The sequence below is a fragment of the Schistocerca serialis genome, chromosome 3 (assembly GCF_023864345.2).
Source record: "Schistocerca serialis cubense isolate TAMUIC-IGC-003099 chromosome 3, iqSchSeri2.2, whole genome shotgun sequence".
Lineage (NCBI taxonomy): Eukaryota > Metazoa > Arthropoda > Insecta > Orthoptera > Acrididae > Schistocerca > Schistocerca serialis.
The window spans coordinates 877,416,630-877,473,056 of NC_064640.1; the positions used below are offsets into that span (position 1 = coordinate 877,416,630).

Sequence of the window (56,427 nt, forward strand, 5' to 3'; positions counted from 1 at the left end):
ATATTGATATTTCAGCATGATATTTTTCCCCTAGAGCCACAGACGTCAGGACGAGGTATTTCCGATACTTCACTCATTGTTGAATGTAACCAGATTGGGACTGCAATCGTAATATTTAATTGTAATAACGGTGATAAATATCTGGCTGATTTCCTAGGATGGCTCTGCCAGCTGTTCAGGTGCTTGGCAGAGGCAGCTGTTGACTGGAATGAATTGACATTCGCAGCTTAAGGCTGTCACGGGCAGTGAGTACAATGAAAAGTTCCGGCCAGCTAGTCGGTTCTTGCGTGGAGCAGGAAGGACACTACCCAGTGGCGACCCTCACGGCGCTCTCTGGATAGCTGAACAGTTAACTAATACTCAGTATGTGTTGACTGTCTCTGCGATCATGTGTGTTGCATGTATTCTCCATGGAAAATTGAGTGATTCAATATCTATCACAAATTCAAATGGCTCTGAGCACTATGGGACTTAACATTTGAGGTCATCAGTCCCCTAGACTTAGAACTACTTAAACCAAACTAACCTAAGGACAGCACACACATTGATGCCCGAGGCAGGATTCGAACCTGCGACCGTAGAAGCAGTGCGGTTCCAGAGTGAAGCACCTAGAACTGCTCGGCCACAACCAATATCTATCACTGCCAAGTGTTGGCGCTTGATGTACTGATAACATCAGAATTCCTACCACTCTAATCATCCCTGGATGCCTTCCATAGCCGAGGTGGTGCACTCTGACATACAAACATGTCCATGACTACAGCTGTGGTCACAGTGGCAGTTTTCTTGACCTCTGTGCGTTGGCACTGGCGAAGTACACTTGGGGTGTGAGTGTTTCAGTCGACATCTAGCCACGACAACAACTACTACTACTACAGATTCGACTGTGGTTTAAGTGTGTCGTGTTTAGTGCTTCTCAATACATCGCAGTGGACTCTGTCTTGCAGCACTATTTGTTGTTGCCGCTATCCTATCATATAGTAGACCCTTTCTCTTCCTTCTGAATGTAGCGGAGAGAAGCAAGTTAGGAATTCTATAGTGCTTTAAAAATCCAGTCACAACATCCTGATTGATCCATTTATTTTTTTCCGATTGTGGTTTTGCGAGCATTCATCTGCCCAGCCCCTCCTGCAAATTGTTTAAGGACATAGCATGTAGTTGAGCTGAAATATGAAATTTTCAGCTTCATTAATTAGCCGATAAATCTGATAAAATGAGGTAGTATTTCCAAGACATTCACAGCTGGGCATTTACCATGTATCCACTACTGTGTTCTAGACAAATATTGGGTTAGTGTTGCACACAGCAGACAATACCTACTTCTTCTCAAATGTCTCTGTTCCATCCGGTACTGGTTTCCACAGCAGTGGAAGTGTGAGAACAAAGGGATGTACTGACTACCAACACTAGGTCTGCACGACTGGCGTGGTGTGGGGAGGGGGATGGAAGGGAACAGGGGTGGGACAACATCTTGGCCTATGGGTGTTTGCATACATTGGTTCACACAAACAGGAAGCACCAATTTGAGAGAGAGAGAGACAGAGAGGGAAAGAGATAGAAAGAGGGAGAGGGAGGGAGAGCATGTGTTTCGATGGGAATTTATCAGGTTTCAGTATGAAAGAGCTGTAGCTACATGATGCTTTGTTCAGGGATTATACTTCTGATCTGAGTGCCACATGAGCCGGCTGGTGGTGGGGCAACCGACAGCAGTCGCTTGGCCCAAGCAGGCTTAGAACCTCTTGGACACTGGCGCATTGTGCAGCCCAGCAGAGTGGGCGGTGCAGAATGTCACCTTGCAGCTGGTGTGAAGACGGGATCGAGAGGTTTTAAATTGTGTAATTAGCTGCAGTGAGTTATGTTGACACCGAATCTTTATGGTATTCCTTGTGTGACTGGAAAAAATCGATCGATTTAATTACTTCTTTTCGATGTATTTTACAAGACCTAGACCTTCCAATATAGCAGAGAATGATAGTTAAGAGAGATATAACCCCTGCGAAATGAATTTTATAAATAAACAGTATATCCTTCCTCTCCAGCACAAACTGAGTCCTTTTCCCGCCAATTTCCAGGTGATAGGCTTGGAGTGGGGTGTGGGGAGGGGAGATGTGAGGGAGGATTAGGGGTTTTCCCAGAAGTGAGAGTGGCAACTATTTTACCGATTTAATTAAGTAGTCGATTTATTTGTTGTCAGAGGTATTGACTAAGGGAGTACCAACAGTGGGGGGAGGCGAGGTGGAGAGGGAGTGGAAGGTGTGGGGGTCATAAATCAACCCCAAGCGGTCATAAATCAATGAACAGAACAATAGGTTAGGAGGAGGGGCTCATAAATCAATCAAGTTTGGCCCTGAATGTATGCAACCCGTGATAACAAATTGCACCAGACCTCGCATTGCCCCTTGACTCCTACCCTCGTAACTGAGGACAACAGAGCACCATTCCACTCTCCAGTCAACTCTTTCATGGCATCAAAGTAGCCATGATAGGTGATGTCACAGTGTCAGTGGTAACCTCGCCAGATTCCCATGTGTTCTTGGTCTTGCTGCAAGTAGACTGTTTCCAATAGTCCAGCTGACACATATTGGCACAGTAGGTGCAACATGTGCCCAGATATTGCCTGTGGATGATTTTCAGTCAGATATCACTGTTCACACCATGTGTCGATCTTGACATGTGTCTGTACTTTGTGAATGTCCAGAACCTAGTCTAAAGGTGTGAGAATGATCCACAGACCACTGTTGAAAGGAGCAACACATCACTAATACATTGTGGAAAAGATGTGCAGCAATCTGCGATACAACTGTCCAGCTTCCTGGAGATCCAAAGTGGAAACCTGTTCAAACGGCTGAAGCTGTTCGTCGGGAGTATGTACTTGTCAGTGGGGCATGGTACCACCCTAGAATGAATGTTGGAAACACTTTTCACCTTTAAACACAGCACAGTTAGTGACTGCAGAGTCAGAACAGAGAGTGTTCAGACATGTCTCCTGAGTTCCATATGGCTACTGATGACTATGAAAAATGAATCACTAACATTAAAACCCCTCAATATGTACATGTTATATCCTGGTGTCACTGAACAGTCCTTGAGGGTGTTGCATTTTTTCTGGAAGTGTATACTCTGCAGCTCACTAAAAGTGTGTAATAGGTGGTTCTTCACGGTGTGCCTTATCCCAACTACACTTAAGAAAAGAGCACTAGAAGCATGATAACCTATACAACTTTGTGATGAGGCCAATTTTATTTTCACAATCTCTTAGGATTGGATACAAAGTTGGAATGAAATTGGTTTTCAGAAGGTTCTTATCAGGATTTTGTGAGATGTACAGCATATTCTTTCGAATAGCTGCCACTTAAGATTCCTTAGCATTTATGTTACACTCACTTATCAGTTAAACAAGACGTTTATGCTACCATCATTTGTATACACTTGATATTCCCTGATGGTACAACCTACAGTGAAGGAATACTTGGGTAACATTCATTATGGAGGAATACCGACTCAGTTTTTCTGGGAAGTAAAAGATTCATTCAGACACACAAAATGGAAACCAAATATCGTCACCATATTCATTATTTGTGTTGATAGTGTAGTGTCGGCAGACTTGCCAACACTACGTACACTAATAGAAGGAGGCGGCCAAGATGCACGCGCTAACTCACGCAGGGTGGCGTGAGGTCTGAAACAGGATACGTAATGAATGCTATAAAGAAAAGTACGTAGCTGCTGGAATACTTAACTTTAATCCATCATTTGTATACAGCGTTCTGGATGATACAAGTGAGACTCTCTCTAGATAAATGCAATGTAATGCTAATGGCGCCTTGCTAGGTCGTAGCCATGGACTTAGCTGAAGGCTATGCTAACTAGCTGCTCTGCAAATGAGCGAGTCTTCATCCGTGTAGTCGCTAGCACAGTCCTCCCTACAAATGGGCGAGTGCTAGTCCGTATCTCGAGACCTGCCTTGTGGTGGCGCTCGGTCTGCGATCACTGACAGTGGCGACACGCGGGTCCGACATGTACTAATGGACCGCGGCCGATTTAAAGCTGCCACTAGCAAGTGTAGTGTCTGGCGGTGACACCACAGATAGTGAGTGATATTTTGAAATAATGTGTGTAGACTGTGCAGTGTACTGTCATCAGTGTTCAGAAATGAATGAACATTATAGCACCAGATTTTTATATTACGAAATAGCTTCTTTGTAAAACAGTATTCTGTGCTAGTAATAAACTGATTGGAGATGTGCTGGACAGCCTGGTTTATATTTTCTGTGGTTTCCCCCTGAATTTGCTGTACTCACAACTTAGTTATGTGAACATAATATTTCATATATCTATCCTCCGTTAGTACCAAGTACTTGTGTTACATAGCTAGTTCTAGATGTAAATTATTAGTTTTGTAGTCAAAGTCTACTAGACCTATATATTTCATGACGTATAACCAGTTTCAGAATGATTCTCATCTACACTGAAGCACCAAAGAAACTGTTATAGGCATGCATATTCAAATACAGAGACAAGTAAACAGGCAGAATATGGCGCTGTGGTCGGCAACGCCTATATAAGACAACAAGTGTCTGGTGCAGTTATTAGATCGTTACTGTTGTTGTTACAATGGCAGGTTATCGAGATTTAAGTGAGTTTAAACGAGGTATTGTAGTCGGTGCACGAGCGATGGGACACAGCATCTTCGAGGTAGTGATGAAGTGGGGATTTTCCCGTATGACCATTTTACGAGTGTGCTGTGAATATCAGGAATCAGGTAAAACATCAAATCTCCAACGTCGCTGTGGCTGGAAAAGGATCCTGCAAGAACGGGACCAACGACGTCTGAAGAGAATCATTCAACTTGACAGAAGTGCAACCCTTCCGCAAATTACTGCAGTTTTCAGTGCTGGGCCATTAACAAGTGTCAGTGTGTGAATCATTCAACGAAACATCATTGATATTGGCGTTCGGAGCTGAAGGCCCACTTGTGTACCCTTGATGACTGCATGATGCAAAGCTTTATGCCTTGCCTGGGCCCGTCAACATCGACATTGGACTGTTGATGACTGGAAACATGTTGTTGGTCAGACAAGTCTCGTTTCAAATTGTATCGAGCAGATGGATATAAATGGGTATGGAGACAACCTCATGAATCCATGGACCCTGCATGTCAGTAGGGGACTGTTCAAAGTGTGGAGGCTTTGTAATGGTGTGGGGTGTGTGCAGTTGGAGTGATATGGGACCTCTGATACATCCAAATACGACTCAGACAAGTGACATGTAGGTAAGCATCCTGCCTGATCACCTGCACCCATTCATTTCCATTGTGCCTCCTCACGTATTTGGGCAACTGCAGTGGGAAAATACAACACCTCATGTGTCCAGATTTGCTACAGAGTGGCTCCAGGAACATATCTGTTGGCCACCAGACTCCCCACACATGAACATTATTGAGCATATCTGGGATGCCTTGCAATGTGCTGTTCAGAAGAGATCTCCACCCTCCCCCCCCCCCCCCCCCATATTCTTATGGATTTATGGACAGCCCTGCAGGATTCGTGGTGTCAGTTCCCTCCAGCACTACTTCAGACATTAGTCAGGTTCATGTCAATTTGTGTTGTAGCAGTTCTGCATGCTCACGGGGGCGCTAAACGATATTAGGTAGGTGTACCAGTTTTTTGGCTCTTCAGTGTATATGGGTCTCAAAGAGCCAGTTACTGATATGATAAAGTATTGGAGTAAAGCTTACAGAAGCTACAGTCAGCATAATTTTTACTTTATTGGATAACCAACTTTGGAATGTAACATTCCCTTTTTAGTACACATCTGTGTGGTATGTAAAGGTTATTATTACTTTTATGTATAATACTACATAAAACCCAATTCACATTATCCTGTCACATCACATTAACTTATGTTAACTTTAGAGTGTATTCATAGTGGATAACATGTCACATCAATTCTTTGAGCCCAGCACCAAATGGTGAAAGTGGGATTCGGATTTACCATCCTTGATACAAAATGTCAGTGTAGGCCTGTGGTATCAGAATAGAGGAACCAACAACGATAAGTTCATTAATGGCCAAAGCAAACTTCATGATGGATATTCTTGATGAGCTGTGTATGGTAAAATGATGAGAAGTGAAACAACATTTCAAAACAATGACTTTCATTTTCTAAAAACAAAAAAAAAAACAGTGGGTGTTTCAAAATGAGTATCAGGATTTTAATTTTTTTTCAGCGTTTATTACATTCAACTTACAGCTGTAAATAACAGATCAAATAATAGATCAACTCAAACAGCCTTCATTGTATACTTGTGCACATGAGCATACTCTGTTCCCCGCATCTTCCATTAGAAACCGCTAGTAACAAAGACAGCGACTAATAAACAGAAAGCTTTTTGTCTTGACAGTTTGCAGAAACTGAATCTGTTGTTACAGTGCAATGTTTGTTCCATATTATGTTTCATTGCAATCCTACAAGTGATAATAACATCCATGGATGGTATCATCAGTTTGAAGACACCATCTGTCTTTGAAAAGTGGGGGAGTATGGAACTATCAAGAGTGACTGAAGAAAAGGTTGAATGAATGAGAGAGTGTTTCATGCATAGCCCAAATTAATCACTTTGGAAGGCTAGTTGTGAACTAGCAATTCCAGTGATGTTGTGTGGAGACTTTTAAAGAGATGCTTACAACTACATGCTTATCATAAACAGAGGATACTAGCTCTAAAACCTACAGACTACAGTTTACATGTCAACTTAGCAAAAGAAATGTTGCTGCCCAACAATGATTTTCCGGATCGTGTCGTCTTCAGTGACAAATCAATGTTTCACCCAAGTGGAAATGGAAACACACAAAATGTACAAATCTGGGCGTGAGCAAACGCCCATGAGATGGTACAGCTGCAACGAGACTTCCCTAAACTAAATTTTTTGTGCCATAAGCTGTTGGGTAGTTTGTCGGCCTTTCTTTTTCAGTGACACAACTGCAACTGCTGTCTCTTATATTGGTGCTCTACAACGACAGCTCATTCCTCAATTGAATGAAGCTGAAGCACAGAACTTTATTTGGTAGCAAGATGGTTCACTGCTTCAGTGGCATAACTGAGTGTGTTGTTCCAGACCGTTGAACTGTCTGCAAGGGACAAGATGATGGAGCTTATTTTGCATGACCTCTATGTTCATCCAATCTGATGCCATGTGATTTTTACCTTTGGGAGTTCATTAAAGATCATGTGTATGTATCTTGCTACTAGCTGATCTACCTGACTTAAGAAATAGGGATGAACCTGTTGTAACAAACAGACACATTGATCAATGTTCGGGAAGAGCTCACCAGTCCACTTGATGTGTGGCATGTGACGAATAGTGCTCACATTGATCACTTGTAAGAAAAACTATTTGAATTGTTCTTTCACTTGATGTATTATTTGTAATTGTAAGTTGAATGTAATAATTGCTATAAAGCCTTAAAACCCGAATATTCATTTTGAAACACCTGGTATACATACAAACACATCAGACAATATCTGTAAGGGATCCATCACATAACACATAATACCATAAATGTCCTGGTTACAGAGCTACATATTAGGACCATAAATAATATTTCCCTCACTCAGATGGTAGAATTTGCTGTTTATTTTTTTCTGTAATATTCTTTTGCTAATGAAGTTGACCTATGTTTGCGTACTGTTCTCTTAATGTAACTGACCCTTGTATGAGTGATATTTTAGGGCTGTACTGCATATTGTTTCATTCACATATTTAACCTGTTAACACAGAAACTGTATTTTCCTACAATGTTCTACATCCTGGAGGATCTCCTCATTATGGATGCATTGAAACAAACAGTACAGTTAATCTGATCTAATGTACACAAACTAAATTTCGATTTAGCAAAGAGAAATTGGTAATTGCAGTGCAGAAGTATTATTTGGTAACTATGCATCTATGATATGGGTATATAGGTGCAACACTTTCGCTATTTGTAATTCCTTGATGTACATGTCTCGTACGATATGAATTGTAACGTTTATACAGACGCTGCATAGTAACACTCGTTAGCATAATACATTAGATTGCCTATCTTTTGTATCCCTTGCAGAACATAAACTTTATTAAATAACCCATATGAACGTGTTTGATTAGTAGGCACCAGTATGGCATTGAATTTAAAAAAAAAGATCGGAAGTTTTGAAATACGAAAGCCACCTGATAATCTTTTGTGTCAGGCCAGAAAAAAACAGAGGAATCTATCTTTAGTCATTATCATAATGAACAGTTTCCAGCCCCAGACTGGGTCTGTTTGGAACATATGACTCACTATCTAGTCTTTTTTTCGACCATTTTCCAACTATTCTTTCGACACACTCCTCCATGTCTTTCAGCCATCTGTCCCTTGGTCTTTCTGTTGGTCGCTTCCCTCGCATCTCCATATCATGGATCTCCTTGATAATCCTCATGTTTACATTCTTCTTGAGTGCTCATACCACCTTAGCCTTGATATATCCTGCTCTGGAGGTGTTCCTCTTTCATTGTTTCCCTTACCCTTTCCTAGCCATGTCTCTCCTCGTTACTCCTATCTTACTTCTGAGGAACTTCATTTCACATGTCTGTAATATGCTTACATATCTTTCCTTCACTACCCACGTTTGAGATGCATAGGTAAGTGTTTAGATGTAGTAACTTCTGTATATTACTTCTTCGCTTTACTATGAGATGCCTTTGTTCCAAACAAGGCTCCTAACACTTTGCAAAAATGCTTCTGCCTGTCTGCCACTTTCACTGATCTCTTTTTTAAGTTCTTCCATTTTCCTCTGTCAAGTACTTAACCCATTCCGCCTTCTTCAGTTGTTCACCTCCAGTCCTTATTCCACTAGTTGATTTATCTTTCTTTCTGGTTCTAACCAGGATTTCACATTTGTTTGCATTAAACTTCATTTCATATGGTGTCACAGTTTCTTCAAAAGCATTCAGTTCCTGAATCTCCTCTTTCCTGTTTCTCCAGATCATGAAGTTATCTGTGAACACCATCTGAAGCCATACTATGTCTCTCTCAATTTGTCCTTGTTTGGATTCTGTTCTACAGGATGTTTTCATATACCTTCGCACAGTATGGTATCAGTGTGACTCCCCTGTAGTTTCTACAATCCTTCTTACTCCTTTTCTTGAATATAGGGACAATTAATGCCGTCTCCCAATTTTATGGAGTCTTCTTCTCATTGCACACCACCCTCATCGTATGACACACTGACTGTTTCCCAACTTCCCCTGCTGCCTTAACCATTTCGATATGTACTTCATCCACACGTGGTGTCTTTCTCCTTTCATCTTGCTCAGTGCCATTTCCGTTTCCGTATGATACAACCACTGCCTTACTTGCCTCTTCTGTCTTTTTCTTATACTCCTCTCTTGCTAATTTGGTCTGTTCTTGAAAACACAGTCTAAAGGCCTTGTTGTTCCTTCCCAGTACCTCCATGGCTCTTTCATTCCACCATGGTGTCTCCTTCTATCGTTTTCTGCCACTTGCCCTTCTGCATACATGGGACTCTCTTCAGTAATTATCAATTATTAATTAGTAATTTTTGTATCTGATGAAAAACACTTCCTTGTAATTGTTATATAAGCTATTCATTTCTATGGTTGTATTGTAAACTGTAAGATTTTATGGTAGCTAGGAATGTGAAAGACAATCCTGACTGAAATCTACACTGATCTAGAAAACATAAGTTTATTTTCCATATAAAAACACCTACATAGAACAGGTTACACAAGCATAGTGCACGAAAAACAGTAAACAAAAACATATCAACAGAAGATCAACTTGTCTCACACATTGATAGTTGTGACCACGACGCCAAGTCCGCCTTTTTTTGAAGCTGGGAGTGCAGGTAATGGCTGGAAACGGATGCCTCACTGTTCTGATAGCCCTGGTGATTACAGTTGGACGTACAGGTGATGGTGATGGCAAGTTGTGGAAAGTTTGCGAGCGGCTGTGGCGTCCTCAACCCCACTGGTACGTTTGGAGTAGCCTGTAGGTGATCTCTTGAGCCCCGTTCGGGTCATCTGATGCTGTTCTATGGTATTCTTGTCCAAGTGCACTGGTTTCAGTCATTATATTGCGATAATTTCCTGTTTGCCATGCTGATTAATGACGAACATGTTGTCATGCCTTTTAAGCACCTAGTGCAGACCTGTGTAAGGTGGTAGTAGTGGAGCCCTTACACTGTATTCAGACATATGACAAGCCCTAATGACCTTGTTGTCGATGGGACGCTAAACACTAACTAATATGTGACAAGGTGCACAGATCCTTACGGACGAAAACAGCCTTCTCTGTATATAGATGCGGTGATTTTGGCAAAAGCTGAGCCTTTCTATGTTGTAGCTCTATGCTGAAGGCTCCTGTTATCTCATATGTTGGGAGCTGCATTGGTTTTGCAGAAAGAAGTTCCAGGAGCAGCTTTAGTTGTTCACCATAAACCAGTTGGGCCGCTGACAATCTAAGTCGTCCTTCATAGACCCAAGTGACCTACCAATAGTGCATCTATCCATTTCTCCCCACTGTGCATTAAGACAACTTTAAGGATTCTGTGAAACCTTTCTACCATCACATTGCTGACAGGATGGTAGCTGGTCGTTCTTAAATGCACTCAGCCACATGACATAAAAGCTTATGAAAAAGCACAGATTGAAATTGTCTTCCAGGGTCTGTTATTATAACTTGCAGCATGCCCAACCTCGCAATCCAGCCTATCGTGGCCAGGCGTATGCTACTGCTTGTGCTGGCATGTTGGCTTCTGGCCACCATCAGTATATAGTTCTTTGACCTGGAGCATATTAGAGGTCCATTTAGATCAGGGCTTCACAACATACGTGCTCGCAGAGCAAGCTGTGAGCAGCAAGGCGCGAGGACGGAGCAGTGCGAGCACGCTACCCCCACTACCGGAACAGAGTGGAGAGTGGGGAGAATCACGTGGGGCACACAACAGCTGCCGCCAGGCAATGTAAATCCGCGGCCACCTGCAGGGATATCACTCACGAATTATTACTGTGACAAATGAAACAAATAAAGGAGAGTGTACACGTGCCACATAATTTTATTAGCTTAGTGTATGCCTCTACATTTGTATTAATTTGTGAACTGTTACACAATGAAAGGTGTCACTGAAGTGTGGGATTCTCTGTTATCTTGTACTTTTTGCCCTTTACAATTGCGTCTATGTTCGGAGTAATTGTTCTTGTGCATCGTAGGCGCAGCGTGCAGTTTAAATTTCGATCAGACAATGCGTTTCTCAGGCGCGTCTTGTTACATTTCATTGCAGAGAACAGTTGTTCACAAACATACATGGAACTGAACATTGATATTATTGTAGCTGCCAGTTTGTGCAAATGAGGAAATCTATCCTGAGGGAAGTGTCTGTAGAATTCCAAAGTGTTTTTCTTGTTCTGAAATTTGTCTCTGTATTCTCTGTCACACTGCAGGTCAATAATTTCTAGTTGCAGCTCAGGACGAATCTCTTCAATATTCGCTGAATATGGAGAGGAGAACAGTTCAGAATCACTGTCTAGTGCTGTCAGATCTTGAAAGCATTGATCAAATTCTTCCTTAAGGGCAACTAAACTATGTGAATAACGTTCACAGTCTTTGTGAACATCTTTCATGGATGATAATTTAGGAAAATGAGCTAGATTTCCTGTTTCCCGCTGACTCACCCAAAGTGTCAATTTAATTTTAAAAGCTCGTATTCGATCTGTGAAATGAGTAATTAGCAGATCTTTACCTTGTAGTGAAATGTTCAAAGCATTCATACGGCTGGTTAAATCTGCTAGGAACACGAGATCACATTTCCATGAAGGCTCTTTCAATTCAGGAACACGCATGTTATTTATTTCCATGAACATATTTATCTCATCTAATAGGCAAAAATTCGATTTAATAATTCGCCACGACTAAGCCAGCGGACCTCGCTGTAATAAGGCAGGCTACCATACTGGCTTTCTACATCCTCAAGAAAGCTTTTAAATTGTCTGTGTTGTAGCCCATACTTCCTTTATAATTGGTTGTATGAACAACAACACTCATCACATTTTTTAGAGTGATACTCTTTGCACATAAGTTTTCCTGGTAGATCACACAGTGAACGCCCCTTATTTCATTTGGCACGGTCAGTTTTTGCATTTTCTCCTTCAACAGCGGAACGAAACCTAATTTTTTCCCTGTCATCGCTGGTGCACTGTCTGTAGACACTGAAACTAAAGAATTCCACGACAATCCTATATTTTCAACACTTTCTTCAACACTACTTAAAATATCACCTCTGGTTGCAGTGTTCTTCATGGCTACTAGATCGAGGAGCTCCTTCCTCACCTGAAGATCTCTATTAATACCTCTAATAAATATGGAAAGCTGCGCTGTTCCAGTGATATCAAAACTTTCGTCCAGAGCTAGAGAATACGCCATAAAATCTTTATAGATATTTGCAAGCTGGCTCTGGACGTCGTCTGCCATGTCCTGTATGCGACGCATAATGGTCATGTCAGATAATGGCACAATCCGAAACTGTTCAACTTGAGATGGACACAAATGTTCCGCTGCAACTACCAAACATCTTTTATTAAATCGCCATCAGTGAAGGGGCGCAGGGATTTTGCTAAAAACAAAGCAATTTTGTAACTCACTCTGAAAGCTGCCTCAGTTGATTTTTCTTCGTCATCCAGATCTTCTTCGGATAGCTTCCTTTTAAGTTTAATAACTTCCTGTGCACGATCTGGTCCATCATATTTTCCACTTCCGTAGTCTTTCGCGTGGTACGACATATAATGTCGCTGCAAATTAAATTTCCTAAAAGAATTCAGCGTTTTGTGACATACTAAACATTTTGCAACACCATATTTTTCTCTAAACAGATACAATTCCTCCCAATGGGGGTTGAACAGCGAAAGCATGGTTGGTGTTACACAACGGTGACTTGACATGATTCTTAACCAGCCAAGTGACTGTTAGAACTGATCGTAGTACCTTTAACGTTACACAGTCGGCGCGAATTCAATAGGCACGCTGCGGATCTCCTATTCATACGTGCGCGCGCATTTCCCCTCCCTCCCCTCCCTCCCTACTCTGCGACCTTGCACCTGCTCGCGAGCACGTGCCTGAGCAGACGCCAGTACTCGCGCTCAAAACCGGCCAGTTGTTAAGCCCTGATTTAGGTCAATATGAATATGCATGAAGCGAGCTGTCAGTGTATCACAGATATGCAAAGGTGCTGACACATGTCGACCAATCTTGCATTGTTGGCACCGTACGCAAGCTTGCACCCAATGGCGGCAATCCCTTTTTATTCCCTGTCACATGACTTCTTCATAATAAATCTAATGGTAGCCCACATGATGGAATGTGCCAAGTTGCGAATAGCGTCAAAGACTATGCGCCGACTTTAAGTGATATGAATGGCCACTGTAAGCTGTATGATGTGTCAGACCATAAACAAATTCTGAGATAGACTGGTGGCAGATTGAGGTTGTGTGTATCATGTTCCTGCAGCTGTTTGAAATCTCTGTTCCTTGTTCTACTGCACGTTGTTGCCAATGAATGGCTTTTATACTCGCACAGCAGCACAAAGGGTAGTCCTGAACCACATTGCTGCTGACACAAAACATACTGTATGTCAGTCGTGAATTGTGCTATATACACTGTTTGCCCATATTGCCAGGGGGAATCTGTTACATTGTGAAAAAACGACATCAGCGACACATAGTGAACACTGTAAAATGTTTACCTTCTACAGAGCATTTGAAATGTTGAATGGCAGAGTTAATAGTATAAAGTTTCCTGTCAATGGCGTTCCATTTCTGCTGTGCCATTGTGAGTAACTGCAAAAAGAATGCCAAGTGTAGTAGTGCCGCACCAACAGCTAATTGGCTAGGGCCCACAATTAATGCAGTCAGTCCATCACGTCTGGGATGGGTGAACAAAATTGCATGAGTTACATGTTCCTTCATCTTCTTGAAAATTTATGGTAGTTATGATGTCCATTTTACTTTTCTTCAGCATGATATATACTTACTTTTTAATCTCTCCATCAGTTGAGCCTGAGGTTCAGCCGCATTTCACATATGTCTACAGTAGAAACTGATAATTCCATTCTCTGTTCTTTGAACGTTTGCAGCACTACAGTGTAGTGTATGTTGACCACTCGTCCCAAAGGCAGTGCAACACCCGAAGCAGACACTTTGAATCCCAAAAAATACACACTGTTTTTTGTGTAGGATGCACTTCTCTGGGCTTATGACAATGTCAATGATTTTGAAACAATTGTTGGAGGTGCAATCTGTGTGGTTCTAGGGACGCTGAGAACATCAAAATATCGTTCATAGAATGGAAGAGGAAATCAAAACCACAGATAACTTGGTGAAAATGTCTGCCATGTATGTACTGTGTTTTTGAACAAAACAGCATGTTGATTCAAACAGACAGATTGGAGTAGTAATAGCTGTTTTTTGCACCCTCCAGAGCCAATGGTAAATGTGAATATCCCTTTTTGCAACTAGTGATACTAAAAGTCTGATCTCGGGCAATAGCATGGTTAAAGTCTGTCATGTGAGGAACTGAATACTTATCCAGCTCTGCATGAGTGTTAAATGCTCTGTGGTGGCCACATAGGCGCCACGTGATATTCTCCTTTAATACCAAGTGAATCAGCGAAGCCCGCTGGTTATTGAAGGGTGCTACAGCATCTTCTTGTGTTTATCTTCAATGTCAAATGCAGTTGGGTGACTGCATGGTGTGACGAATTTGCAGGCATTGCTGCCAAACCGTTGGCAGTACCAAAACCAGCCACAGAAATCTCGGCTCTTCTCACCTCCTTGCCCAGTGAAAGACCACAGTTTGTTGCCGAAATATTCCGAACTTGTGTTATCCATTACAAAGCCAATAGTGTGGCATTTAGTGCCTACACGCTGTCTGCCAGCTGATCGGCTATTGCATTAGAAAAAGTGCGTGGGAAGGGGCCACTGGCCATTGCCATGCAGTGTATGCTTGGCTTAGAGCTGGCTGCCTTAGCGCCAGGCTCTACAGTGCTGTGAACATTATACTGTAAGCTACTGACAATGGCTTCCGCCTTATTAGCCAAAACCTTGAGCGGTAAATTAGTATGAGCTGCTAAAACAGTCCTAATACTGGGTAGAAGGTGCTTTACCCACAACAAGCATAAAGATTTTTTTGCGAGTGTCTTGAGTTCTAATAAAACCTGTTTCGACGATTAGTCTCCTACTGGATCATCACAGATCAGTTTCTGAAACAGTAACCCTGGGATTAGAGAAAAATGTTTCATTAGACAAAATTTTAATTGGAAATACTATTGAGTGTGAAACATGGTCCCTGCCTGAACTATCTGAGTTTTGTTGATATTACACATCCTTATTTATCTTTGTTCGTCTCTATATACTATTCAACATTAACATAATGGAATAAGCTTTATGTCTTATACATAATACTAATATGTTTAGTTTATGCACTCTAAGTTTTAACATATGTTTTGTATATTTTATTACATGCTCAATAACAGATATTTATACTTAATTATATACACAATTACAAGGGTTTATACTGAATTACCTACAGAGCTAGAAACGTTTAGAAATATATTTAAAATTTAAAAATATGTTCACATATTTTCATCAAAAATTCCAATTACATTATAAAATAGATTTTCAGCCAGCCAGTTGTACAGTATTCTTTGAAATAGTTTAGAAGTCATTGACCATGTTGAAGGTGGTAATTTGTTAAAGCTTATAATTGAGCTGACTTGTTTTTACCAGTCTGTGTCTCGGAATTTCCGTTTTAATTTTTCCTCTGGTTTTGTGATGGTGTGTATCTCCACTTGTATGAAATTCTCCAATATTTGTTATAAAGTATAGTGATGAGACATATGCATACAGATTTACAATTGTAGGTATATTGAGTTTACTAAAGCCCTACACATTTTTCTCACAACTTTTTTTGTATCTTAAATATATCTGCTTTATGTGTAGAGTGGCCCCATACTATCAGTCTGTAAGAAATGTGAGACTGGAACATTGCAAAATATGTAGTCTTAAATAGTTAGGAGTAACTAAATATCTCAGTTTTCATATTAGGTATGTTACCCTTGATATTCTTTTGCAAATGCGACTGATGTGTTCTCCCGAGCCCAATTTGGAATCAATATGGAATCCTAAAAGTTTAACTGTTCTAGTTTTTTATATCATTAGATAGTCCTAACAGAAGATCCTGAGTCTTTTCAGGACTACACAACAGTTTGTTAGAGGAGAACCATTTTACTGCAGCATTTAGTGATTCCAGTGACATTTGTTATAATGCTGATGTGTCCTTGTGAGTTGCAATTATTGTTGTGTCATCTGCACAGCAGAGCACAGATTGAGGAACAAGATGTGGCAAATAATTGACAGCAATTATGAAAAGAAATGGTCTGAGAACTGATCCCTGTGGTACACCTGTCTCTACCATTTTCATTAAAGAATTTCATTTCCTCGCTGAAACATATTGTTTTCTGTGTCTTAAGTATGAAGCAATTATTTTCAGTGTTGTATTTTGGACTCCATAAAATCCAAGTTTTTCAATTATTATTTCATAAGGGAAACAAGCAAAGGCCTTACTTAGGTCACATAAAACTAGTGAGGCTTTACCCCCATTTTCAAAAGCAGTGATTATCTAGTTTACAATATCAAGAACTGCTGAGGTGGTATTTTTTTCCTCGTCTGTCACCAAACTGTTTATTCGAAAGGAGATAATTTTCTTCAAAATAATTACTTATTGATTAAATATACGAGTTTCAAATATTTTGAAAATTACAGGAGCCACTGAGACTGGGTGGTAATTTTTGGGGAGATTTTTGTCTCCTTTTTTGAAAACTGGTACAACTTTTGAGATTTTTAATGATGCAGGGAAAGTTCCGAATTGCAGAAATTTGTTGAAATGAAGGCTAAAGGTTCACTGTTAAAAAAGAATAGTTGTCTTGATAATTCAGATTCGCTGCTCAAAAACGCTCTCGACTTGCTTAAACCACAAATCTGGGCTCGTCGTCCAGAACGGCGACAACTTTACTTGGCTGAGGTTCCTGTCTTGTGCTGTTGTGGGTAAATTCCCGGCGGTCAGTGCAAGAGTGCTGCGTAGTTGCGGGAGACATGTGAACCTTCTTACTTAATTGTGAAGTCGAAGTTAACGTTATCTATTGTACCAGTTCAGATAATGTTCACTGTTTGTGGGGTCACAACTATAAGACTTTATGAGTCGCTAGGGATGTGAGAGGTAATCCAAACTGAAATCCCCTGATTCAGAAAACACATGTTTGTTTTACATATAAAAGCACCTCTTACAACGAACTATTTACACAAGCAGAGCATAAGATCAAACAAGTGTATTTAGATATCGTGTCCTCTTTGTCTCGCAGATCGATAACCGCCGTGGCTGCAGAGTAACAACTAAATAAAACCGATTCTTCGTTCCATTTTTACTTTAGTGTGAAAAATACAGTAAGGTTATTAAACATTGTGAATTTACATGTGACATTTAAGATAAAGTGTCTATAGAGAGTGAGATGTATCTCGTGGTTGACCTGTTGGTAAATTGATTCTGTCCGAAACTTCTTTCAGTTTTCTTTACAGTTCTTTTCTTTGTCCCCTCTGTTATAATAATACTAAATGAAAAATTCATTTAATAAAGACGGTGTCACGAAATGTGGGAAAAGGTATATTTTTCTTTTCAGATTGTTCAGTGATGTTTCTTTGGATTCCCTGTCAACATACCAAAGATGAAATGTCAACTACAGTGTAAATTGTTTAGGCTGGGTTGTGTGTATAGTTCAATTATTGTGGTGTCGTAAGTATTTCTTTATTTGTTTACTTAAACGGAACAGAAATTCTTGTGGTGTCCGATTTTCTAGTAACTGCATGCATCACACTGTTGTAAAACAGCGTGCTATTGTTTGTAAGCTACCTAAACGGAAAGAAAAAGAGAAATCTGCCGATGTTTCATGGACTTACGCCAGGCACTAAGTAATGGGGAGTTTGGGAAAATTTGCGGCATCATATCAGGTGGAGCGAAGAAATAAAACGTTAATGAGCTGAAAACGTGACTTACATTTTGTATATGGTTGTAATTGCTTCATGTTGGTGGTATTGATTTTATTTCTTTTACTTTGTTGTGCAAGTGAGATGCCATTATTCGGTGAGAGAGTACTGTAATTTCCTGCATTCTGCTTGTGAGTATCGGTTTAGCTAATTTGCGTAGGAGCTCCTAGTAAGCAGTGATTACTAATAACGAAAATCAAATACGTGTAGTCTTGCGTGTTTTCATTAGTGTTGACTTGCAGTGAGACTTGAACAGTTTTAATTTTCGCATTGTTTTCAGTGTAGTAAATGTTGCATCTCGCGCTGCTGATAACTTTGGAAATTTGGTTCAAACATTATTGCAAACATACATCTTTTACCAGATGTTGGCCTTGTGCCGAGGCATAATAATGTATCGTATGGAGTCGTACAAGTGGAAACAAATAGAACAGAATGCAGAAACTTCGTATTTTGCTTCCAAATTATTTTCTGACATATATCGTAGGTAGTGCTGACATACTACCGTCAACTTCTCCCCCCACCCCCTGCTCACCCTTAAATCTTAGGTGTGGTGACAGACTGATCTCTAACGTAGCGCTTGGCTTAGGCACAAAGGTAATGATAAAGTTGAGAGTTGACCGAAGTCAACGAATGTGTTCGTGATAACAGTTTAATCTGTGCCGTAATGTTTACGTTCGCGACATGTTTAAACTCACATTTCGTCATAAAAACTACCGCTGTAATGTAGAGCAAGAAAACTAATATATATTATTATGGACAAGTATTATGCGAGTATTTTGATGCTCCCGCTAATATTTCGATGCTTATTGTTCATATATCATACCTAAACCACGGAAGATGGAGGAGGGGTGACCACCACGTAACTTTTACTCTACTTTGGTTGCGATTGGGCGAAGTCAACAAGATAACAGGAATTACTGTAATTCTTGTAATGGCTTGAAGTTACACGTATTGGATTTTAATGGGCGTTATTTCTGGTTTAATTGCAGGTGGCTACACAGCTATCATTAATCATAATGCTGTAATGAGTAACATGCCTGGAAAATTCAGAGAATTATTCTGTTGCTCCCCATTTGTATGTAACTTTAAAAGATTTTTTTTGTTATTGTTGACTGCTTCTTGTCAATTCTGAAGCATTTGGTGGAACTGATGAGCCTCCCTGTTCCGTTGTTTCACCTACTCCTATTACCATAAGGAATGAGATGTCACTGTTTAAGGTACTTGATTTTTTTCTTTTCTTTTTTTTTTTAAATGAACTTCACTTACTTTTGCTTTTCCTGTAGAGTAGTGTGTAATGCTCCATTCATTAGTGATTTCTGTCCTGTGAGCAAGTCCTTGTTGCTTGCAGCTTCCTTATTTGGGTGTTTGTAACACTATCCATTGAGCATATTTATCAGTATCTGAGTCCTCTTCCATCCAAGTTTTCTCTTTCCCCTTGCATGCCCTTCTAAAACTGTTTTAATAATACCTCAGTATACAGTATGTAATAAATCAGATTTCTTGTTTGACATTCACCAATGTCTAGTAATTGCCATTCACCCCCATCCTTCTCAGCATCTCTTTGTTTGTCAAGCCATTTAATTTTTTCTGTTCTCTGCCATGACAACATTTCAGAAGCTCCCAGCCTCTTCCTGCACTCCCTCATTGTGTTTCATGTTTTAGTGCTGTACAGTGCATTACTTGATTAATATGTAACTTTTAGGATATACAGCATTCCGCTTCATGATATGTTCTGAGACATTTAAGACCCAAGCTGAGTCTTCATAATTGTACTTTACATTTGTGTCACCCCCCACCACCATGGACCTTGCCGTTGGTGCAGTGGCTTGCGTGCCTCAGTGATACAGGTAGCTGTACCGAAGGTGCAACCACAATGGAGCGCTATCTGTGGAGGGGCTAGACAAACACGTGGTTCTTCCTGAAGAGGGTCAGCACCCTTTTCAGCAGTTGCAAGTGCAACAGTGCATGATTGACTGGTGTGGCCTTGTAAGATGAACCATAGTGTCCTTGCTGTGCTGGTACTGTGAATGACTGAAAGCAAGGGGAAACTACAGCAGTAATTTTTCCTGAGGGCATGCAGCTTTACTGTGTGGTTAATTAATGATGGCATCCTCTTGAGTAAAATATTGTCCCCCATTCGGATCTCCAAGCAGGGACTTCTCATGAGGATGTCGTCATCAGTAGAAACAAAACAGGCATTCTCCATAAGAAAATAGAAATACAGGTGAGCTACTATGAACGGCAGAGTGAACACATTCTCGTAGCCAAGAGAGATGTGAAGCCCACGGGTACCACAGTAGCACAAATTTATTTGCCAACTAATTCTGCAGGTGAGGAAGAGATTGAATGAATTTTCTCATTTTGAGAGAACTGAAGGGCCATCTGTTTAATTGTCATAAACCATTCACCAGCCAAGATCACATAAAGTAATGTTTTTATTTAAGACAACTGGTTTCATCACACTATACTGTCATCTTTGGGTTGTAAGAAGGTGCATATCATGGAATATGTCTCAAAATTAAGATGTAGCATTTGATGTAAAAGTTTTAGATTGGTTTTATAGAAACTGGGAGTGGGCCTGCACATTTACGTACCTTAAAATCGTTTGTTGTTAAACATGTTCATTTTACACTGACCTCATGCACAAGATGTCAAGTGGATAGAAATAGGACATTATAAAAGGTTTGTCATCACTAAAATATTTAAAAACATAAAGCATCTTGCGCAGTAGGCTAAGTCCATAAATATATTGCTCACAGTTCCTTGTTGCATCACACAAACACAGCACATAATAGCACAACTGTTTACATATGCTGGACATCTTCTAAACTGTGTGAATCTACTTTAAATGGTGTGTAAGGTACTAAATTAACTACTTGAGTGAGTGGTCTTTCAGAATAGTAAAGGGTACAAAATTGTACTTTACGAACAACTGAAACACATTTAATTCTGACAATCGCCTTTACATATTCTTATTATTACATGCCTAATAGGAAAATTACAGTATTTACCCTGCAATAGTTTACAACATTGTTGTTGTGGCACTTACCCGCCGTAAACTCGACAGACACACAAGCGCACCACTTCAGGGAGTAGGGAGGCCCCAGAGAACCTGCACCACAGACAACAAAAGAGTAAAACTTAGTGTCCACCCTCAGCAGACACCAACATACCGTAAAGCTCACAGAACCTATCCCAAGCAGGCTGCTAAAGCCTGGAGGTATTATGTGGGCAACAAGATAGCTGCTGATCTTTTTTTTTAAATGTTGGAGCATACAAGTTCACAAATATTTGTAACAATAAGGGTCTCAGCACAGTGACAGCTTGCAGTGTATCTTATTTCTGCAATGTGTACCTGTCATAGTGCAACTAAAAGTCTAACCTAGAGCTATCATCATTTTCGTGCAAAAAGTAAGAGACAGTAAAAACAGAAGAGTACAATCATTTAAGATAAAAAGTCACAGTGGACCCTTACACCTTGGAAAGAATAGGGTAATCATCATGCATATAATAATATTATGGGTACAAGGGATGGTGTATATTCTAACATGCTAAAATACACCGAAGAGCCAAGGAAACTAATAGGGCCCCTGCATGCATGCAGAAGTGCCACAACACAGCGTGGCATGGACTCCACTAATGTCTGAAGTAGTGCTGGAGGAAATTGACACCATTAATCCTGCAGAGCTGTCCATAAATCCATAGGAGTACAAGGGGGTGGAGTTCTCTTCTGAACATCATGTTAAAAGGCATCCCAGATACACCCAATAATGTTCATGTCTGTGCAGTTTGGTGGCCAGCAGAAGAATTTAAACATGGAAGATTGTTCCTGGAGCCACTCTGTAGCAATTCTGGGCGTGTGGGGTGTCGCATTGTCCACCCATTTGCTGGCTGAATAACTGTTGGAATATACTCATGAGAACATGACATTAAAAGACAGAAAATCTCTACTGGTCTTGGACGTTCTGTGTTGTTAGCATGTTGTAAGAATTTTGAAATATTGTTGAAAGTGTTGAGGAGAATGAGAAGAAAAGGGTTTAAAGTCCAGTTTCTTGAGAGATTCAGCAAAGTGTTGTATCAGCGTACTACTTATCACACTTTTCTCACATGATATCCCGGAAGCCATGGATCAAAGCTGTCAGGTAGATACAGTAGTTCATGATGTTCATAAAGCATTTGATGCAGCACAACACCTACACTTATAATCAAAAGTACAATCACATGGTATAACAGACGAAATTTGTGACTTGATTGAGGATTTCTTGGTAGGGAGGATGCAGCAGTCATCTTGGATGAAGAGTCATCAACATGTGTAAAAGTAACTTTGGGTGTACCAGATGGAAATGTGTTGGATCTCTTGCTGTTCATGTTGTATATTAATGATTTTGTGGAAAATATTAATAGTAGCCTCAGACATTTCATAGACGATGAATTTATCTACAATGAAGTACAGTATGAATGGTGTACAAATATTGTCTGACCTTCACAAGATTTCATAGTGGTGCAAAGACTGGCAACATGCTTTAAATAGTCACAAATGCAAAATTGTACACTTCACAAAATGAAGAGAGATAGTATCCCCAGACTATAAATCAGTGAGTCACAGTTGGAATCTGTGAACTTGTACAAATACCTGGGTTTAACACTTAGTAGGGACATATGAAATGGAATGATCACATAGGCTCAATAATGGGTAAAACATGTAGCAGACATTGGTTTTGTTAAAATACTGGAGAAATGCAGTAAGTCTACAAAGGAGAACTATTGCTTACAGGTCACTCATGTGACCCATCGTAGAATATTCCTGCTTCAGAGCTGATTCTGAACGTCGTGGTAGAACTGAGCTGATTTTTTAGTTCAATTATTGATCTCGTGCTGTGTCCTGTTAATGTTTGAAATGATGTACCCAAGATTTGTATGCGTGTACTGTTTCTGGCTGTGTATATTCCAGCCTTATTTTTCCTTTGTTTTTCTGCTAGTATATTGACATTATAACTGTTTTTGATTTACATATTGTTAGTCTTTGTACTTTTAGATTGTCGTTTCAGGTGGATATTCCCTCATGGGCTTCTTCCTCTGTATTACCCCGGATTACTACATCAAATGAAAATACAAATGTGTTGGTGTCATTGTTGTTCTGCCTTTTTCCTTTCGTAATTTCTTCCAAGACAGTGATGAAAAGTAATGGAAAAAGGACACTGTCCTTTTGGATTCCTTTAGCTGTCTGGAGCCAATCAGAATATCATTTCGTACCAATATGCAACTGCAGCAGCCTTTGTAAAGCATTTTAACTTTCTAAATTAGCCTTGTAGGTACATTTTTCTTTGTTAAGTATTCCTGTATGGACACTATCAAACACTTTAGTGAGATCTATGTCTGCCTTTCTTCCATTGCTTTTCCAGCTGCATTCTAAGTGTAGATATGAAATATATAGTTGTGCAGGGTTCCCTGAATCTGTACTGCTCTTTCTGTAGTTGTGGTTCTGTTATTTACCTTAGTCTTATCAAGTATTTCCTCAAATATTTTCCAAGCATGAGACAGTGGGGTGATTCCTCTATAATTGCTCCATTTCTTTCAGCTTCCTTTATTGAAGAAGTGCTATTATTCCATTTTTCCAATCAACTGTAATTTTTCTGCCCTCCCATATTGAATGTGGTACTCGTTGAAGCTACAGTATTCTTAGTAGATCAGCTGCTTTGATCATGTCTCCACCAACTTAATAAAATTGATAGTGAAATATGCCATTGTTAAACTACTCTATAAGATAGGTGATAGGAGAAATGCCAATAATTGCTGACCTGTTTCACTGCTGACATTTTACAAATTTTTTGTGGTGGTGATGTATACTTGATTAATATCCCACCAGAGCAACACTAACAATCACAGTTTGGATTTCAGAAGAGTTCCTTTTCGAGAATACCATTTACACACACACTCCAAAGTTTACAATTATTAAGTAACAAAATAGTGCCATTTGTTATTTTCTGTGACCTGTCTAAGGTATTTAACTGTATGAATCACATTATGCTCCTAGATAAACTGAGGTTTTATGAAATTGATGGTATAGCCAACCATTGGGAGGGAATGTCACATGTAACCGAAAGAATGCAGAAAGTTGTACTTAGTGATTCAATCAATGTAACCAGGTGAGATTCTTCTGACTGGTGACAAGTCACACATGGGGTTCCTAAAGGCTCTATCTTGGTCCACCATTGTTGCTCATGTGTAAATAATTGTCTGTCTAATATACAACTATCAGAATTAGTTTATTTTGCAGATGACGCTAATACTATAACCAATCCAAGCATATATACTATGCAACCATGATGTTATTGCACTTGACCTCCTGCAGCCAATATCAGAAACATGGTGGCATTATGTTAAACAAGTACAGATGAGTAAGGAAAGTGCATCACATTGTCAGTGATTTAAAGACAGTTTTGCATATATTGTCAAGTGGTTCAGCTTGTCCAAGTGCTCTCTCCCAGGTGCAATAACATTGTGGTCAAGTAATACAACAATGGGAGAAATGGTAAAAAATTTTCTTAACAGTGTCATTGACTGATTTTCTGTGAATGGTGTCTCCTTCAGTTTTATAAGAGACAACATATTCAGTTCTGCACATCTAGAGGTACTACACCAGTGATAAGTGTAACATATGGAGAAGAAATAATAAATAGGGCGAAAACTTCAAAATTTTCATATGTATGTATTCATAAGAATTTAAATTGGAAAAGGCACATTTTGAAACTCCTAAAATTTTTTAGTTAAACCATATTTGCACTTAGAATCATTGGAAATCTCAGGGACAGAGAAGTCAGTTCCATTTAGTGATATCATGGAATAATTTTTCTGTGGTAGTCTTCATTGCTGAAAAAAGTACAGTAAGAATAATATGTAGTGCCCACCCATGCTCATCATGTAGACATCTGTTTCAGAAGTTGGGCATTTTGAATACTGCTTCATAGTGTATTTAGTCTCTCATGTAGTTCGTTGTAAGTAATCTATTGCAGTTCAAAAGGAATGTTGATATACCGGGTGATCAAAAAGTCAGTATAAATTTGAAAACTGAATAAATCATGGAATAAGGTAGATAGAGAGGTACAAATTGACACACATGCTTGGAATGACATGAGGCTTTATTAGAACCAAAAAAATACAAAAGTTAAAAAAATGTCCGACAGATGGCACTTGATCTGATCAGAATAGCAATGATTAGCATAACAAAGTAAGACAAAGCAAAGATGATGTTCTTTACAGGAAATGCTCAATATGTCTACCATCATTCCTCAACAATATCTGTAGTTGAGGAATAATGTTGTTAACAGCACTGTAAAGCATGTCCGGAGTTATGGTGAGGCATTGGCGTCGGATGTTGTCTTTCAGCATCCCTAGAGATGTCAGTCGATCACGATACACTTGCGACTTCAGGTAACCCCAAAGCCAATAATCACACGGACTGAGGTCTGGGGACCTGGGAGGCCAAGCATGACGAAAGTGGCGGCTGAGCACACGATTATCACCAAACGAAGCGCGCAAGAGAGCTTTCACGCGTCTAGCAATATGGGGTGGAGCTCCATCCTAATAAAACCCCATGTCATTCCAAGCATGTATGTCAATTTTTACCTCTCTATCTACATAAGTCCGTGGTTTATTAAGTTTTCAAATTTATACTGACTTTTCGATCACACGGTACATAATTACAATGGCAAAATAAAAAAAATGACATTTATTACTCTACATCATTAAGGTTGTTTTTAGCACAAAAGGGGTACACAATGCTGCAACGAAAATTTTTGATCACTTACCCAGTGATGTTAAATGTCTTGACAGACCAAATGTTCCATGGAACATGTAACTAACTCTTGTTTTGTCGATATTTCTTTGGGCATGCTGTTAAAGACCCTTTTCTACTTTCTTCCATATTGGTGGACACTCTTGATCAGGCTCACCACTACCGTACAGTAGCTTAGAATTATCTTTGTTGTACTGTTCAGGTATATCTGTGAAACCTATTTAGTATACCTACATTTATATTCTGCAAATCACTCTGAAGTGTATAGCAGAGGCTATTTCCTATTGTATCACATGTAAGTGTTTCTTTTCAGTCCAGTCACATATGGAGTACGAGTAGAATAATTGCTTAAATACCTGTGTGCTTGCTGCGATTAGTTAATCTTTTATTCATGGTGCCTATGGGAGCAATATGTAGGATGTTGTAGTATATTTCTAGATTCCTCACTTAATGCTGGTGCTTGAAACCTAGTAAGTAGGCTTTTGCAGGGTTGTTGGTGTTTATCTTCAAATATGTGCCAATTTAGGTTTTTCAGTATCTCCATGACACACTCTCATGGCTCAAACAAACCAATGACCATACATGCTGCCGTTCTTTGTATACATGGTGAAGTGAAATTCGCAGCACGACTCCTCACATGCCAAGCGATAAAAAAATGTCTGTCACAAAATTTTGTCCAGCGAGAACATCCGGCAGAAAAAGGATGTTAAAGAGTGGCAACCTGGCAACACTGTAACCACATGTATAGTAACTAGCTCTGTCAACATGTTGTAGTTGTGCTGTACAGTTGGTGCAGTGGATAGAGTTTTGGGTTAGCATGCAGGAGGCTGAGGATTTGATCCTGGGTTCAAGCATATGTTTTTTATTTGGTAAATGTAGTCCAAGTGGTACAGTATCTGACATCTTAATCATCAACAGCGATTGCAGCGGGTCCTCTGGAAAACGTTTGCACTTACATACAACAATTGTAGAAATGGAAGAGTGGTCAGCTTTGAAAGATGCCCTTTCCACGTCATAGGCTCGAATTTATTCGCACCACTTCCTCCACTAGAAGCAAAACCTCTTTTCTTAGTACCCTCCTCTAATGTTAACATAGATTAGTACCAACTATTATTCTTGCCTCGTTCAGGTCCACTACATTTCATTAGGGCCTTACATTATCAGTAGGACTAGCAACGTGCTTTGCGAATAACATCCAAACTCGGTTACTATTTGTATGTGTTATCGCCATGGTTTGATTAATTGTTTCAACTGGCTATTTCTTATTTGTCTAACCACGTATTTGTTGTGTTCAGCGTTACAAAATGTTGTAAATTTAGGGTACATGTGACATAAGAAATGGTGTATATTACAGTATCAAATGTCAGGATGAAATTAGCAAATAAAAAAAAAATGCACCCCAACCCAGGATAGAACTCTCGACCTCCTGCATGGTAACCCAAAACTCTATCCACTGTGCCAACTGTGCAGCAAGATTAAAATGTCCTGTCAGATGTAGTTACCATACGTGTTGTTACAGTGTTGACAGATTGTCACTCTTTAATGTCCTTTTTCTGCCAGATATACTCGCCAGATGAAATTTTGGGACAGACATTTTTTTTATCGCATGCGTGTGAGGAGTCGCACTGCGAAGCCCGAGTGTGCGAATTTTGCTTCACCCTGTATAGTGTATGTAGTCCTATTTGGAATGGGTTCCACATGCTTGAGTAATATTCTAAGAGTTGCACAATTGTTTTGCAATCAATCTTCTTTGTAGCCTGATTAAGTGTTTCCAGTATTTACAGATGAACTGAAGTCTGTCACCTTCTTTACCTGTGACTGAGTGTATATGATCATTCTCTTTAATATATCTACAGATTGTATCTGCATGTGAACTTCATGGCAAGTTATGATGGATGCTGTTCCTTGCACAAAATTCATCAGTAAAGCTTATTGTCATCGCTTGGATATTATCGTATATCCACTACTCATTTCCTGGACTGAATTGGAAGTGCCATGTTTGCTGTACTCTAATCATCCCATGGGATTATACAAGCAATGCTGATGCTTCACTTTAGGCATGTTACTGAATGTTAAATGGCATAAAATTTATTCACAGTTGTGAATATGAACCACCTCCAGCTGTATAGTGGAATGACAACAATGAAAATTTGTGCCGAATTGTGACTCAAACCTGTATTTCTCACTTTATGCAAGCAGTTGTCTTTACTGCTTTGGCTATCTGAGCATGACTCAAGGCCAGACCCAAACTTCCATATGTCATCATTCATGTGCCACACCTGTACTTTTACATCCCATTAATGTTATTCCCGTACGGGGGAGACATTTTATTTGTAATTCACAGGCCCAGTATGACTATTAAATGGTTTATCATGTACCACGTGAACTCCAATTGCCTTGGAAGTGCTATTGGATCTGATACAAAATTTTCAGTACACTTCTTTGACCCGGATTCTGACATAGGCCATGCACTGGTACAAAATTTTATTAAATAAACACTTTTTGAAGTGATGCAAATTTCAGCAAAGTACCTAGCTTGAAAATTGATATTACATACTCGCATACTGTGCTTCATATTGAACTCCAATTGCCTTGGAAGTGCTATTGGATCTGATACAAAATTTTCAGTACACTTCTTTGACCCGGATTCTGACATAGGCCATGCACTGGTACAAAATTTTATTAAATAAACACTTTTTGAAGTGATGCAAATTTCAGCAAAGTACCTAGCTTGAAAATTGATATTACATACTCGCATACTGTGCTTCATATTTTATCGTGAATTCTGTTGGCTTTGTTGACAAATCACATTAATATAGTAGTGTCCAATCCTTAAATAGCATACAGTTTCATTGTCATATATTTTTAAAATGGCAGCTGGGAGGTAGAAGGGGCAGTGCTCACACTTAGTCCCTGATCACCAAGTTATATTGCATGCCCAGATCTAAATTTGAAACCTCTCCACTATATCTGAAAAAGTGAGATTATTAAATATGTGCTGTAACATTTACATTCTCCAACTTAACACCACACCATTACCAAAACTGCTCACATGTATGTAACTATCATTCAGTTCAGTGGTAAAGTCAGATAAAAAGACTGTTTATCAGTGTACAAATTAAATTTTTCTCTCCACTTCCTCATGTAAGTACCATCCGAAGCAACATTTGCATGTGTTCCAGTTTCATGGTACTGTTGGATCTTTTTTGTGGTTGTACATGTTTATACTTTGTTGCCTACCCACAACCAATCTGTTACTTTCCAATCTAATATAGACCTTCAGCTATGAAACAGGTCTGTGTGTTACGGCAAGGTTATTCTAAGAAAGCAGTGAAAAAATATTGAAACTAACCTATCATCATCCACTCTAATCAAAAATACTCTGTGAAGAATATTGAATAGTTTCGATTCGCAAAATACATAATCTCTTTTCTCACCGCCCACTAATTACATGGAATTATTAGGTCAAGACAAATATTCAGTACGAGTGATCGGCATTGGCCAGTGATATAATGTTAATGGTTACTGTCACATCACCTTTTGGTGAATATAGTCACAGTTTTGTTGTTGGCAAAGACAACAAACTGGTTGTGGTGACACAATGATCTGCAGCTTAGCCTGAGGTATAGGCTAGGTTGGAAGATAGCAGTTTGGTTGTGAGTTGGCGAAGCCAACGAAGGTGATACTAAAAAAAACTTGGTTTCTCTTGACAGACTGACCTGTAGTTTTGCCCGAGGTCTAGGTAAGATTGGAAGATGACTGATTGTGAGTTACAAAGCCAATAAATCTGATACTAAAAAAAATCTGATTGTGGTGACAGACTTATCTGTAGCTTAGCTCATTTGAAAAGAACACCAATAACATCACGTTATAGTCATCATATTGTTTATGACATTTGTCGCATGTTTCCTGCGTCACTGGTCACAGCACAACTCACATTGAACATTCCTCTGTATCCAAATTATTGTCCCATTGTCTGTGAAACTGATTTGCTGTTTAACTATACACTGGTCAGCCAGAACATTATGACCACCTACCTAATAGCCGATAAGTCCACCTTTGGCATGGATAACAGCTGTGGCACATCATGGCATGGCCGCAGAGAGGCCTTTGTAGGTCGCTGGAGGGAGTTTGTACGTGGTCTGCAACCAGTGTACGATACTCCTTGGCCATCATGGTGCCTTGCACGAACTCCACTGGACACTGGATGCCCATGTGAATGTTCCCCAGACCATAATGGAGCTGCCTCCAGCTTGTCTCTGTCTCGTAGTACAGGTGTCGAGGAGCTGTTTTCCTGGGAGAGGACAGATTCTCACCCTCCCATGGGCATGATGAAGAAGGTATCCGGATTCATCAGACCATGTAATGCTCTGTCTCTGCACCAACATCAGTGCCTAGGGTCACGTGCCCATTTCAGTCATAGATGCCAATGTCATGGCATTATCATGGCACATACACAGGTCTTTGGCTGCAGAGACCCATTGGTAGGAGTGTTCAGTGCACTGTGTGTTCACACACATTTGTACTTTGCTCAGCATTGAGGTCTGATGTTAGTTCTAACATTTGTCCTGTTGTTTTACCAGTATGCCCAGCCTACAACGCCGACATCTGTAATAAAGGGTAGCTGCCCAACTCCACGATGTCAGTATGTGGTTTCACCTTTGTTTTGCCACATGTTGAACACACTCGCCCCAGCATGTCTTGAACACCCAACAAGTTGTGCAGTTTCGAAAATGCTCGTGCGGAGCATCTGGGCCTTCACAACCTACCCTCAGTCAAAGTTAGGTAGATCACGAGCCTTTCCCATTCTGCACACGGAAGCACTCTCACTGATACTACATACACTGTGCGTGTGTATGACTAGCAGTCATTCCCTGCCAGGTGACTCTTGCTATCGCCTGGACAGGTTAATATCTACGGTAGGTTGGTGGTCATAATGTTTGGCTGATCAGTGTATATCGTATGGGGTGAGTGAGTGGCGGGCACTGCCCCTATAGTAAACTTTGACTTCTTATGATAGTGATTTTTATCAATATTTTGCAATATTTATGTTTCATCTGGTTGCTAAATTCTTTTATTCAGCTATCACAATTTATTTGTCGTATATATATGCACCTTATAGATGAAATAAGCATTATTTCTGCATTGCTCCAGTAAGTGACACTATTGATTTAGACCATATAATTTATTCTATTCCCAGTTTTACACATTGCTTAAAATTGTGTTCACAGTGGCAGCTAAATCTTTGATCCTCACAATTGTGAAGTTAATATCTTCAGTAGCAGTAAATGTCTTTGCATCACAATCTGTCTCCAAAAACTGGTTTGGTACACTACATTTTAACTGAAATTGATTTTATAGCTGAATCTTTGATTATAAAATGAGTTGCTTCATTTAATTTTAGTAAGCACCACCAAACCATTACAGTAACATTGCAAAACAAATATCAATGTGAGATGGATATAAAAGACTTACCAGAGGAGATTTTTAAGCTTTGGAAAGAAGCTTATATTATAACATGAGACTGGGCTCTGTAGAGTCAATTTTTTTATCCATATTTTTCACATTGAGTCTTGTCAGTGTCCTTTTTTTTCCTCTTACAAAAATGTCATAATAGCAAATAAAAGGCATGGGTAACAAAAAGGACAGTAACAAGTGGTAGGTACACATTCAAACTTTTGTCTACATTATTGCAGTTAATATTACTTTATGTTTCAGATTATACTGGCAGCCCTCGTATTTTGATCGTGTTGATCACTGTAGTAGTGGTGAAGTATATCAGCTGGAAAGCAAGTTTCTAATGTGTACATAGCTGCCAACACAGCATCTGTCTGGAGCTATCTCATCAAGGTTCTTGTGTGAAGGTAAACATTATTGTTGGGCATTTATTCAGGAATTCTAAAGTTAGTTTTAGAATTTTATTGAAAAGCTGTGTGGGAATGTACATTATCATTGTGTGTATAGATGTGAGGAATGTCAATGGGAAATATAAAGAGATGTGGCTGAAAAACATGATTATTCTTCCTCTGTGCTGTCTCCATGCTCTTCAGAAATGCCATCCTGTTCCCAAGGATCTTTAGACTTTCTTGTGAGCATGTGCTGCCAAGCCTAGGACCCTGATCCACTGTAGGATTTCTTTTTTTCCATTGCTGCAATCCTAGTCTCAGACTTACAATTTAATCTTAGATCATGAAAGAAACAGATTGATCATCCTTACGGCAGAACAGGCAAATAGTTTTTTGCACTGGACAGCAAATGTCACAGGCAATGCTATGATGCTCGTTGACTTACACATGCCACAGAATTGGCAGTGCTGTTTCTTCAGTGAAATGTGTGAGGGTGGGTTTGCTACTGATTAGCAGAAGGCCAGAGCTCTAGACACCATGTGTGTTTGCCCCACAGCTGACTGCAGCTGAAGGTCATACACTGATTAATTCCTGTAATTTTATAAATGAAATTCATTTCTTCTGTAGGCGTAGTCCTTAAAATTATATGCAGGTTAAATAAATGAAACAAATGAAAAGTAACCTTTGTAAACATTCCTAATGACTTAGAGTTTGAATACAAACTGTACTGTCATAAAAGCTTTGTGATAAATTGTCGGGTTTATGCAGTCGCATAGTTAAAAATTCATTGCCCTCCATGGTCTCTTTCCTGCAGCTTGTTTGATATAGATGACGCGGATACAAAAAATCTCCACTTGCATATATAGCACTAGGAATCATTAAAATTCTTGCCAGTGTCATTGAATTTTATCAATTAGTTTACTGACAAATGTTGCACGAATGCAACTATAAACAAACAATTGTGAGCTGTCGGAAGCTGATTGTTTTAGAGAGGGAAGTCTTATAGAAAATCCAACTACCGCTGTTTCAGTGATTTGTTTCTTGCTTTGCTCTTTACAGTTTCCAATAAGATTATAGTGATTTCTGTAGTTCCTGAGTATCAGACAGTAGCAACAATATGAATAAATTTATCCAAATGTAAGAAATCACCTGTGAGCTCCAGTGATACACAATAGTTGTGGATGGCACAAGTAGACAAGCAGCTACTACTCTTTCATTTACTGTTATTCTTCAATCTGACTACTCTGGCTTGACATTAAAATGAACATGTACAATAAACACACAGATTTCACTGCAGCAAATAAAAACTTAACTGATGGATAACGGGTGTAGAAAGCTCATTACAACCACTGATCAAGTAAATGATTTGTTCAGAGTTCCTGTTACATATTTGGGCTTCTTTTGTGAGTATTTCTGTAGGCATTCTTAACCAGAACCCCAACCATATTTTGCATCTGATTACAGTTAGTTGTAAGTGAATGTCATTTCACCTATGCACTGAACAATTATATATTCAAGAATGTTATTAATAAAAAAAAAAAAAAGAAAATTGTGAGACTGTAAAAAATCTCCAAAATGCTGTCAGCGCATCTACCACTGCCACAAACAGTACTGTTTTGCTCAGATTTAAATGGTACAAAGTGATGAAGGAAAGACAAATCAATTACTGTAACAGATTTTTTAATTCATCACTTCAGCACAGTATAAATAAACTACATATTTTTAGTAGCTTAAGTTTTGGGAGAGTTTTACAAAACTTATCTTCGAATATAGTTCTGCAACTATAACATAATTTGCCTTTAGCATGGTGATTTAAAATATAAAGTCTACCTGCTCTACATTCCTCATAATCCATACCGTGAAATTTTTCAGTTATGGATTTCATGTAAGGATCCTAAATGTACGAAACAGGACTAGTCTGCATGGAACGACATTTCAATAACATTGCTGAACTAAATGGTTGGAGTGCTGAGCCCAGCTGAAGAGTCACAGAGGGACCAGAAATGTTAGGGATTACCATGTTTCCAGAGATCTCCAACAGCTGAGGTTCATTGTCTTCCTTTTGCAACTCTCAGTTGTTCATTAACAGCATCTTATCAGTATCCTCTTCACAGTTCAAAATGTCACTAGGTTTCATTAGTGAATTAATAGTGCTGGTTCAGAACAAGCACCATAGTGTTCTTGCTGTGGGGTTCCAGTTGTTGCAGCCTTTCTTATGGTACACTGAAAGTAAATATTCTAGGGCATCTTGAGTCAGTCTGCTAGTCAGTAAAAACTTAATGCTAACAATTTGTTCCTCTACAAAAATAGAACAGTAACATTAACAGTCCTTGTAATACATGGTGATTTGTGATTTTACCTGTCTTTTTGTCAGTTTTATGTACAATACCTAAAATTTCTTTTGCAGTGGAAAATGTTGTCCTACTATTCAAAATGTCAAACAGTTGTTCATAAATTCTATAAGACAAGCTGTGTTTGCAGCTGTATCACTCTGCAATTCTGTAGTTGCTGTACAAGTTCTAACAGTTGCAGCAGTAGAGTGGCTGAGGACCTCAACTGCTGTTTTTACATTCATTATAGGGAATGAATCAGGTTCTAAATGAGTGTTGTTTCAACAACGTTCTACTTTTTTTGTCCTCCTTGTCAAATCGTATGTCATCCTAACATCTTCAAATCACAGATAACAGCATTATTGACAGTGAAGTTGCCACTAAGCCAATTGTTTCAAATGTTTTTGAATAAATGTGGAAAATAACAAATAGCAAACACTTACTGTCCATTTACAGTGAAATAAGGTCTTTCTGGTGTAACCTGTAATATCTTGAGCATGCTTAGATTACTGGCTTCCTGATCACGAATGACTAATTTTGTTTCCAGGTTTGCGTTTCCAATAAAATAATTATCTCATGTAAGAGTCCCAATAAATTCACATGTTTTACTCCTGTATGTAACAGAAAGTATGAAACGGGCAGTTTCCAGTTACTGTAGATATTTCTAATCATAAAAACAAGTGCATAATTTGCAGGAAGTGGTTTTTTCCCCCATCACCTGAATCCTGTAGACCTTCTAGTAAATCTAGATTTTTAGTGCATTCCAGACACTGCATAATTGATGTCCCATCAGAAGACACTACATATACCCTTTCTAAAAGATTTTTGTTAAAGCTAGGTAGGAATTTTGTGGCACTAATCCAGTATGTAATTGTAGACAGGCCAAGTAATACCATACCCAGTTTTTGTAAAATTTTGTATACTGCTGGAAATTTGTAAACTAAAATTAGAGGGAGATCTTTGTCAAAATAGGACCTTTTTACGCTTTTTATTCTCGCATTGCATTTCACCCAGTGCCATGGAACAATAAGGGAATCAGAAACTGCTGAAAACATGGGCAATATTATTTGAGCTTCTGTTGAACAACAGTGTACCCTTAATTTTTTACGAGTAGGAAGATATGTTTTTTAAAAGATATGTTCATATTACAAATTTTCTGTTTCGGTACAAGCTTCCTTGAGTATCATCATCATCATCATCCATACAGGTTTTCTTTTAATTTGTCTCTCATGTATTTCTGTAATGTCTTTCAGGTCTGGAAATGCTTCACACTTTTTTTGGTGTTACATTGGTTTTAGCATTGTATGTTGTTCTTGGGGTACACAGTTTCAGTTCAGGTGATGGCAGATTAGTCTTATCACTAGATTCCTCATATACTGCTGAAGAAATTTTAGAGGATTTGCTGTGTGTGTAAGCTGTTCTTTCCCACTATTCATGAATGATTTCTCTTCAAATTGAGCATCATACAAGATTCTGTTGTGCAACTTTTCTGAATCCAACATTGCCTGTAACAATAACCATCTGTTAGCAAAATGCCAATGAAAACAATCAGTTTTTGAAAATATAATGTAATTGAATAGATAAAAAATCTACTTACCAAGTGGCAGCAGGACAAAACACACACAAAGGTATTGAAATTTGCAAGCTTTTGTAGTCAGTGGCTCCTCCTCCTAGCAGAAGGGTTGAAAGGGAAGGAAAAGGGTGAAGGGGAAAAGGACAGGTGAGATTTAGGAAACGGAGAGTTAAGAAAAGTCACCCAGAACCCCAGTTCAGGGGAGACATGTATCCTCTAAATCTCACCATGCCTTTTCCTTCACCTCTCTTCCTTCCCCTTCAACCATTCTGCCAGGAGGAGGAGCCACCGGCTCCAAAAACTTGCAAATTTCAATACATTTATATGTGTGTTCTCCTGCTGCTGCTTGCTGTGTAGATCTATCCAATTACAATAGGTCAGAAAAAATGTGATAGATACAGGGTGAGCAATGTGAGATATACAGGGTGTATGCAACCCGGGACAACCGTGAGATCCGGGAAAAACCCGGGAATTTTTTCATCTGGGAGAAAACCGGGAAAAACCTGGGATATTTTTAGAATTCCGGGAATTTTTCATTGTTTTAGTTTTCAGTTAAATTTTTGTAGTTTTGACTGGTAAGAACCAATACTCTAACAAAGGATATTACTGTATCCCGCTACTGCAGAATAATACTTAAACAATAAAACATAAACGAGAGAAAAAACGAAAATAACTTAAATTGCAAAGGAAATGCGCCATATACAACAACGACACACAGTGCTCATGCAAACATCTGCCAATTGAAAATGTGTCAAAGCTTTAGGAACACTATGCAGTGCTTCATATAACAAGTTGCCTCCAATGAGTGTGAAGTCGCAATGTTTACATTCGATTTGTTTTAGCAGTTACGTGCGGGATCATGTGCATGCACAGTTGAGTCACGTTTGAGTAGTAGATTCTCCCACTTCTGGCAATAAGAATGTGGCTGTTGGCTGTGCAAGCAGTCGCAGCAAGCAGCTAGATGCTACCGGGAAAAGGGAGCGCCAAATTCATATTCTTGAGGGGAAAAAAACTTGTTTCACAAAGCACCTAGCATCCAGCGCACGTTTGTTTATCGATTATTCATATGATTTTGAAACACTTCCCTGTTGGTTTTTGAACATTTTTGAACACATTTTAAGTTGATTTTAGAATGAACCATAAGTTGACTTTTGAATGCATGCGTAGTGTACGTGGTATCTCTGTCAGGAGAATCCTCGTCCCATCTAGAAATAAACTTTCCGCAGACAAAAGGGGACGGGACTATCCGAGCTGAGGGAGTAAAGCCGAACGGATGAATGCCAATCGCTGTCTGATTATGTGGTTGATTGGGTTTGCGAATGATCAGCATTGTTATAATTACTAGCAAAATCCACAGATTCAGAACACCAGAATGGAAATAAACGACTGACAGGAATAACAGGCGAGAAAGATTACGTATTATCTTCTTGGTATATCCAAGAAAATGAAATTTTGACAGAAAATTTTTGGCCGGATCGCTACACTAGTAAGGACCAATAGTACAGTCGCCGGCTAGCAGCCGCTTCAGTTCTGTTGTGGAAGTAACACAGAAGACGTGTTGTTCGAACATGTAATAAAGCGTAACCGGAAAATATTCACTGGATAACTAAACCTGTGATTCTGGCAGGGTTAGTGAAGTTAATCGGCGAACAAGTTTTGACAGTGACAGCAATAGCTACAGAATTGGTAATGACAAGATTGTTTGTTAGAATGAGGAAGGAGAAGAAATGGGGACATCACACAAATTATGGAAGAATAAGACGATTCCAAATTTATATAAAAATTTCGTAATACTTCTTTTCGATCTCATGCTTGAGAAGCTGGTGCATATGAATGAAATGTGAAATTATTTCCTAACATAGAGCTTTTTGCTTGTAGTAGGATTAATAGGCATTTGATATTGATACTTACTGGATTATATTCTGTGATGTTATAAAAATGGCCATTTGTGCCAAAACAGTCTCATTTATTTGGCGTGTTACAAAATTGCTGCCATATTAGAAAGGCCTGTTTTGTTTTATCTAGCAGACAGTGACAAAATAGACGTAATCGATCGAGAAACCACACCAGTCTTGGGTATTATTTGTATTAACAGCTTTTTCAGTATTAGATAACGACATTTCGATTTTTCATGTAACAAAATGTTTGACGAACTTTGATGACGTAATAGATTCTTTCGCAGAAAAGAAAGCATGCCATGTAAAGCTGTAGCAAGATTGGAGAAAAAAAAAATGCTAGGAGCTAAGAATTGAAGAAATGCATAATTTCTTGCTTATCTCTTGTCTTTATTGGTTTTATGTAGCCTATATTTAATTTTATGTCACACAAAACAGCAAGTTATTAACTAGTAGGCAATAAAGGGTTCAGATTTTCTGAAGAGTTCTTGTTCTCTAGATTACAGATAGTCCCATCCGCTATTAATTGCAAGATTTTTTTAAAAGAGTGGCAGGCTGTCAAACCGGCCGACTGGGAGCAGGAGAGGCACCAAAGGACATTTCAATTTCCACTGTCCTGAATATAGTTTGGACGTGCGGTAGAAAAATGCTTGATGAATAGGTGTGGCACTGCACTTTTGCATACTTACGACCAAATAATATGTCTTACATTTCCTCGAATACATATGTTTTCTGTTTCAGACTTTTCGGAAAAATGTGCGCTACGAGATGAACATATTTTGAAAATTCGATTTTTTTTAGTATCGACCCGGTTCGCAAATGTAGATCTGAGGCTGATGCGCAGAGCAGTCTGAGCTATAGTGGGTAGTCTCCACGTGACTCGTGTATACATTTAGTGATTTTACTGTTTCCCCTTTGTTTACTCTCACGTCAAATGAAAACAAAACGTATATCTGTGGCTGGGAGCTATCAAGTGAATTAAAACACATTCACATAATTACGAAGGCTGAAATATGTCATTAGTTTCAGATGTTATTTTATTTTCACATTTCTGACAGTCAAGTATTAATCGCCTTGCAGAACAGTGAAGTTATTTTTGTCTGTTTGCTAAAGAAATTTGACTTTTGTTAACCTTTTCTGCAGAGGCAGTCAATGTATTTGAAACAAAATGTTTAATTCCACAGTACTGGCTAGTTTCAACTGTTCGCTGCATTTCAAGTGCACGTTTTCATTTTCTAGCACATATGGCATTATGCCATAATAAAGAACCAAACATGATATAATACAGTACTGGTGTTTCAAGAAAATTTACATCCCAAAAACCACACTGAAAAGCTTAATATCAGGTCGAGGTCTAGTTCATTGGGAATGTGGACATACGAATGTGCCCTGTATGCATTTAAAATGTGCACATTTTAATATGGTTCATGAAATTCCGATGCTCTTGCTGTATCCTCTGATGTCTTGTTTCTTTTATGACATAATGTATGATCTTTCAATGTTTTACACGTACGTACCTAGGGGCTTCCTACGTCATGAGAGCTACCCAAGTGCGGTGTCGCCTGTTATCTGCGCTCTCTGGCAACTGCTGAAACGAACCTATTTCTAACAGTTCGCGGGAAAATATTGCGAATAGTGGTTTGAAAAGCGTTATTTTCAAAGTAAATATCCTTTTAGGTAAGTTGAACTATGTGCAAGAATGTACCACGAGTTTATTAAGTCACAGAGCGTTTGACTCTCATTTAAAAATTAACTCTTTGATGATGAGCCATTTAGAAGAATTTCGAACCCTGAAGATCGGACATTTATGTCATTATTAAAAATTCAACAGTATATGCGAAAGCTTAGCTTCTCTTGCAGCTTGAGAGCAATATTATATGTGAAAGCTTTTCTTTTCTTGTAGCAACACTATGTATATTAATTTTAACTATTAACTTTCTCTGTTCATGTGTTCGTGCTACTTAACAGTGATGTTGCTGTTGGCTGACTACATCACGTGAGTATCCTCTGTCATTGGCTGGCGAGATCACGTGACATGAGCTACGAACGGCTTACAAAAGTGCATCGAAATCTAGATTTCAATGATTCGGAAAGTAACATGCGGTGTTTGGTGGAATGCAAATTTATGCTTTCGTAATATGAAAATACGCAGCATACATGTTGCTGCACATCAAAGATATTTCCAAAGCGCGTCTTTTTCCCTGAGTTTTGTTTTCTAAAGTGCTGGGAAATTGTACTCCCGTGTATAAAACCATAACCATTCAAAGGATTGATAAGGGAAAATATACTGTCACTCGGGAGAAAGTGTATTTTTAACCAGGAAATCCGGGGGAAAAATCCAGAATTTTTTTTCCTTGTCCACGTATACACCCTAGATATAACACCCCTTTTACTTCATAAATGATTCCAGATATTGAAACAAGGTTTTCTGCAATTGATAGTGTGTTGAGGTGCACATAATTTTTTGTGGGGATGACGTTCTGAAGTCTGGTATCAGTCGAACTACTGAAACAAATATGGTTGTTTGAGCCCATTGACTTAATGGTTTTTTAAAAATTATGTTCCAAAAAATAATATTTTTTATTAATGAAAAATCCTATTATGAATGACATTACATATAGGCATATAAAGCCAGCTTTTAGAGCTAAAAATAATGAGTTACAAAATTTTAGAGATCACCAATAATAAAATCCCAAGTATACATGTGCACTGGACTTTGACTAAATTATTTTGAAACATGAAGTAATTTTTTAGTTCCTGTGTAGCTATAAAGTCTAAACATGTACTTCACAATGATTTCCTGTGAACATATATCTTGGAGGAGGTGGCTGGAGCACAATGGATGTATTGGTCTCGTAGCACTGACGAAATGTCATCTCTTTCAGTCTCTAATGAAGTAACATCACATTTACCATCACTTTCTGAGCTGCTACATTCAGTATCAAACTCAGGATCACTGAAATCATCACTTTTTGGAAGCAGTGCCTAAACAACGATACAGGAGAGTGTCTGAAATCATGTATTTTGTTGTCAAGTATCCAAAGCGGCACATAGTAAAGACAATATCTAGTGGGAACCGCCTCAACCAAAACATGACAGCCAGGCTACAAATGTAGTACCAGGTGCTCTCTAGTGACCGAACACTTACCTATCAATGCTGAAATAGATACAAGTGAGGTTTTATTGTTTTTGAAGGTCTTTCCTTGAGTTGCCCGAGTATACTTGGGATTTTAAGTTTCTGTTAAAATAATAAATATGAAATAACTCAGTGTTTTAAGTTAAGGTGTTAAGTGGAACCATATACTTTTCGCCTCCTGCAAAAGAATCGGAGAAATGTACTAAAATAGAAAAGCAGTGTAGCTTGAGTTGATACGGTGGTGTAAACGCCACAAGCAATGCTCTTGTGGCAAGCTCTGTTATATAGCTAGAGAAGGCCGAAATGCACGCTATAAGCTCACGCAGGATGGCGTGAGGTCTGAAACAGGATACGTAATGAATGCTATAAAGAAAAGTACTTAACTTTAATCCATCATTTGTATACATCGTTCTTGATGAGACATGCTTCATACGATAACTATCAATTGCTATGGCGCCTTGCTAGGTCGTAGCCATTGACTTAGCTGAAGGCTATTCTAACTATCTTCTCTGCAAATAAACGAGGCTTCGTCAGTGTTGCATCGCTAGCTAAGTCGTCCGTACAACTGGGGCGAGTGCTAGTAAGTCTCTCGAGACCTGCCGTGTGGTGGCGCTCGGTCTGCGATCACTGACAGTGGCGACACGCGGGTCCGACATGTACTAATGGACCGCGGCCGATTTAAAGCTACCACCTAGCAAGTGTGGTGTCTGGCGGTGACACCACAAGCTCCATTGCTATATGCAGCAAGACAGCCTTGGGCTACTAAGATAAAACCTCTTTCTTTTTATTTGGAACTACAGCATATGCTTGCTTCCAGCTCATCGGATGGGGCTTAGGAAAACTATTGCAGTTCCACTCATCCTCTATCTATTGAGGGAGGACACCTTTCTGGGTGGGTTTTCCTCCATCCACTATGCATTGTCGTTTTCTGTGCCGACGAGGACCATGGAATTCTTTGCACCTCACATCCAGCATGGTAGCCAGTCCATTGTGGTGGGGCCGCCATGTACTCTGTTGGTTGTAGCCTCCTAACTACACAGGGATCGCTCTGCTGATGGCTACGCCGTTAACTCCCCACGTATGCCAAGGAGGAGATGCCCGTCGCCCTAGGGCATGGACTCCCGGCAATGGCCATCATGCCAGGTGGCCTTTGCTGCGGCTGGGTGGCGCCTGTGGGCAGGACCCCTGATTGGATGGAGTGGGTGGCATCAGGGCGGATGACACGCAACACGACATCACTTGCTGGTGATCAAACGCCAGCAGTCTCTAAGCGTTCCAAGTCTCGGTACAATGCAAGGAAGTATGATCCTAAATTGTTCCCCTCACTGGCCACACCATGGGAGGAACACCAGGCTAAGAATGGCAGTGAACCTTATTTACCCCGGTACCTCGTATGTACGAGAGCTGATGGGGACTCCATCTCGATGAAGCCTCAGTTTTTAGTAGAGCATTTAGAGGACAAGTTATCATCACACCTCGTAAGAGCTGAAATATGGTCCAGGGTATTATATTCCACAGGGACCTTCTTTTGCAGTCTGACGGCGAGCTGTGTGCCAATGTTCTTCAAGATTAAAAGTGTAGGGTTCCATGACTTCCTGCCACAATGTAAAACAATCAGTAAGGAATACTGCTTACAAGTTCAATGCCATTGTTTGTTGTCCTCCCAAGTTTTGTCGATATAAGAGAACTTACCGTTTTGCTCTCTTAATTTCCTTACTTGTATGAAATATTTGGATCACTAGTCAATTAAATCAGTTCCCTCTACCAGAATCTTTCTTTTATTTAGTGGTCTCTTTTATTTAAATACCTTTTACGTGGTGTCTTGTGCAAAATATCGTTCTGCCAAGGAAAATGGATATTTTGTTTTACAGCAGTAATTTGTATAATGTCAGCACTATCTTACTATCTTTTTATCTATTTAAAAGTCCTCCATTGTTTCTTGAATGACCAGTTTTGGAAGGCTGATTACAATGATTAATTTCTTCTCAAATTTCTTAGTGCTCTTTCTTGGCGATTCTAGTGAACTGTGTGGTTTATTTTTACATTCCTTTCTGATGTGTTCTATTGAGGCAAGACTGACTTTTGTATAAACTGCAGCCCTTTGATTGAGACTGGAAATATTAGCCCCCAGTTCTTTTTGTGCCAATACCGGCTATAATTACATTAGAGATGACAGACTGCTCTTTACTCCAAAGATATCTCTCATTTGTATTTTGCACATTTCTATTCTGAGTAACTAAATATATCAACTGAACTGACTGATGCTGGTAACTAAAATGACATGAACAGAATCAGAGTGAATTGTCACTGGACTAGTAATGGACAACTGATTTTGGAGAGTACGTGTAGTGCAGTCACAGGGTTCTTCCGGGAAGGGTCATTTTCCCCACAAAGACCGCTGCCCACTTATGATTGTACAGACAGACTATAAAGTCCAACCAAAAACATTGTATTGTATCTACTACTGTTTCAAGACATTCAGTGTTTCAGTATACAGTTTATATGTTGCACAAGAATGAATAGAAAAGCCACATCATTATTACCAACAGCTGTGCTACAGTGAGTTTAGTAGTTGGCCTATGAATACCATTAAAGTTATTCATATACGGCATAGCACACTGTCTCTCATAAGTATTTAATGCCACATTTCTGTATGACTTAGGTGGCTGAGTGGTATATTCCTGGCTATATGGTTTCAGTCCTCAGTTAGCTCTCCTCATGTAGCTCTCTCTGCCCCCTTCTCTCTCTCTCTTACACACACACACACACACACACACACACACACACACACACACAGATATATATATTCCTTTCTGGTTGTCATTTGTTAGTATGAAAAATTTTTCATTTGTATCGTGTGAGAGATGTCTGTAGCAATACATTCAGTTTACAGATCACACATTATTTATTTACAGATTGATTTTTTTTAATTGCTATTTAATAACACTCACAAGGCAAATTATTGGTTACTAAGTTCAAATAGATTCAGAACATTGTAAATAAAACAAATGAACCTTAATCTGATCAATTCCAGTTATTTTCAGAATGTCAAGAAAACTGTAATAAAGCTAATATGTCATTGTCTGTTGTGTTTGTACATCTTACATGTTGCTGTACACTAGACTGTTTAGTGTATTCGACATTAAATGTTTAGCCATATAGGAATGGTACTAATTTTAGCCACATACCAAATAACAAGTTAAAAGTGCTGCTCTTGGGTCTCTTGTCAGATTGATATCCTGTTATAGCTGATGGGGACCTTATTTTATGATGTGATGCTACCAATTGTGCATCCCTTGCACAGTATGAAAAGACATGGTCATCTACCTGATGATTGACCACTATCTTTATGTATAGCATTCTTTTCCCTTGCCCTATAATGGGTACTGCTCCTTTATGACAAGTTTGACACCCCAGTGAGAATGTCAGTATGGTTCAGGGCATTATATTTCACCCAGACTTAACCTTGCACACAAAGAACTATGCAGTTAACTTGGAATGTTAGGACATTAGTTGTGTTTTCTGTATCCAAGAGGGACCAAAATATAATAGCTGATTCTGATGTCGTCATGCTGGCCTTTGTAAGAGGCATGCATCCTGAAAAGTACACTCCTATAATGTAACACTGTATGACCCACTCCCCACTTCATCCATTGCTTTAAATATATGAATATTTATATATTTTTTGGTACTGCACACACAAATCAAACTGTGGAAATCGTGGACAGCTGCTGGACATAAGCACCCCATCAAACAAAACCTGATGTGTGTAAACTACAGTGAGTACCATTCATCCTGATCACTTGCTCATGCAGGTTTTAACAAAAAATTTAAAAGCACATCACAAAGGAAAAGTACCAATGACTACAACTCATTGAGATGCCTAAATTTTGCTAAAACAGGGAACATCTCCTTGTCTAGTGACAGTGCTTACACTGTCAGTCCCTAAAGTCTGGCCTATGTGGCCACCTGAGTGTGTGCATTCAAATGGGATACAGATGTTCCCCTCCCACTAAATGCTGGAATGGTTTCTATGAAAAGGTCATGACCTATTTCCTTCCACAACTGGAGTATGTGTGACTATACTGGTACATCTAATACACATATTGATAGTCCCCGCTCTTTGGCACATTCGTGGTTGGCTACCACGGGCCCCCAGCCTTTGCATCATCTTTTCCCTTCTGTGCTGCATGTCTATCCTCTTGTTAATCCTTTTCCCCCTCCCTTGGGGAACCTGTTCCGCATTTTCAGTAGTTGACATAAGAACGGTCTCACCACTGTTTTTTTCTTCCTTTTTTCCTTTCCTTGTTCACCTTCTCCTATCCTTCCTTTGCTTTGGCATTTTAGTCTCCTTTTTTCGCATCTGACACATTACAGGTGACTGGTACAAACCAGGCCCAGGGAGAGGTGATTAACTGAGCTGCTACCTTCCCAAATTGCCGATTGGTCCCTCTGTCAGGTGTTTGGGAGGTGTGAACAATCACCTAAGGTGGGTGAGCCGCCCCCCGCCCCCCTCTGAGGAGGGGGGGGGGGGGGCCCTCACGTCTACCAGACATAGATGGAATGAAGCTTCAGATTCAAAGACCCTCCAGCTGCACCACGGTGACTCGTGGTTTCACATACTGAAGACTGTCTGTCCTTTGCAACGGTAAATCCATTTCTTATTTAGAAAAGTGTTGATGCAATTGCTAGCCCTGTGAAATCCTGCTCTCATTTACGCAATGGCATTTTGCTTTTGGAGACTACTTCTGCTGATCAGGGTGACATTGCCCTCCATCAGGTGATCAAAAAGGTAGATGCATCCTTAGTGCCCACATTCACTCTTTTTCTCACCTTTGATAGAGTGGTGCTTTCATCCAAGGTCAAAGCAGGGAATGAAGTTATCACAGTCTGACCGTACATTACAAACACGATGTGCTGCTACCAGTGTCATCATTTCAACCACACTCAAATGTCTTGTCAACACTTGGCCAAATGTGTAACCTGTGGTAGGGATGTGCACCATGGTGACTGTCCGCCTCCTCCTCCCTGCTGTATCAACTGCAGTGGCGACCATCTACCTCCTCTTGAAATTATCCCGTTATCTCGATGAGTGGCCTCTCCAGGAGATCTACGTAAAGGAAAAAGTGCCTACCCGGTCCCTCACAAGTTATTGGCTAGTCGCAAACCCTGCATTCTACCATCTGCCACTTACAGTACTGTTCTTGCTACATCTCACTCTGTGAAGGACACGGCCATGCAGACAAATGACCTCATATTCAGCACTGGTTGTAAAATTGCCCAGTGCCCAGTAGCATCGTCCTCGTCCTCGTCCTCGTCCAGCTGTGCAACAAGCCACCGAACATTCATCTCCTGAGGCAAGTCACCTGTGACATGTCCGGCAAGACGGAAGGAATACTTCCGCGAAGACTTCTTATGCCCTCCAGGCAAAAAACATTTGAGTCTTCCTCTGCCAACTGGAAAGGTTCCAGGAAGTCAAACAAAGGCAAACAGTCTTCTCCTTCGCCGATTTGAGATACTCTTGGACAATGTCGCCATGTGGTATCCTCACCCGACTGACCCCCGTGTCGCCGGTGCGCACCACCGACCGTTTTTCTGCCCTGGACTCCACAGATCGACAGAGGAAGAATGCTGATGTCTCTGTCAATCTCGTGAAGCAGAATCCTCCAGCGTCTACGCCCTGTAGCAGGGAGCCTTTGGAGGCTGGCACTCGGCAGCCGCCGAGATGACACCCCCTCATTTTTTTCCTCCTCCCCTTTCCTCATTAAAACTCTCTTTCAATGGAACATTCGTGGCCTTCAATCAAACAAAAAGGATTTACGGCTGCTCTTAGAATTGTAGGGTCCGCTTGTTCTCTGCCTCCAGGAAACAAAATTGCATTCTCATGACCGCTTTCATCTCTGGCATTTCTTCCCTGCCCATTTTGGCCCTCCCCCTGAGGACAGCATTCCATCTTGTGGGTGAGTCACACGGCATGAACTTCATAGGTAACCCATCTCCAAGACTACCTGTCTTCAAGTAGTTGCAGTTCGCCTTTTCCTTCCTCACTTGACCTTTCCCCTTTGTACTGTTTACATCCCTCCATTGTTCAGTGTCACCAGAGCAGATGTCCTCCAGCTTACTGGGCAGCTACCTCACACCATTCTGCTGCTCAGTGACTTTAATACACGCCATCCACTTTGGAGTTCTCCCAGGACCTGTCCGAGAGGTGCCATCTTGGCTGATCTTCTCAGTCAACTTAACCACCTCTGCCTTAACACACGAGCACCCACATTCCTTTCAGACCCCACACACACCTATTCCCAATTGAACCTATCCTTCTGCACTGCCCAGCTTGCCCATCATCTCAAGTGATCCGTTCTCTCTGACACATACTGGAGCGACCATTTCCCATGTGCTACCCATTTACTGACTCTTACCCCACCTACGTTCACACCCAAATGGCAGCTTAGAAAGGCCAACTGGAGGCTTTACTCTTCCCTGGTGACCTTCGACAAACATTTCCCCAGTTGTGATGACCAGGTAGAATATCTTACAAATGTTATCCTTACAGCCGCAGACTGTTACGTTCCTCACACTTCGTCTTTGCCACACTGTGTCCCAGTCCATTGGTGGATAGATGCATGCCGCGATACAATTCGTGTGTGACGTGCTCTTCATGTTTTTAATAGTTATCCTGTGATGGCAGATTGCATTCGTTATAAACAGTTGCGTGCACAGTGTCATTGTGTTCTTCGGAATAGCAAAAAAGCTAGCTGGATTTCTTTCAGTAGTTCTTTTAACAGTTCCACTCCCTCTTCTGTCATGTGGGCCAACCTCCAACAGCTCTGTGGGACCAAGATCCATTCCCAATTTCTGGCTTGACAGTAGCAGGTGAAGTCATAGTGGACCCCATTGCTATTGCCAACAGCTTGGGCTGCCATTTTTGCAGAGATTTCGAGCTCCTCTCACTATCACCCTTCCTTCCTCCATTGGAACAAAGAGGAGGGGGCTCTGGCAATACCCTTCTCTTCTCAGAATCGTGGGTCCTACAGTGCCGCCTTTACTATGAGGGAGCTAGATCACGCCCTTGTTTCATCCCGATCCTCCGCGCACTTTCTGCTTCATACGTACAACCGCATCTGGGCAGAGGGCACATTTCCCAGACGCTGACATGAAGCCACTGTCATACCCCTACTTAAGCCTGGTAAGGATAAACACCCTCCTTCTAGCTACTGTCCCATTTCTCTCACCAGCTGTGTTTGCAAGGTGATGGAATGTATGATTCGTGCCCAGCTGGTATGGTGGCTTGAGTCTCGCAATTTACTAACCACTGCACAGTGTGGATTTTGAGTGTGCCATTCTGCAGTTGACCATCTCATCACTTTGTCCACCCATGTCGTGAATGGTTTTCTGTGGATCTCCCAGACTGTGGGTATGTTTTTTGATTTGGAGAAAGCCTAAGACACCTGCTGGAGGACTGGTATTCTCCATACTCTCTACATGTGGGGCTTCCATGGCTACATGCCTTGTTTCCCCTCAGGAATTTTTAAAAGACTGATATTCCAAGTTACGTGTTGGTTCTGCCTTGTCAGACACCTTTATTCAGGAAAACAGCATGCCTACGGTTTCTGCGCTGAGTGTTGTCTTCTTTGCTATCGCCATTAACCCTGTAATGGCTCATCTGGCACCTCCGGCACTCCGTTTTGTTGATGATTTTGCCATCTATTTGTCTCATTGTACGGTACCTTCAGCGATGTCTCGATCGTCTTTACTCGTGTTGGGCATCGACAGTGGCTTTCGTTTTTCCACTGATGAAACTGTTTAAATGAATTTCTGGTGGCGCAGTTGGTTTCTTCCACCGTCTTTACATCTTAGACCTGTTCCTCTTCCGTACATTGAAACTATGAAATTCCTGGGACTCCTGCTCGATAGGAAACTTTCTTGGTCCTCCTATGTGTCTTACCTGACAGCCCGCTGTATGCAGTCCATCAATGTCCTACGTGTCCTCAGTGGCACTTCCTGTGGAGCAGATCGAACCACCCTCCTCCGTTTGTGCCGGTTCCTTTTCCGTTCGAACCTAGACTATGGGTGCTTCGTTTATGCATCTGTACGTCTGTCCCTCTTACGCCGTCACAATACTGTCCACCATTGTGGCATCCGTTTGGCCACTGGTGCCATTTACACTAGCACAGTTGACAGTCTGTATGCAGAAGCTGCTGAACTATCACTGCCCTAAAACAGTGACTTCCTCCTCAGCAGATACGCATGCTGTTTGTCTGCCATGCATGGCCACCCATCCTATGCCTCCTTCTTCAATGTCTCCTTTCATCACCAGTATGTGACGTGTCCCTCTTCTCTTCTCTGTTACCTCCTGGAGATCGCTTTTGGCTCTTGCTCTGGCATCTTAACTTCGTGCCACCTGCAACTGTCCTGATGGGTGTGAACCGTTCACCACTTTGGTTTTGTGTGACGGCCTGTGCTCACATTGGCCTCCATTTGCTTCCAAAGGACACTACTCCAGCCTTGCTCTATCACCTTCAGTTTCACGACCTTCGCATGGAACTTCTCAATAATACCTTTGTGTACACTAATGGCTCTCAGACTGACCAAGGTGTCGGGTGTGCCTTCATCATTGGCTTCGACGTTTTTCAGTATCGGCTTCTAGGACTCTGCTCACTATTTACAGCACAGATCTTTGCCCTGTATCAGGCCACACAGTACATCTGGTGACACAGGCTTTTTAATTACATCATCCGCTCCGACTCTCGGTGCCCTTCAAAGCCTCTGTGTACTGTACACCGTTCATCCCTTAGTGCAACGGGTCCAGGAAAGCTGTCACTTCCTCACTGTTGATGGAGCCACTGTTATGTTTATGTGGGTCCCTGGTCATGTCGGTCTGACAGAAAACGAGGCCAGTGACGCTGCTGCCAAGGATGCAGTCCTTGTACCTCAGCCCGGTAGTTCTTACATTCCCCCTCATGATCTCTGAGTTGCCTTCTGTCAGTAGTTGGTGTCACTTTGGCATTACCACTGGTTCTTCCTTCACGGGGACAAACTCCAGGTTATTAAGTCTCTCCCAGCGGCTTGGATGACCATCTCTCGGCCCTCTCACCGCAAGGAGATCATTTTAACTAGGTTGCCATAGCCATTTGTTAAGTGGTGCTCCCCCACCACTTTGTGCACATTTCGCTCGACTTTTGATGGTCCACCATTTCCTGACGTAATGCCCCGCCCCGCCCCCCCCCCCCTTTTTTTTTTTAACCGCTTACGTTCTCATCATATCTGTTTGCTGTCTGGGTTATTGGGCGTTTTATTGAACAACGTGCAAACTGTCGACCACATTTTACTTTTTATCTGTCATAGCAATATGGTGAAAGCCATTTAATTTGTCGTTCTGAACTCTCATTTCTCCATGACATATTTTATAGACCTTTCTCCATTTCCCTGTTTTAAGCTGTCCTCTTTTCCGTCGATTGGTGCTGACATGTAGTTGTTCTGAGGTCCTCTCTTTGTCTTTGTGTTCTACGTTTTGAGATGGGCGTGTATGACCCTAGTTGTTTTTGTGCCCTAAAACAAAAGAAACAAATATGTATACATCTTGACTGTGTCTGCAATGGCATGTGTCCACATACCCATCATTTGTTTTGCTATTAACGTCATGTCACTATATTCATCAACTTGCCTTTTGATTGATGTTCCCACTATACTGGGGGCTCTTGCCAACTTAGTAAGCTTTCAGAAGCATGAAGAGATGAAAATCAGATGGAATGAAGTCTAAAACAACACCATATCTCAATATACAGCAGTGCTTGTTTTGGATTGCATTATGCAGTTTGTGTACACATTAGTACTTGGGGTTGCATTTCACATCATAATGTTAATATGTGGTACAAATTGTCTCTTTATACCATGTGCTGGAGCCACCGAGTGGTCAGCACCAGTCTATCTTTGGTCTTCGGTGATTATGATGTGTACTTCCACTACAGGGACAGGGACTGCATTGTTTCCAGAAATTCATCCAGTGCCAGCATTTTGCTTCTAGCCACTGTGTGATTCAAAAAGTCATCGAGTGATTCAAATAGTTGTCACCTTCCTCATAGAATTGTGCAATAAACTAATAATCTTCATAATCACTACTTTGTGTAGCCTTCTCTTTGTAAACAGAGTCCAACAGGCAATTAGCTGAAATTTGAGTCCGTAGGAGGTAATTTCCTGCTGCAGATATCCTGTGGGAAATGACAAGACCAAGTTGTCATATTTAATATTTGGTTCTCTCAGTCTTCTTTCCCACAGTGTCGATCAGTTTCTGTCTCCAAAGAGAACCGTTCCGTGCTTTTCAAATTATGCATGTTTGTATTACCCAACAGTGAACCATTGTTGCATTCATGAGCTGTTCACTGTGAACTGTGAACTTCATGAATTAAGTATTGAATGTCCATGAGACAGGTACGCAGCATTCATAAACCATATAAGAAACTGCACTTTATGTAGAATTAGCATATTCTTTTACTTGAACATTATTGTAGCCTACTAGAGCATTGCACACATGTGATGGAACTGCTTGAGCAGCCCTCATTACCCACCATTTGCTTCACATGCATTGTGGAAGAACATGCCCAGCAGTTTTCTCTATCGGTATCATGTGGCGTGCACTCACTGAGTGCTGGGCTACAGGTGCGTGGCCCTGTCACATGGATAATGAAACGTACACTCTATTCAGCTTTGCCACAATGGGCCTGGAAAACATTGGAATGCACTTAGAATTAGGATTTCTTTTTAGCTGTCAGTTTTGCATGTTTTCTTGGGAAAAAGTGTGTGCTGTGTACCTGATATTCAACAAGTATTACCACAGTGACTTGAGTATGATCACGTATAATGAATATTAAAGTGATAATGAAATATTGGATTGAATTGAAGATAATTGATTTAGCTGTGGAAATGTAAATTTGTGTGAAAGAATAGCTGATGAACTAATGCTCATATTGCAGTGACATTGAGACACATTTTGGACAGAACAAATGGAAAAGATTTATGTTGAGGACCTTGACAACAGGTTATAATTGTCAACTTTGTGTATAATTAACAGATAAAGCTTTTTCCATCTCCACTATAGGATCTCAAGAGTAAATTGAGCAAATGAACTAATAGGACTTATTACAGTTGATAATATTAACTGCAAGTAATGGTAAGAGGAAGGAAGTGCAAGTTTAGTAGTAAGCAGAGATGGGCATTATTTGAATAAGTATATCATTTAAAAAAAGTTATTCATAACTTGAATAATACAGAATGCCACTATATCTTTTTATATTGTTTATTCCTTGTACCAAATTCTGTGACTAGTGTTTCTTCCCTTAGGTCAGTACAGTTTCTATTTTTTGTAAATAAATTATTAATAGATTGTACATAAATGCACCTCAGTGGATTAAGTTCTGGACTAAAAAATCTAGAGGTTTTGTATTCAATCTTCCATTGGTTTTTGTACTTGTCACTTCTTTTGTCTCAAACAATGAGAAAAATGCCGAGTCAAGTCGCACTGTGTTTCTGAGTACATGTTGAACTGTAGGATGTGAAAGTCAGTTCAGAGGTGGCAGGAAGTCAAGGGCACACCACCATGCCTAGTAAAGCACTGCATTGTCCAAACCGATCTTTGGAATGAGCACAGCTTTACAGTGTAACAAATGCAACACAAAAATACTTCATAGGCACACAGCCGTAGCAGTTGCATGGCCAACATGGCTCAATTCAGCCAACTTTACATGTGCCAGTACTTCACCCCTCTCCTTGTCAACATGCGGAAGTATTGTAAGTAAGTAGCCAAAGATGAGAATGCAGCCAATGGGAACTGTTGATCTGCAGTACCTTCCTTCGTTGTACCAATATAGCCAACGCCACCAGCGATGGGTGTCTCGTTAATATAATTAAGCAATTTGCTCGTGGCTGTTGTGCTATAGAATGAGTGCACAAGTAAGAATTCGGTTTCTAATGACTAACATAATAGACTCTAAACCTAAAGAACTCCTAAAATGTTCGTGGAATGCTTCTGGATGTCCAAAGTCATCTGAAAGTGTATTAGTATTAACACTGAGTAAGCTTTCTGTTAGAATATGGAATAGTTCTTCAATCTGACATGTGTCAATGCAGTTAAATGGAGCTTTAAAATTAAATAGTTTGAGTACATAAGACATCAAAATATTGCAGCACACTAACAACTTTTTTATCGTGAAAGTGCAAGAGACAATCTGAAGGTGTTTTTCGCCTTTCTATAACAACTGCAGTTATTGCAGTAGTGTCCTGCCCACAATTTAAAAAACAAGTAGTTCACCTGTATTGCTGTCCATAACTGGTGTAGGTGTACAACAAACTACAGACATATAATAGCCCAAGAAATCAGGTAAAGAGTTTTGAATGATGATATGATGTATAAAGAAAATTTTATTTTGAATTTGAAGCTAACATGGAATCGCAGCACATTATTTGCCAAAAACTACAGTGGGATTCATGGTTTCTCAATTTTTGCTGAAGAACATTGAGAATTGAAAGTCCTATATTGTTATCATGAAATAAAGCCAACTTCAGGAGATCGAATGCACCAATATCCTCCTTGCTTGTGTATAATGTATTTTCTTTAGCAGCCGTAATGGAAAATCTTGAAAAAATCAAGTGAAGTTTTTAATGAGATGTTTGAAAAACAGTTTAAAGGCAACACAGAGTGCATTCATTTAATAAATGACAAATTCCATTGGATTTCAAATTTATCTTTTATGCTTAACATCTTTTATTCAATGATGAAGAATAAATGATTTTATTCATGTAAGTGAATATTTTGAATACTACTTGTCATTCATGAATAATGAACAATAATGTTTATCTGTATTTATTGTTTGAATAAATTTCACCCAACTCGGGTGGTAGGCAAAGTGCACACTGCAAATTCGCAGCCTGCGTGCAAGCAAATACAGGTGCGTGACATCCGCATAGCTGTGAACAATTGCTTACTCGGCTGTGTCATCCCCATGTTCGTGTACAGGTGCTCGCTCGGCTGTCATTAAGTGAGACAGCATCAGTAACCTTCAGCAAGTTCCACCAAATATGTGAAGTGTATTCACGCACTCTCTCGCACACTGTAGTAATGTGAATGCCACACAGGTCAGGCACATATTTGCAGTGCTTTGTGTTCTACCATGAAGCAACTGTACAGCTATTATAACACTGATGGCCTTGCCCTACAGATGAACATCCTGTAGTTGTTGGCACATATTCGTGCTCTTTGCATTGCAACACAACTTGGAATAAATAGCAAATGGAAGGTAGTCCGGCTGCATTTGTGTAATACCTATTACTGTTGAATATTACATTTCAGGAGGTGGGGAACAATGGTTATAGTGGATAGGCAGTGCATCTAACATAACTGTTGCTTATTTTGTCGTATTCATACATCCCATTTTCTTTCTGTTTCACAGATGAGCACTCAACGGGGAAATACACAGAGAACCAGGCCACAGGCACACCAAAATACGAAAGCATTTAAAAATGACCTACATGATACCTCTTCTCAGACAAAGCTTATAAATAATATTGATCTGTCTGGTGTGTGTGAAAGATGCAAGAGCATCTTGGAATGGAAAATTAAATACAAAAAATACAAGCCCCTAAAGGCTCCAAAAAAGTGTGTGAAATGTGAACAGAAAAGTGTAAAAAAGGCTTACCATACAGTCTGTTTCCCTTGTGCCAAATTACTGAATGTATGCCCAAAATGTGGTAAAAATGAGAAAGTTATTGAAAAACTCATTTCTATTGAAGAACAACTGAAAAAGGATGCTGAACTCCAGAGACAAATAAAGCTGCTGTCATTGCGAAGACGACGAACACTTCTACGTTACATTGCTAGCCTTACCAAGGGTACAAATTCAGGTAATATTTACTTGATACTTTTTAGGGGTAGCAATGCATTGTGTTGATTACTGTTATAAAGAAAATCAGGGAATAAATCAAACTTTATTATGTTTATTCTTTACGGACTGTAAGAAAAGTGTTTTTGAGTTAGGTCTATTTGTGACAGAAAATTTATAATTTAGAACGAGAGATTGCAGATCTTTGGGTTAAATAGTTTTCCAGTCACAGTCATTACTGTGAACATAAAATTGGAGTTCTGAAAATCTCACTTTTACATGTTCACCACATTTTCTCAGTGAAAAACGTGTAACTGTCATATTGTTATTATATTCTCATTGTGTGTGTGTGTGTGTGTGTGTGTGTGTGTGTGTGTTTTTATTAAACTTAATGTTTTGTAATGTATAAATGGATTTTTTTTTCATACTCCAGGCTTTGCTGTGGGAGAAGATGAAATGAGGAAACTGCAGGAAGAAGTTACAAAAAAACTGGAATCACTGAAAATAAACAAAGATGATGTTCTGGATGACTTATTAGATGATCTTACTGATGAAAGTGATGATGATTGATTACTCTATCTCAAAGATTTTACCAAAGAATATAACTTATTTCAGTAATATCCTTCATATATTCCCGAAACATGTAGAGTACATAATGTGTTTTCTTGCTAGTAGTGCATGTGCAGCTTTAGAATACGCTTCAGAAGGAACAAACCTATTTTTACTCTTTTCTCTTACATAGAGTAGATATAGCATAGCTGTTTCTTATACTATACTTTCATGTTAACTGGAAATAAATATATTTGTCCCAAAGTTAGCTACAATTCACATGTTATCCTTATTCCTGTGTAAATTTTCCATGCACTTTAGATGTGCTCAGCAAATATTGTATCTGATTCATGCAGCTTTTGTCTTCTTTCATATAGAATTTTATGTTGTGGTGTTGTAGGGCCTGTCTTGGGATGCTGAACCAGTGCTTTAACCAGTAAACGTACTTCCCAACATTTACAAATAACTATTTAGAATTTTGTCTTGCATTGTTAGACAGTATGTGAATGAAGATACCTAGCAAATGGACAAACTTGCATTTAAGTTAAAATTTAACAAGAATTCGTGCAGCACATAGTGTAATACAATGAATTTTTTTTTTCTCTGATGACATTTTATCAAATATTACAGAAAATAAATCTTATGATTTTTTACAACTGAACATGCTTTTCACTTTCGATGCAACACGAATCTGTAAATTCATAATAAATCTGAGGACAGTGAATTAGTTTCTGCTCATCATTATGAAGTGTCCACTATGACAACAGATCCACTGCTGTTGCACATTGACAGTGCAGTATTAGTAATACATTTTACAGATTTTTTTCTATGTTAGAAAGTAAATATGTAGCTACACTTAATTAACAGGAGCCATTATATTAATTTCTGAAGACACCCTCACCACTGTGGCTGATAATTAGTGCTGTAATGACTGGTATTATCGGGAAGGAAACAAGTAAAAGAAAAGATAGAATAGTAAATAATAAAGCAAAAGGAAATTGTCCATGCTTGGAACAGTTTTGGATTTGTATTGATTATTATTCAGTTGAAGCCTTTGCTGTGTATGTCTTACGACCCCAGTGTTGTAACTTGCCCCAGATGCTGTGGATGCCAAACTGCCATTGGCATAGAGCTGTAGACAAGCATATTCATGGTATCTGGTAGCACTCCCAAGTGCTAGAAATTCATTCAGGTGCACTTAGGCACCTGTGAAACAATGTAAAAGGTTCAATTTCCTTGTTGTGAACCTATCATTTTAATATATACTTCCTGAAACAATGTTTTATCTATCTCTGGTGAGAAAAT

At 39.8% G+C, this 56,427-nt stretch overlaps 1 protein-coding gene across 1 annotated transcript; it reads left to right on the forward strand.

Moving 5' to 3' along the window:
* The first annotated feature begins 17,763 nt into the window (after positions 1-17,763).
* Positions 17,764-55,390, forward strand: LOC126471070 (uncharacterized protein C9orf85 homolog). The gene is made up of 4 exons (XM_050099143.1): positions 17,764-17,876; positions 31,641-31,786; positions 54,145-54,595; positions 55,007-55,390. Exons 3-4 carry the CDS (start codon positions 54,145-54,147, stop codon positions 55,141-55,143), a joined length of 588 nt encoding a protein of 195 aa, XP_049955100.1. The 5' UTR covers positions 17,764-17,876; positions 31,641-31,786; the 3' UTR covers positions 55,144-55,390.
* Positions 55,391-56,427: the final 1,037 nt, after the last annotated feature.

Coding starts and splice junctions, on each gene's coding strand:
- LOC126471070 (XM_050099143.1), top strand. CDS start 54,145: ATGAGCACTCAACGGGGAAATACACAGAGAACCAGGCCACAGGCACAC. Junction 54,596..55,006: donor TACCAAGGGTACAAATTCAG/GTAATATTTACT, acceptor TTCATACTCCAG/GCTTTGCTGTGGGAGAAGAT.